This window comes from Thalia democratica, chromosome 6 (assembly GCF_965202585.1).
Source record: "Thalia democratica chromosome 6, ktThaDemo2.hap1.1, whole genome shotgun sequence".
In the NCBI taxonomy this organism is placed as follows: domain Eukaryota; kingdom Metazoa; phylum Chordata; class Thaliacea; order Salpida; family Salpidae; genus Thalia; species Thalia democratica.
Window position 1 is genome coordinate 18,371,564 of NC_139170.1, and position 52,122 is coordinate 18,423,685.

Consider the following 52,122-nt stretch of genomic DNA (forward strand, 5'->3'; position numbering starts at 1 on the left):
AAAAATAATACTTATCATTAATTTTCTGTTCAAGTGGCTTTAATAAATAATAACCTTATTTAAAGTTATCTTATGACAATGTTTTTCAACTATCATTGTACTTACTTTATACCAGTGGTTGTCAAACAACACTTCTGCAAGATCCTTCTACATTTTAAAACTTTCTACAATTAAGTTATTAACAAAAATTATTGCAAGTTGTTGAGCTTAAAATTTCTTCTTAAAATAACATATAAACGTTTTTTATTGTGGGCACAAAAAATATAATACAGATCATAAAAGTTTTTTCTACAATATTTTGAGCAACATAAAATAATTTGTGTACAATAATAAGAGCAATATGTTTTAAATTTAACAATTTTACTTGTTTACAAAACTTTAATCGAATAAAATTTAGTTTCTTATTCATTATTGTTCATCTTATTAGTCAAGTTTTAACAAACTGAATTTTTTTGTAACTTAAAAGCTGATCTATTTTTAGTGACTTATAAAACTTGGTATCATCAGTTACGTTTTTTAATTATGTGTCTTTTAGCAAAGAATAAGTTATTATTATATTGCAGCTTTCTTGAGCAAGTGCTACTCTTTATAACCTCAAATTACAAATGTGTTCAGGTTCCGTTTATATTCAAAATAAAAACGTTTATACAAAATAAAAGTACAACACTTAACTTAATTGCTTTGGATACTTTTTATCAGTTTAGTCAAACTTTAAAATTCTAAACAGGTTTCATAATCAACAAGAATTTTAAAACCATGAATAAAATATTCTAGAGATTATAGTTTTGGGTGTTTCTATTTATACAAATATAATTGGAAATATCATACGATGCTCAACTTAAAAATTTACTATTCATCTATTTAAGTTATTTTAAATACATATTCAAAAATTTTTGAATGTAACAAAACATAACTTAATTTAAAAAATATTTTATTCAACGTACAAAAAATAATTCAAATTTTAACGAACAACAAATACGATATGCAGAAATGTAGAAAATTATGTACTAATATAATCTTAATTTTCAAGTAGGTGAATGGGGTGGAAGCCATATTATTACTAAAAAACGCAAGACATACTGCATAAAGATTGTGAAATTTGCAGTCACTTTGCTATTTAGGTGCATAAACGGCTATTGTTTTATCACAATTCAAATAAATTGATTCTGATTAGAAAATTTATATTGTAATTATGAAACCCCTATGAACTAGATTTAAAAAGCATGTTTTTGATATAAAATTATAACACATACAGTGAAATTGTGCTTCGAATAATTTAAAGGTTAAAAAATAAAAATAGTTAGTGTATATTATGTTTACTATTTAAATAGAAAGATAGGAATTTCCTAATAAAAAAAGGAGAAATAATTCACTGACCGCAACTTGGAATTCTAAGAAATAATAAGCTGCAGTTTTGAAGAGGCATTCTAAAAAATTAAGCATTATTGCGGACATTAAAAAAGGCAACTTAAAGTTCATCCTTAACTTCTTTGGCTGGTTCCTCAGTAGTTGCTTCGGCGGCTGGCTCTTCAGCTGGTTCGTCCTGATAAAAATATACCTGTTTATTCGAATGTACATTTTGTGATATAACGCAAATAAAACCTATTGTATAAACTTCAAATTATTAGTAATATAATATTAAAAAATAAATAACCTCCTCGTCTTCTTCAACTTCTTCCATTTCGTCATCACCAAGATCCTCATCTTCATCCTTGTCAGCGTTCTTTGCTGCTTCTTCTTCTTCCTTCTTTCTTTCAGCGTCATCAAACTCATCCTTCATTTTCTTTTCCACAGCAGCAAGCTTTTCAATTGCATTGTAAGCGTTTTCAGCAGCTGCTACATCATCGGTGATCAAGACGTTGTCAAACACAGTTCCAGATTTTACCTGCCACAAATCAAAACCAATGGAGCCAAAATCGCTGTACTTGTAAAGTTGATCATCAGCCTCATATTCAGGGTTGGCAATTTGAGGGTGAATCCATGGTCCTTTGTATGCAGGATTCTTAATCTGCTTTGGTTTCCACTCTCCCTTGTACTCTGGGTTATCAATTTGGCTTGGTTCCCATTCACCATCAGTTTCTTCGTCCCAGTCATCTGGCATTTCTGCGTCTGGATCGTTGATGTATTGAGGTTTTTCCCAATCCTACAATTTAAAAAATCATAAGTAAATTGCTTTAAACATATTCAGTTATTGAGGATGCCATTCATTTTAATCTAAAATCTACATTACTTTTATAATATATAAATATATTCTTTTGAACAAACTTATATAAACTTACTTCAGGTTTTTTGTCTTCAGGATCATCCATCATTTCTGAGTCAACCCAATCTTCTGGTTTGCTTGCTTCTGGGTCAGGAATTTCTTTTGGTGCAAGGAAATCCCAATCTTCTTCCAAAGAGCCAGATTTGACATCTTTGTTGTCAATCTTTACTGTGTAAGTGTTGTCAGGCTTTACAATCAAAGTATAAACATGGGTGAGTTCATCATCCTTGCATCTGATGTCTTTCTTGATAAGCAAGTTCTTGCCCTTGTAGTTGAAAATCACGTGCACTTTTTTAGTTCCTGGTCCACAGATATCAGGTCCTGAAAAATAAGCATAATGTTAGTCCATTTATCATCAACGTTTTATATTTTAAGGAAGCACTTAAAATTTATTAAAATCTAACTTTGCATTTTTTTGCAATAAGAGCTACTAATTAAGTTATGAAAAACTTACAATCCATTCATTATTTAACTTTTAGTATCTATTATTGGTCAAATAATTTAAAGCAATTAACTTATTAGATTTAAAGCAGTTACAACTAATTTAAACTTTTTTATCTGTTTTTGAACAGTTATTAATTAGTAATTGCTAACTATCCAAATAAGCCACTTATCCTTATATAATGGTTACTTAAAACAATACAACATTAGACAATTTAATATTATTATAATACTTAACTTTGACAATCAACCAGATAATAAACTATATTTAATAACAGTGCTTCCATGATGGGCAAGCTTTTTAGTAAATAGGGCAGGATTAGTACAAACTAAACGTAATTTTTCTCTAATAATCTACCTATTTTATGATATTGCAATGCATACAAATAAAACACATTTTAAAGTTTTTGTTAATATTTTCTTTTGTATTAGCAAAACATACAAAAAACACAGAGGATTAAACTTAACAAATTTATAAAAAACAATTACAACTAATTAGACATTCAATTTTAAAAAATTGTATTAATTTACTTTAAACCACTTGCTTTTATTAAATACTTAAATATTTATTTTCAGTTAAACCTAGATTTTTGCTGGATTTTAAAAATCTACTTATTGACTGACACTGACCATCAAGAAACCAAATAAGCAAAGACCTTATAAACAAGGAAACTGATTGAACTTAAATAACAGACTAAAACAGTCATTCCATATATTAAAAGTAAACAAATCTCTACTAAGATTAAATTCTAGTGCTAAAAGTATTAAAAAAAAAACTCAAAAATATGATCAAAAAAAAATTTACTTCACATACAACAATACAAAAACCTACCGAACATAATATTGTAAGGGGATTCTCCATGCATTTCACTGATATCAACAGTGGATGGGAAAACTTTAACATATCCACCACCACAGTCAATGTTTTGTTCATGTTTTACAGAAAACTGGATGACAAGATCCTTGCCTTCGTTTGAGAAAGGTTTTTCTATCTTTGATGAAAGAGCATAGAATCTAAAAAGTAAAACAAAAACTTAAAATTTTAACAAATATTTATCTTTTTAACTAGCTTTAGTCATGTGTGAATTTCAAATGCAAAAACTATTACCATTTCATACATATACTGCAAGGAAATCCTTCTAAGTTTTTTAATTATTTATTTCTATTTTTGAATTTTTTAAAGAGAAAAAGTAATTCTGGATATAATATGTTTCATAAGAAAATTATATGTAACAATTTTCAAAGAAAACATTAACTTGACAAAAATATTTAATTATAGTAATATATAATTACAATTTAAATTAAACAAACCTAGCATCTTGGCTTGTTTGGATTCCCATATTGTCTTTGTCTCCAAAAAACTTTCCAGCAGTTTGTTTAAATTTACCTTGCTGTTCTTTCTTTGAACTAGAATATACCCATCTATCTTCCCATCCTAAAATAAGAAAGTTTGTTTATTGCAATTATGCAGTACAACAATATTATATTATTTTAAACTATACAGACAAAATACAATCTGTCAGTATTTCTTGAACAAAACTAAAAATTGGTATTTTAATTAAAAATATTTAAATTCGGCTTATTAACAAAAGTAACCTAATACTTATTTCACAAATTTATAACATCATTAGCTTCTATGTTTTTAAAGAAAAAAAACTAAATCTTTTATGGTTTATAATTTACTATAAGTTAATAAATTTATCATAACTTACCATCATCAAAGTTTTCTTCAAAATGGACATCTGCTTGAACAGTAGCCATTATGGCTACCAAAAGGACAACTAACTTCATATTTTAACTTATTCCACTTAATAATATTCTATAATAATAAAAAAAATGATTACATTTTATGACTTTCAATTGAACATAACTTACATAAAAATTCTTAAACATGTTTATTTTATTTTCAATTTTATAAATAGTTTGACTTAAAAAATGTTTTATCAGTAGTATAGATAAATATTTCAATTTCTATTTTTGTTGAGACTTCAAAGAATTTTCTATCAAAACCTTTTTAAAATTAGTTTTAGATTACTTGCTTAATTTTCCATTTTTATTTTGCTTAACAATAAACCACTCCTTAGCAAAACTACAGAATATACTTTAGAAATAAAAAAAACACTTTAGAGCCGGAGATTATTAAAATCTTCAAACTAGCCAGAGTCAGCCAGCTATTTTTTTCAAATTTAAAATAGCCTTAGTCAGCCGGAGTGTGGAAACCCTGTATATAAAGTTTCTTATAATTATAAAAATACTTTTATTTTCTATTAAGTACTGTTAGTTGTAATTAAAATTTATGTTTAAAAATTGAAAAACATATAAACCTATCTTATATACTAAACCAAAAATTAAAATGAATGGTATAGTTATTTATTTATAAAATAATAATAATTTTAATACAACTGTACTAATGTTAGCAAAGTTGTATATCACACCATGTAATTACACTTACATAAAGTTAAATTATAAAAAAAATTTAATACAAAATATAACTGATTGCTATTAGTATAACTAGTTATCAGTTTCTAACATGAACTCATTCTTATATAGTTCTTTGATATAACTCAAGAAAATAATACAACTTAAGATAAGTAAATTAACTTATACCAAACTCTGTTAAATCAAACACGTTATTTTGCTATACTGACGTTAGTTCAACTGTTGTCTAATTTTGATTGGCTGATCATTAGCTTCAAAAACCAATTAGATCAAGCCAAATGATGATAGTGAATTCTTTCATTCAAAATAAATAGACAGTAATGGTTAATGATAATAATAAAACTGTTATCAAAGCTAGTAGGGTCGTACCGGAATTTTTTACTAAAAAAACTATATTGGACTAAGCTGAAACAAAACTAAAAAACGGCTGTATTTTTTTTCAGTATAAATTTATATTGAAATTTTTGTATTTAAAACAAGCATTTAATAGTATCCAAAAAGAATAGTACAAATAAAAATTAATATTTTCGGCTAAACTCCGGTTTTATTTCGTTAAACTTTATTACTTTTTTTTTAATTTGCAACAAAACAAAAAATTAATAGAATTAAGCTGAGAATCAACGAGTAAAAAAAAAATTTCAACTAACATATTTTAATCTTCTAAAGTTGTGCTGAAAAAATAAAAACATCCTTAAATTTAAAGAAATGAAAATATATAAGTACTTTGTTAGCGTTTGTTCTAAATTCCATTAAGAATATGCAAAAATATTTTTTTTAGTCCAATACTAGAAATTTCGGCGATGTAAAAACTTTAACTATTTTAATAAATGCTTTTATTTAATAAAGCATAAGAATTTCAAAGACAATATGTTCTTAAAACTTAATGTTATTATACTAGTACTGTACTGACTACTGTAATGAACTGATACTACATTATGTTTTGTCTTAACCAAAATATATTTACTTGGAAAAAAAATATTTTACTTACATACAGTTATATTATATGCCACAGTTTTATGACAGACAATTTATTTTAGTAAAACTAAAAACTTATATTCTATTGTGCTTTTTTTTGACTATTAATGTTTTTTTTGTTTTTTTAGCCTACGAAAAAACATTTTTTTAACTATCTGTTATTTTCGAAATTCTATTTTGTTGGCAATTCTTTCTAACTAACGTTGTCTTTTACAAGTCAACTTTTGGAATCAATTATCATCAAGCTCTAAAATTTTTTATTGTCTAAAAAGGTTTTTTTAAAATTTTTAGGTGCTGCATAAATGGGTAAAACAGATTTGCAAAGATGTTAATATCTTAATGCCAATTGAGCATAAAAGCGTAATAAAATTTTGTTTGTATTAATTTAAAACTTCATGCCCGAGTAAGTAAAGCAACTAGTTTTTACAAGTATAAGATGTTTTTTTTTTCATTTCTTCTGCGTACGCTGTGCATCTTAGAAAAGGGTTGCACGAAGCGCATAATGAGAATATATCAAGAACTTTGTTTGATTTTATTTATTAGTCGAATAAAAACTAACTTAAACTAAGTTTTTTAACATTTTTAGGAAACTGAAAAATAAACGAAATATATAACTATTAAAACAAAATATTTAATAAATTAGATACGCATAACTTCGAAAAATAAAACTATGAATCTAGTTTATAAATTGTAAGTTAAGTTAGCGTATGTTTTTCTCATAACCAGAGCACTTAGATGCGTACATTATAAGAAATATGATGATAGTGTAAAAGAGAATTAAAAACTCAGAAAAAAATATTAGATGTTGAAAGTCTGTATATATATATGAAATAAGTCTGTTTATGTTTAAGTTTAACAATAACTTGTTACTAGATATCTTTAAAAATTACTATAAAAGTGTAAAAAATGTCTATAACTATCATACGAGGTCTTCAGAAACAATTTTTTTTCTACCTAGATTCAACAGCAAAATAGGTCATAAATCGCTATCCTACCAAGGAAGTAAGTTATGGATTAAGCTACCATTATATCTAAAAAACATAAGTCATTTTGAAAAGTTCCAGGATAAACTTAAAATTTATCTTTTAAATAGTCATTCTAAAGGTCATTAGTGATCATTTCTACTCGTCTGCTTACTTTGTTTAAGTAGTTAATAGTATTTGTCATTTAACATCCAAAGTTTTATTTATTATTTTATACTTTTGTTTTTTTTTGTTCGAAAGTTTATTTGTTTGGTTACATTAACATTGGTTTAGTCTAGGTTTTAGCGTTTTCTATCTGGTTATATTTTAAGATTATTCTTTAAGATTATTATTTTGAATAAAGTTCAGAATACTTAAAAACTTTTTTTTTTCTTATGCTTACAATTTTTTTTCTTTCTTTTTTAGTATACAAAAGTAGAAAAATGGTTATAGATGTTTTTACTTTAGTAGAAAATAAAGTATTGAAATAGTAAGCTAAAATAACTGTTCCAAGCAAACTTAAGTTTTTTTTTTTTTTTGAGGAAATTAAAGAATAAATTCTTCTTTTATCTTTGCAAATTTTGCTTGCTTTCTATTATTACAGTTTTAGACTTGGACAAATATTCAAAAGAAAAAAAAAAGAAAAATAATACTTTAAAATTCAAGAAAATTTGTTGTTGTTAATATTATTATTTTTAAAAATATTACAGTTTTTTTTTTTTTTCTTATTAAAAGCATAAGTTTTACAGTATTTATCTTCATATTTTATAAAAGTTTAGTTCAGTTATTGTAAAAATCACTTCTTTAAAATTATTTTTTTTAAAATTTACAACAGTTTATTTAAATATTCAAACGTAAAATTGATTTTACTGTTCAAGTTAAATTATTAAATAAAATAAAAATTACCTTTTTAATAAAAATACATAAAAAAAAAAATTTTTGTAAAAAATTTCAGCGTATCACATTTCACTTTCTTTAAAGAAGTTGTAACCTTTAATTCAAGTATTCACACGTTTTTTATTAGTGTTGTTTACCTACTTCTAGAAGTTAATTTAAAGTTGTATATATATTTTTAGTTCATATGTTACTAAACAAGATTTATAGTAAATTATTAAACACAAAATTCAGTAAATTTTCGTTTAGTTTTATTTTCTTTCATTTTTGTTTTCGTTTAATTGATTGTTCATTACTAAAGATTTAATTATTTAAATGATAAAAAATAACTATGTGTAATAGCTCGTAAGAAACTTTATAAGCATGTAGTGTACGACTCGATAACTGAAAGGTTCCTTTGTACACCAGGTCCTTAGACCAAATTTTTTAAACGTTTTTTTTATCTTATCGTTCAATAAACAATAAAAATATGCTATAGAAGTAAAAACAGAATAGTTTGTGATAAATCAACTTCTTTTGTACTAAGAAAAGGGCTTGAATTTTTTTTTTAACTAGTTTCAAAACTATGTTATATTTTATTCAATTTTTAAATAAGTTGGCTACTAAAAGTACAAGATGTAAAACTAATTCTAGTTAGAACATACACATATTTTTTGTAATGACAAAAGGCAAACGTTTCCCTATCCAAATTAGTAAGCCTCTACAAAATTTACATTTTATAAAACGTTTTTTATCATTTTCTTTTCAACAAAATAATTAAAACAAAAAATTTATGAAAAAAATTCTCGTTTTTTAAATGTATTTAATACATAATGAATTTTTATTTTGTTTTAATACATCTTTGAATTAATTTTTTATTTATATCACCTAAGTGTTTTGATGTTGAAAAGTAACTAAAAAAGTTTATTGTTTAATTATAATGTTAAATTCAGAGGTTAAAAGCTGTATAGCATATAAGTTTGGTAATTTTGATTTTAAGTAAAAACAAGTTTCGTTATACAATAAGTTCAGTAAAAAGTTCTTAACTCACACTTTGTTCTAGTATCAACAAAGCTGTAACCAGTATTTATATTGGCCATCATCAACAAAGTTAATATGTTTCGTGCCATCAACAACAGATACTGAACTTCACCACACGACAATCAATAACAGCATCCGAGATAACTCACGACTAGTTTCATCCTTATTAGGCAGACTTAGTCGCGAAAAACCGCTGTTGAGACCTAGCAAGTAGGCTGTGGTATATAAGCACTCAAATAATCTAACTCACCCTACCAATGTTTGTTGCATTTCCAAGTTCTTCTAAATTAAAATTGAAACCCATGATAAATAAATCATTAGTATATCTAAGAAACTTATAAAATGTTTTATTTAAGTAATTTTTTTATCGAAATTAAATAGTTTTAAACTCAAAGTCCCGTAAAGGCCGTTTAGTCATATGGAAAATATTAATGACACGTCTTATTAAAGTTGTACTTTGTATTAATAATGTTTTGTCTATCTCCAAATTATAAAAACAGGTTTTTATATGAGTACGCTGGAAATGGAACAAAGATACTTATTGTTATACCTACTGATATTATATATATTCGAGGGTATTTAAAAAAGACCTCATTAAAACACATTACTTCAAAGATATCTTATGCAGTAGAGTTTATATAGTTTATTTTTATAATTTTCTAAACTTTCTTTTTTATTGAATCCTAAAGATATTTTTTATAAAAAAATAACTATGTAAGTCTTTATTGTTTAACCAAAGGCATTCAAGTGTATGTGGTATATCTTTGTACAAACTATTCAGTACAATACTATTTCTATCTTAAGTTAACATTCTAGGTTAGCTTCGCTACTGTTAAATTATTATTTTTTGCTCAAAACAGCGATAACACCACCGAATCTTTTCTAATAACATCCCATTTTTATCATAACACTTCATAAAGTTGGTGTTGTCATGTTTGCAAAAGATGTTATAGTTTAAAAGTTCAAAATATGAAAGTTTTTTGTAATTCTGAGCTAGTTTTTTAGTACTATATGTTGTTTTTTTTTTCTATACTCAATTAGTATAGACGAATATGAATCTTATACTTTTGGATGCTAAGTCTCTTATTTTAAGAATAAGGGCAACTTTTAAAATGTTTATTGTTTTTAAACCTACTCGTAGTCCTTTATAGAATAAAAGTTTTTACGAAGTTGAAGTTAAAACAACTTTTTAATGATTTTAAAGTTTTGTCATAATTTGTTTGCTCTTTATCATAAAACTAGATACTTTTAAAAAATAGTATATAAAAAGACACTCAATACAGTAAAACTAGACATACTTCACGCTACTTTCGTTGAATTTAGCTTGAGTTTCCGAAAGTTTGTCATAAAGCTTTTCAACAGACTTACGATAAATTTTTTTAACAATTCAAACATTTTAAGTCAAGTTTATTTATATAAAAGTATATAAATAGACGCTCAATACAGTAAACCTAGATACATTTAACGCTATTTTAATACTGTTATAAAAATTATATTGACTTTAAATGTTCGTATTGTTACAAAAAACAAGACAATAACATTAAAGTTATATATGTCTTTGAAATAATAAAATTCTCAACCTTTACTAAGTTTACTTTTTTTTTTTTACGTATAAAAATTAACCTGATTTTATGGTTAAATTCACATCTTCAAAAATTAATCAATTTATTTTTATATTTACCATTCAAATAAAAATGTTCTCTACTGTTTCAATCACACTATTAAACAAAAATGAATAGTTAAACAACTAGAATAAAATACTGATAAAATTTAACGTAAAAATATTTCAGCTCGTTTAGTTTTTACCTTCTTTAAAGAATCTTCGAAACTCATCTTTCCAGCACCTTCATGTTTGCTATTAGGATTGTTTATTTTGTTTTAAAAATTAAATTAAAGTTATTTTTTTCGTTCTAATTTTTTTTCTACTACTATTTTTTATATTAGACAAGTTTTTAAGTACATTTCGAATAAGACTTAATAAATAAGTATATTAGTTAACTTTCTTTTAAAACTTTTTTTTTCTTTTATCGATTGTTTTATATGTTTAGGTTTAAAACTTTAAATTTAAAAAAATAGTTTTTTATAGCTCGTAATAGATTGTAAAAGCATCTGGTGTACGACTCAATGACCGAAAGGTTCCTTCGTACACCAGGTCCTTAGACCAAAACTTTTTAGCCTTTTTTCTTTATCGTTCAATAAACAATACTTAAAATTAACATTTATATTATTTTCTTCGATGAAAAAACTTATTTTTTTAATCTTTAATTTTTTCTTTTTGAACCTCAATTTTATAGATTATTCAACCAATTATAAACCTTAATTTAAAGCTATGAAAAGCGTCAACGTAAATAGTTTTTATATACTCAGTAATTAATTTTGTTATGACTTTACGTTAAATCATTTTTGTATCTTGTTAAGTAAAATGCAAATTATTAATATGAATTTACATAGCGCATTAATTAGACGAAAGTCCTAAAATTGTACAGTTTCTGAGTGTTATTCAAATTTTCTAGCGAGGTTCGCTACCTAAAAAATCATACGTTAAGTTAATTAGTTTGTGCCTTTTAATTAATCTAGCAGTTGGTTTAACTTTGGGTATAAGGCTTTTTTTTTAAATATGCCAGACTTTAAAAAAAATCTTTTTTTTAATATTTATTAACTTAAGATTAAAATATAAAATTTACCTACATCATTGAAATAATCATAAAGTTCGCAGCATTTTATATTTATAGTTAAACCAAAAATATGTTTATAAATTTTAATCAAAGTTATTTTGTCGACTTAGATTTCATATGTGGGAGTTTTATTGTGATATAAGCAATGGACCGGTGATTTCTGCCTGTCTGGTTGGATTCGACCCGCAAGAGTTTGTTTATCAACCTTTAGTTACAATTTAGATCTTGAAATTTTTCTAAAATTGATTAAGAAATTAAATCTTTTGCAGATTATCTTTTAATGGTAAATTGTTATAAGAATAAGTCAGCCGTAAAAAAGCCTTAATATTCTAAAACTTAATAACTAACGATGAAGGATATAAAAAATTAAAAAATTATAATTTTCTTACACAATTTGAACAAAAAATTGTAAAATATTTCTTTATATTTAAGTTTAAGTAAGGTTATAAATTTTTAAATATGGAATTTAAGTTTTATCTTTAAGTGTGAATAACTTTTTTATCTTTAAAAAAAGTATTTTTAAGGTTTGCTAAATGAACTATTTCAATAAAATGTTATACGTTTTAGTTTGTTTTATTAAAAATATAATAACTTATTTCATTAGAGACATTTTTATTAAGTATGTTCCTTACAGTTAAAAATTATTTTTTTAACAATAATTCAAAAAGGTTATACTTGTTTTTTGTAGAATAGCCTTTTTTATAATTATTATTCAATAACTTTATTTACTTTTTATAATTTTTAGGCTACGTGCTAATCAAAAATATTTACTTGAAACATTATTTTAGTAGTCCATGTAATGTCTGTTTCAAAATATGTACTGAAATTTACGTCATATATAGACATAGTATCAAGCTACTTATTATCAAGTTTTAATTCAATGAGATTTCATTTAGCATCTTGTTAATTGGTGTAAAGTGCAAGATAATCGGTAAATCAAATCTAAAGCTGTACCAACCGCCAAAGTCAAACTAAACATTTTAATTTCTGAAAAATTCACTATTTATTATTTTAGTGATGTAATGTTGTTGACTAGCGTCTCAAATTAAAATGTGAAAATTCATAAATTATGCATGCTGTAAGGTTTTTATTTGAAAAAAAAACTAATAAAAACTAAAGTTTGAAATAAATGTTTAAAATCTATTGTTTTAATACATTGATTGATAGAATTTAAATAAGTTCTAAATTTAATACGTGTTATCACTTTGCTTCGTAAAACTATTTGTTACATTGTGTCCTTTTTATATAAATAACTTTTTAAGCAAAACATTTGTTTTTATTTTCTGCATTACTTTTTATTCGATTTTTTGTTCAATTATACGTTAAGTTAGCTAAAATTAAATATGTTTAAAAATCTTGTTACAGACGCTTAATTGCTGCATGTGCTGTATTTTTCGAAACACTTTAATATAATCTAAAATTTAGCAACTGTTTCAAGTTTTTGTGTTCAAGGTAGCTAAATGTTTTAAATAACTGTTATAAAAAACTAAAGATTAAGTTTCTCATATTTTTATTTAAAAAAAGCTAAAAACATAAACATTACTTCCTTACATTTAGTCTTGAGTTTTCTTTTTAACATTTAAAACCTTTGTGATATTATTAATATTAGTATAAGCTAGGTGTTTTTATACATTTCTAAATCGGGTGGATTTTCTAATTTATATGTCATAAAACTTCATAAAAAAGGTGCTGTTAAATTAGTATTATTAGAGCTATAATTTAAAATTCATAACTATCTGTGTATTAAATATTAAATAAAGTAATGTTATTGATCGAAGAAAAAATCATCCCACAAAAAAAAAGCAAAATTTGTTTGTTTGGTGTTACTTTAAAATAGTTATATATAGTCTGTTTGTTGAACTAAAACTAAAAAAAAACTTTTTTATACTTGTTTCTGCATAAAAGGTATTAGATATTAGCGGGAAAATAAATAACAATTTCAAAAAAAATATAAAATATTTTAAATAAATGTTGATTCAAAAGCTTATTATACTATTGACTTTTTTTTTTCTAATTTAAGTTTTTCTTAGTTTATAGCTAAGCAAAAAAATAAAAAAATATTTGGTGCACGACGATAAAAATTCGAATAATTCAAATTCCGACAACTCAAATAAAAAAAAAAATTAAAGAGCCACAACTCAAGAAGCAATAAATATTTTTTTAAAAGGAAAAATGCGTATACAGGCCTAATTGATTAAATTAACTAAAAAACACCTGTGTAGGTCTAATTAATACATACAAAAACTTTTTTTATTTGAAAATTTAAAAGTACTTTTGGAGATATGGTTGAAATAAGTTTTAAAATATAGTATTTTTTAGCAATTCTGAAATAAAACTTTTAAATGATATTTTTTTGCAAAAACTAAAAATGTCTTTGTTGGTATTGACTAGACCTACATAGGTTTTTTTTAGATTTTTGAAATTTACATTACTTTTCGAGTTGTGAACTTAAAAATTTTTTTTTAAGAATTTTAATTGCCATTAATCACTTTTGTCACTTAAAAGCAGTTTTTTTTTTCATAAATCAGTTTTTCGGAGTAAATGCATGCGTACTAGCCCGCAAAAAACAATATCGTTACGAGCAACTTTGCTATATAAGTAAAAACAAGGTTTGTTTGTTAGGTTTTGACAAAAAGCATTGCATAAAAAAAACTAGTTAAACTATAAAAAACTAAAGTTGTACTTTTAAATGTATTAAATAGTAAGTTTGCACATAATTTTCTCACATGTAAAAAGTGTGAACAAGTTAAAAAAATAAGATTGTATTTATATTTAGTCTAAAGTTAAATGCTTTAACGGGTAGGTGTCAAACTTTCACGAGCGGACAAAGTTGCACGAGGGGACTACATTGCACGAAGACAAAATTACACGAAAACACTTTAGCACGAAGGGTCACTTTTGCACGAGAATACATTTTTGCAAAAACAGATAATTTTGCACGGAGACATTTTTGCACGGGTTGATTTTTACTTTTTTTTTTTATCTATTTTACTATCAGTGTTACCCCTAACCCTTACCCTAGGTCAGTAACTGATTTTTCTTTTTTTTTTTACTATCACTGTTACCCCTAACCCTTACCCTTGGTCGGTAGCTTTTTTTTTCTTTTCAATTTATTAATTATTGATTAATTTTTTTTTGTTGTTTTTTATAATAGTAATTTTTATAAGTTATAATTATTTTATTTTTTACTATCACTATTACCCCTAACCCTTACCCTGGGTCAGTATTTTTTTATTCTTATTAATTAATTTATGTTTTTTTTTCTGTTTTTTTTATACTCTCGTGCAAAATGACTCTTCGTGCAAAATTGTAACTCGTGCAAAGTTTACCCTTGGCGCAAAATTGTCTTCGTTCAATTTTGTTCCCTCATGCAATTTAGTCCCCTCGTGCAATTTTGACTTCGTGCTTTTTTGACCCGTTCCCGCTTTAACATTGCAGTAGTATTGTATCTTTGATTTTATAAAGTTAATTATAGATTTTTCAATGCAAATGTTTTATGGTTGTTTCTAGTAATAATTATTGTAATAAAAAATGTATTATTCCGGTAAAGGTTGATAAAGCTACTTTATAATTGACGTTAGACAGTATTAATACCAAATATTTTATATTTAACAAAAAAACTAGTTTAGAATATTAGACTTATTCAAAAGTCTAAAATATATTAAAGTACAATTTGATTTAATGGTAAATAAAAACTTATTTGATATAAAAATACTTTTTTTGTTACTTAGTATGTTAAAAAAATAAAAGGTTAAACAATATTCGTTACAGGATCATTTTGCTTAACTTACAAACATTATGAATTCCTTTTATTTAATATAAAAAAGGGACATAAGATTAGTAATAGAACTTTACAACTTAATTAAGCAAGCTCATTTTATTTAAAAGCAAAGTTTATTATTTTTTTCAATAAAAAGGTCAAATAGGTTGAAGCATAAAAACTTTAGTATAGCAAATTAGCAATGATGAAACAGTATATGTGAAAACATGACCCTTTTTTCTATTTTTGGACTAAAACATATTCAAGCAATGAATTGATACAAAGCTCACGGAGAATTTTCACTTAAAGCTAGTGTGCGGCCGCCTTATTTAAGATTTTATCAGCTTAATTTTACGCATTTAACACGATAAATCCTTATAGGTTAAAGTGGTTAAACTTGTAACTGTGTTTCTTAATACAAACTTTGACGCTACTTTGTTTTATATAAGTATATTGTTTTTTTTTATTAAATTTGTTGACACAAATATAAGTATTTTTATAAAGTTTTATTTAATGATAAATAGTAAGCTTGTACGTAAAATATTGCATCAAAAGATTAAAAATGAGCGAAAAGTTAAAACAGTAGCTTTATTTTTAAGTATTTCTAAATGCTATTGATATGTTTAAATTTATATTCTATAATCTATTCCATTAAAAGTATGATTTGTTTGGAAACTCGTTTGAAAAGTTTAACTTTATGAAAATGTTTAATTTTTAATAAGTTTAACATTAATTTGAAGATTAATAGTGCTTAAAACTTTTAAAACAAAACTAAAAACATAGAAAAACTAAATAAATAAATATTTAATAAATTAAAATATTAATTAAATTAATAAAATTAAAAGTTACTTTTTTGTAGATGCAATTATAATTTAAACTAGTTTCTTTAATCTTATACTTTTTAAAATTTCTTCATATTAATTTGTTTTTTTACAAATAAATGGTGTTTTGTGTTTTTTAACAAAAATATTTTACTAGACAAAGCCTTTAAAACTTTAAACTTAACTAAAGTAAGTAAAGTTGGTAAAAACAAAATACGTAAATCTTTTGTTTTTTTTTATAACAAGTAAATTACATAACTTTAATAAAAAAGTACAATTTGTTATAAACCTCATACACTTTATGAACTGAATTTTTACTTTATCACTATAAAGTAACTTGAAGTATCATAATAAGTATTTTTTGATAGAAAGTTTAGCTTCTTTATTTTAGTTTAATGATGAATACAAAAAAAATTTTTTATTCTCAGATAATGACTACTAAAGAATTTACCTACTAATTTCACTTAGTTTACTTTTTTATCATACTTGACAAGGTCAGAATTTTCCCACCAAAACCTGGTAGTAAATAAAAGATTTAAATTGCATTAAGATTATTACTACTGATACTATAAAAACAAAGCAAAACTGTTATCTTTTATATTACAGATAAAAATGTTTAACTTAATTTTACGATTTCATTAGTAAATTAAAAATAGTTATATCATTTAAGTTTTAAGTACCGTTAAAGTATTTTGTCATTAATTATGTTCATCACAATCATTTCAGAATTGACCTTTAATATTTTTTGCCTACTTCGGATTAAATTTAAAATTATTTTAAATCAATATTTTTACTAGCTCATTATTAAAAAAAGCAATAAAGTCAATCCAAATATCAACATTTAAACTTATTCATACAAATGAAATTGATACAAAATTAATCTAACTGGTACAAAAACAATAAAGTGAAAAACCACTAATGAAAATTATTAATTTGTATTTTATTGTGAATAAAAAATTGTTAAATGTTTTTATAATAACTAATAATATTCAAAAAAAAAAGAAGTTAATTAATAAATAGTTAACTGATAATCGTAAAAAAAAGTTGCAAAGTTTATATTGAAAGTTAAAGAATTCATTATAACTTTTTAAAACAATTTTATTTTCAAGCTCCAAAACATTTAAGGAATTTTACAGTGATATAGTCTTTTTTTACCTATAAAAAAAACCCTCTGTATACCATATTGATTAAGTTAAAGTAATTTTAAATATGCATATTATTTTTAAATAAATTGACTAAAGATCTGGTCTACTTTTGAAGGCCACCCAAACAGTTGTTTTAAAAAAAACATAGTGTTTTGACCAAACTAAAAGTATATGGTATTTACAGACAAGTTCATATTTTTCTCATTATAACAATAAGGAATGGTTTATACCAATAAAGTTTAGAACTAAATAACATTGTATGTTCAAGCTAGCACTAGAGTATAAAATCAGTTCTCCTTAAGTTTAGCGGAAAATACAAAAGAAAACTAAAACAAGAGTATTAAACGTCATTTACACTATAATATAGCAATATATAATCTTAGTATAAGTTTATATTAAGTTTTTACATGTTAACCAAGTATTTACTAAGAAATATGGTTTATTTAAACGTTTTCATTTTCTCAAGTTTAATTAAGGGCTTACTATAGGGAAAATTGGAAGCTTTACGTATAACAAAACAAACTTTACGTAACTACTGATGCATGTTGAACATTACAGTTGAAAAGAACTTTTTGTGCTAAAATTCACAAGTTAGACACGGTTTTTAAGGAGTCTTGGAAAAAGGGATTATACCATAAATGATTGACGCGTAAAAATACTATTGTTTGCCTGAAACAAAAGATCTGTTAGACAAAGTTTAGGTTAGACCGCATATAATTCTTACAACAAAGACACTAAACATGATAATAAACAAATATTACGTCTGTTTTGTAAAAACAATAAGTTTTTCACTAAAACCAAGATAAATTAAGTAAACATAATCAATTTAAAAACGATCTATTAAAAAGTAGTTTAAAAAAAAAGTTATTGTTGTAGTATAATTTAGCTTAATTTTTAATTTCGAAACAAAACAATAAAACTAAAATAAAATTGCTACTAAACCAAAAAATAGACTTTTAATTTTTAGATATAAGCTTATATCTAAAATTGTTATTTTATTCTTTACCCATTGAATAAAATTACATTTTTATCTTTAAAAATACATGCGGTGAAATATTATAAACCATTTGCATAAATAAAGTCTTTGCAGTCAAGGCCGTTTACTCAAAACTAGTGATTAATAATTTAAACTAATTCTTTCGATTATTTTCTGTATGAATGTGTAACTTTAAACCTATTAGAAATTAGTTATGTTTAAAAATTTTGAATAACAGTCTATCTTTCAAGCAATCGTAGTCTACAAAACCAGTTAGTAATCACAATTTAGTTTTTAGCTATTAGTATTAAGATATATTAAAACAGTTTGTTCATAGTTCATTTTGTTTTGTAATTAGGATGAAAATTATTTAATCTTTGTTTTCATTATTAGACAAAGTTTTTGATTGGAGTCAACTGTTAAAGTATTTTTATATATAGACTTGCTTTTTAAAAATAAAATTTATAGTACTTTTTTTTTAGAAACTGATAAATTTAATAAGTGTCTACATTCGTTCTTAATGGCTTATAAAAAACATAGTGGTGATAACTTATGGCTATAATACCACAGGAAAGAGCTCAACTAAAAAGGAGCAAATAAATATTAATACTAATGAAACAATTTCAAATTCAGAGTTTTTTATTCAACACAGTGTATCATTCGTTTTTTAGTTCGTGATCATTGCACAACGCATGAAACACTGTGTTGTATAAAAAATCTAAATTTGAAATTGCTTCATTAAAATTATTATTTATAAAAAATATATACTGCACATGTTTAATACTACTTTTAACAGCCTCTCTTTTAAAGATTTATGTTTTAATTCTTAAAACGACTTAACAACAAACAGTTTATAATTTACAGACAAAGTAGATAACTCTTTACATTTTATCTAAACTTATAAAAAAAGTACAAACCTAAGTACTCAATAAAGTTTTATGTTTTTTAAATTGTTTAGCAGTAGTAGAAATGAAAATAATTCAAAAAATAAAAAAGTTTGGTTATAAAAACATAAACATAAATAATTAATTTGTTTTCTCGTTAAAACCGCACTTTAACATACTCGTAGAGTTTGAATAGAAAATAGTAACTAAAATAGTATAAATTCTTAACTCTTTTTGCTTATTTATTAAAATTGTGATACATAAGAAGAAATTTATTAATAAAGTTTGAAAACGATGGTTGTAACTAAAATGATTCTTATTTGAAAATAACTTTGTCTAGCGTTTTACTAAACTGTACCTTAGCTGAAAGTACGGGCAGGCAACATACGGTCCACAGTTCAGGTATTACAAAGGTTTGTAGTAATGAAAAAAATTTTAAAAAAATAGTTAAAAATAACAGGTATGGTATAAATCAATCTTTAGCAAACACTTTTTGTTATTAAAACAATATATTGTCATATTTTGATGGTTAGAAAAAAAAATCTTTTTTTAGTTTACAAAAGTATTTTACAAAAGTTCTTGTTTAATTAAAAAAATTAAATTGGCCCGCAAATGTATTAAAAATCCGGAACTTTATATACAATAAGCTGCTACATATAACCCTCCGACTAGAAAGTGTGTTCATTCTAGCTGGAACGCTTCACTGTCAAGTTCTTAAATACGCAAACATAAAAGCTCATTGATAAAATAAAAGATGTATAATCATATGCAAAAAAAAATCATAAATTTACAAACAAGGACTTTTATAACACATAAACGATTCAGTGATTTAAATTTGTTTGAAACTATAGTTTCGTAGTGGTAATACTATCAGTGCTAGTCAGTTACAATAAGCATAATAAACTGTAATAAACTTTTATTGTAACTGACGAGCACTGGTAGTATAACCTTTGCGAAACTATAGTTTTGCAAATAAACTTTAAATCACTAAATCTTTAATTTGAAGCTCTTTAAAAAAAGATTTTTAGAGCAAAGTTATTTTAGCTTATTTTAAAGTGATTTTGAGTATAATTTTATAACACACAAAATGTTTCTATGCAATCAAAAAGTTTTTCGTTTAAGTTAGTTTTATTTATTAAGTATTCGATTTAATTCGATTATTGCGCTATGGTTTGAAAAAAAACTACAAAACAGTTTTTGAGAACTAAACAAAAACTTTTATAAGTTAAGAAACTTACATTTGAAGTTTTAAAACTTTTACAAACAAAACTTATGCTTACATATTGAAAAGTATATTATACGGTATTATACCGGAAAATAAATAGATAAAATCTACTGTCAATCTAGTAGTTCAAATATGTAACGTCAATCAACTTATTGAATTTTGTTTTAAATTTCCATACAAAAAAAAACCTTATGTCTCTTAGTTTGGTATTTCTAACATATAATTTTACATAATTTTTATGTAGAATATATCAATTAAATAATAAAACTTAACTAGAAACTTATAAGTAAATATCAATAACTACTTTAGTCTGTTACTTACTTACTTTAAAAATAATTCATGTTGTAATTAAGTTGAAAAACTTTAAGAACTTTATAATGAACACAACTTTCACTATTGAACTTTTTATGTATAAGATAAAATGAAACAAGTTCTTTGAGTAAGTATCAAATATCTTCAAAAATGTAAGAAATGATCAATTTTACAGCTATTTAACTTGAGGTCATGTAGTCAAAAGTTAAAAACTCAGGGTGGTTACATGTTTGTAAAAATTTTAAAGAAAATATTGCGCTTAATTTGTTAGTACTTTATATTTAAATAAAAGCAAATTACAAATATTGTACTTTATATTTAGAAAGGTCAAGCAGTCAGTCAAGTTGATTTTCTTTTTGATTTTTTCAAAAAAGAAGTTAGGGTAGGCTTAAACAAACAGGTATTGTGAGTTACATGTTTGTGATTTTCTGAGATTTCTTAAAGTTAAAAATTTCTTATTACCTCATCATATATGCAACTTATGTGTTATCATTAAAAGATTATTTAATTTAGTCAAGTTTTTAACCAATTTAGTTTATATAAAAGTTGTAAAAAATATAGAAACGAACAAAAATATAAGTAAGTCTATTTACAAAGCAAAATTAATCAGCTTGAAATTAAAAAATATATAAACGCTTTATTGTGATATCAAGTAAATTATAAATTTTTAAGACACTTAAATTAGAAGTTAAAAAAAACATGTTGTTATCAGTAAGGGTTATATTACGTTTTTAATTGTTTGTAAAATAATTGTATTTTGTCATCATATGTATAAGTATATAACTTAAGATTTATTTTAGTAAAGTTTAAGTTTTTTATAGAAAATGTTATAAATAACAAGTTTTGTTTGTAAAAGTACAAAAATAAAGAAGTTTAAATTATAAAGCTGTTTTTATCAAGCCTTGAAATAAAAAAATAAAAAAGTGATAAGTCCTTTTTCATAAACTTAAAAGTTATTTTATTGAAAATTCATAGTATTTAACAGCTTCTAACATACATAAAAAAATTTAAGTGCCTATTCATGTAAAAAAAATACAATAAATAATAAAAATAATAGTCTGCTAAGATTAGACTACAATTACAACATAATTCAAAAAAGGTGTATTAGTTTAAGTTAGTAATATAAAAACTGTTGTTATTTTGAGACAATAAGTTGAAATTGAAAATGAAAAATGTTTAGTAATAAAATTGATTTTAGATTTTAGTTTAGAAAAAGCCTTGATAATTACTTTGTTTGGATTTTCCAAAAGCATCTTCATAAATACAAAACTTAAAGCATTTCTTAAAATCGTTGTAAAAAAAAACATTAAAAAAAATTCTAAAACAACATAACTTTTTGTTACTTCTCAGTACAAGTTAGCTATCTTTTGGCAGTAATTCAAAAAGCTAAGTTTATTCTGCTTTGTTTACGGTACGTCAGGTCATCTTTTAAAAACGATAAAATCTAAAATGCGATGGAAAATTAGTTTTTTTCTGATAAATTAGTTCCAAACAAAACTAGTAAATAAACAAAAAATTATTTAAGTTTGATTTCTAAAGATAAAACTTTAGTGTTTATTAAAGTTTACATAAATATAAAGTTCAAATAAAAAGTAGTAAAATTGCGTTCGTGATTTAAAATTCTGGAAAATCTATAAAAATAAAACATAACTAAAAATAAATATCTAATATTAAAGAGTTTCGCAAGTCCAGTCACTAATATACTCGATTATTTGGGAGTGACATGAACTTGATTAATGACAACTAATTTACGGCACTCATTTTATAACTATTTTAGCCAACTAATCCAGCATGGTTGTACCAAACTTAATTATGACGTAATAACAAAAATGTTTCTGAAAACGCGATAGGAGAAGGGAAAGCGACGGCATAAAAAAAAGATGCCGTTAGGAAATTATATATAAGGAAAAAAAAACAGCACTGTATCAGAGTTATTACAGCTTGTTTAATATAACTGTAACTCAAAATTACTTACTATAAAAAAAGCTTATAAAGGCATTTAAACATGCTTTTTATTTTACAAACAAGTTGAAGAAAAATATTTTTCGAATGTAATATAACACATTTAAGATGTGTAATGATTTTTATGTCATTTTGTGTTAAATGTTTTATGTTATTGATTTATGTTATGTACTGACATTTGTATTACTAACCAATTTTTAAAGGATAGTTTATATAACTCGATATTAATAGTTAATTATTTGAAAGCTATTTTTTTTATAACTGTAATAATTTGTAGTTTTTTGTATTAAATTTGACTTAGTTGCTATTTTTTTTTGTTTAAAAATATTGGCCAGTAATTGTCATCACTTTACAATATTTTTTGCAGTCAAAAAGCCACGAAGCTGTTTAAAAGTAACATTACGAACTTTCTCGCGATTACTGCCTATTTATTATCATACTTCAAACAACTGACGATGACACCACAAAAGTCACTCTTTCTACTCGCAGCCACCCTGATACTTGTCATTCTCGTGGCACTCTCGGGCTCTGGTGAAGCGCGACCGTCCTCGTTTAACCGTCACCAAGCTTCCTGGCGCAAATCTTCCATGGCAAAGCACCACCGCTCTTCACGCTACAACTGTTAGTTGATTAGTTTGATGTTTTACAAAATCGAGTTCTTGTTTTATTGGATCGTTTTTGTTATAACGTTTGTTCTAAAAAAAATTTTTATTTTTTATTTACTAACCATTAAATACATTTTTAAGGAGTAAAAGGTTTAAATTTATTTTCTGTTTTGTAAAAATCAAGTAAACTGGAACTTGAGTAACATTAAGAGAATTTCGCTAAATTGTTGTTATTGCTTTACAGAACTCATTTTAGACCGATATTTAATTTAACTTTTAATTTAACTAATAACAAAAATAACTATTCATAGGTTATTTAAAAAATTATTTATAAAATTAAACTTTTTTTACACCAGTTTTTACTGTTTAATTTATTCAAGAAATCTGGACAAAACTTTTATAGTTTAAAAAGATATAATCAAGCAATTAACATAATACCTAATAAAAACAATTATAAAAATTACTGCAACTATTATAAAAACAAAAAAAAACATTAAGATTGTGAAAATAATGCATTATTGAAATAAGTATATTGATAATATGCAAATTTTTATAACAGATTACAGACGCAAAGTGGCTGCGGTTAGATCATCTTACTTAGATACGATAGATAAGTTTTGCCTATTCCTAAACGACCCTGTAAAAAAATACAACTGCGCCAACGAAAGCAACTTGTATTACGAAAGTGAGTTCTTTATAAAAAAAATTAAAACTTGGGCTTCTATCAGGAATTTAAAAACTTTCTTAAATTCTTAGTAGCTGTGATGTGCTCTAAATATATATTTTAGTGAATTTTTTGTTAAACTTATTTAATTTACTTTAGTAATCAATGTTTCATTTTAAAGGTGTTTTTATTAAAAAATTTAAGAATTTTTTAGTAATCTTTTAGAATAATTTACTAGTAGTTTATTAAAAAATAAAACAAGTAATTTAGAAAATTTAATAATAAAGCAATGAGCAAAATTACTAAATAGTTTATAAACGATTAACAGTGATATGTTTGCGATCCCAAAAGACGCTGTGCAAAGGAAGGAACTACTAAACAAGCAAATAAAATGTTTGCCAAAGTTTTTTGGTAAGTTTTTATATTTTAATTCACACAAAAATTAAACAGTTTTTAGTTAAAGTGGTAAAGACTTTTTTTAACAATCTCAGAATAATTATATAGTTTAAACCTTTTAGGTACTTACATTTTCGCTTTTGATGTGTCAATTAAACGCCTTTTATGAAGCCTTCGACTTCGGAAAAAGAACAACAAGAAACGCTTTTACTTAATTTAACTACGACACGAGATTTTTGTCTTTGTATTTTGTTATAAATAAATCATGCCTGTAGAGATAAACAGTACTAAAATTCGTATCTTTTTGTTTATCTTTTGTAAGCATATCTAGTTAATTTTGTTAAAAATAAATTTATGAAAGTTGATTATAAAGAACATTGACAAAACTTCTATTTAGGGAATTTAAATAACTGTTTATAATAATTTAAATAACTTACCAAAAGTAAAAAAAAACTATTTTAAAAAGTTTTTTTTTTTAATTTGTAAAAAGAAGAACAAAAAAAGTTAAGTAAAAAGTAAAAGTACTTAGTAGGAGCTTAGAGTACAACTTTATATTTCTTTGTTTAAAGAAAAGTGTTTGTAGTTTTGAATGTAAAAATATACAAAGTAGCATATAATACTTTTATTTAGATATATGTTGTTTAAATGGTTTAATTTCAAAACATAAGTTGGTTGGTTTTTACCATATATTATCTTTTTTACTTTAAGTTTCAAATAACTTGAATAATTCAGAACTTTTAAAATTTTTATAAGTTTAAGAAGATTAGCCATAAAAACGTACTTTTGATAAGTTCTCACACGAAAAGCCAATTTCTAAATTTTATCTTGAATTGGTCTCTGAACCTAATAAAAACATTACATAAGAAAAAAACATTTATTTTTCTTGTTTTATACTGCATGCCTCAAGATATTCGGAAAAGAATTAAGTCTTTAATATTTATTAATAATATTATTACTAAATTAAAAAATATATATAATTGTCAAGTTCTAATGTTTTTAGCCAAAAACTTAGCATATAAAAACATACTTTTAGTCTACTTTTTAAATGTTTAACAAGTTACAAGTAAGTTAATTATTTATAATATTTTTCGTTACTACTAATTTTCGTTAATATAAAAGTTATATAGGTATGCTAAAAACTATGATAAAAAACATATGATATTTTGTTTTTTATCAGAGATAAGAAGTCGTAATTTTTAGACTCAATAGAGCTACTCATATTTTATATGCCGCGAAACGCTGTTATCTAAATAAATTATTCGTTATTTACGTACAGTTGTTTTTACTTTTTACTAAAAATACTTTTGTGATATAAAACAACAAAAAGAAAAAATAACCAAAAATTATTTGCGCTTCAAAATCAGTTTCATGCAAAAAGAGCACGTTCCGTGACTTCTTGTTTCTATACACTTGCCATTAATCAATTGAAGGCAAACAAGAAGAAATTCCAATAATTTTCAAAAGTTTGTCGTCGGTGAGACCGTGAAAAAGACGAAACAAACCAGCATGAAGTTGCAAAATTTCCCCTTTTGTTAGTCTCGCTTGTGTTTAATAATCTACAAGCGTAGCGCACTTTCATAATTTGATTAGGATGCGAAGTCATTGTTTTTGTAACTCAATCGTCAGTATGTTTAAAAAAAAAAAACTAAATTAGTTTTACATATTTGTTTAAAGCTTTGAAACACAAGTAAATTTTGAGAATATACTTAGTTTTTACAAAAGTTTCTTATGTTATTAAAATTAAAGCTTAAAAATCTATTATTAAGATATAACGTACCTAAAAAATAATAGCTATTTAAAATTTTGAAATGAAATCAAGCTGGTAGTAGTAGCTTATTGCTAGTAAATATAATTTGATTTTTTAAAGGAAATCAACTAACAACACAAATAATAGCTGGTTAGCACTAACTGCAAAATAAATTGTACAATTTATTGTTTTGTTTTCTTTAAATCATAAAATAAGCATAAGTGCATCTTAGTTTATAATTGAAAGAGAAAAATAAATAAAAATTGTTTAAAAAGTTTGTATTTAGAAACTATTGTTATAAATAACTGATACAAATAGCTTGAACTCTAAACTTAAATTACAACTTTTGTAAAACATAAAAAACGTAATAAAAATTCTAATTAATTATTATTGCTGCTCTTAAAGTGTTATCTAAATACAGTTATGTCGTTTAGATTTTAAGAAAAATGTTATTATACAATATTAAATGACCGAATTCAAAGAGCTTCTTATAAACTTTTTTTCTTGAAATTTTATTTTTTAGTTTAGTTTAAGTATTAAAACAATGGTTGTCATATTGTATAAGTGGTAGAAGTTATAACTTTCTGTATAAAGTACTTAGCAACTTTAAAAAAATTCAAAACAAGTTTTAGTAAAATTTAAATAATATTTTCAATTAAGTTAAATAGCGATTTTTTTTAAAACATGAGTGAAAAAGTATAGTATAAAACATATTCAAGTATAATATCTACATATATAAATAATAAATAAAATAAACTTAAAATAAATTGTCCTGAACAAGACGTTAAAATGTATCCTCGGTTTTTGTGCACCAGGTCCTAGGACCAAATATTTTGAGCGTATTTTTTGTCGTTCAATAAACTGTTATTATATAACATAATACAAAAGTATTTTAAAATTAGTTAGAAATTACTTAACAGAATACATATATTAAACATATTTTATAAAACAAAATTCGAGTTAGCTTATTAAAAAATATATAAGTGTATAAATGTTGTACAGTTTACGTAGATTTATACAGATATATTTTTTTATTTTAACTCATTTGATATACTTTACTTTAATTTTAAAAATCATGTATTTTTTTTACTCCAATCTTTGTTTCTAATATATAATGGTCGTTTGGGACACGTTCAAAATACACCCGATCAAAATCCACCCAGTGAAATTTGAGAACCGCTTACCGATCGAGGGTAAGGGTTAGGGGTAACAGTGATAGTGAAAAAAAAAATAAAAAATTAAAAAAAAATACAAAATAAATATGAAATAAATTAATAAATAAAATAAAAAAATCGGGTGGATTTCGAACGCGGTTGGATTTTGATAGTATACTGTTCGTTTATAATTTCTAGTAAATATATTTGCTGCAAAATAAAAATGATCAAAAAGAGGTTCTCATAACAGTTCTAACTTTATATACTTCTAGTTAAAGTTTTATAACAATGTACACTGTAGATTATACAGTATACTAACACTAACCTACTAAGAATTATCTAGTTGAATTCTAATTAAGCTACTTTGAAAGTATATAAGTTTGATTATAATTAAGCATATACTTAGTTGTAAGTTTATATTATAAATTTAAAGAGCCAATAACATACTAGATTAGTTAAACAAAAAAAAGTGTTTAAAAAATTATTAATATATTTTATTGTGTTTTCAAAGAGTAATTTAGCTTAAACTGTCTACAAAATTTAAGTTTTTTTCGTCCGCGTTGTTAATTAAATTAAAATATAACCAAATTTAATTTGTTAAAAGTTATACACATTTATATTGCTGACAGTGATAAAAAATCTTAACTGTTAATGTTATACTAGGTTTAAGGATAAAGTGAAATTAGACGTTTTTTTGGTTATTTTTTTTGAGAAAGATTTAACAAACACTTCAATAAACCCTCTAACTAAACTAATTGTTAAAATATATTTTTATACAACAAAAAAAATAAAAAGCTTTTACGTAAAAGAACTTTTTAATGTTTTTTTCTTAAATAGTTCTTTTTTTTTAACATATAAATTATTTTTTATAAAAAAACCATTTAAATTTCTCTTCGTCAATTTCCGTTGTAAACAAACTTTTTTGTTTGATTTAAAGCTCTGAATACTCTAGACTAGAATCTTAACTATTGGGTCACGAATTTCTTAAGATTAATTCTCAATAAAATATTCTGTATATGTGAAAAGGCTTTCTGCCAACTTCAGTATCAATCAATATATTTTTGATAAGTTGTAACATTAAACTTAAGTAAACAGTGTTTTGAAATAATTTGACTTACTTCAATCTTAACTTTAAAAAGGTTTAAAATCAGTTTCTAGCTAAAAAATCATATAAGATTGAACATCGTATTTTAAGAATATAGTCATGTTAACAATCAGCACGAGCTGTGTTGCTTAATCTTTATAGGAGGAAGCAACACAGTAATGTTTTACTTAAACAGCTCTTTGTTTGTATGTTTCTTCTTTCCAAAAAGTTCTAGGGGACTCTTCTGTATACTTTTCCGGATCCTGAAACAAGTTTTATAAAACGATGTGTTCGAGGATAAAACGACATGTTTCTTTTAAGCTTACAACACATCACTGCAGGAGGGTTGCCTGAATTCCCGATATAAAAAACTTTTGATAAAAGCTTTATTGTTTTAACTTGAAATTTTATGCTCTGGTGTTTTTTATGATACGATCATTGCCATAACGCCAACTATATGCTACCTACACTAGAACCTGCACTGTATAGGAAGGATTTCAAACACAAAAGTTATAAGTATAACTTTGTTTAATAGAAAATTATGACCATATAATTATTAAATGAATAAGTCAGAAACTAAATGGGTTTAAGAATGTGAATAATTTAGAAATGTTGTTTAAACAACTTGTTAATAATAACAATTTAAAAATTTTATGACAAATACTGCAACTAATAGAATTTTTTACTTTTACGCTAAAGAGTCCAGCTAAAGAACCTATTTTTATTTTTAATAGGATTCTACTCAAAATTAAGATAGTTATGAAAATTGTTAGTTTGACTAACAATATTTGTTAAATTTTGAAGAGCATTAGGCAAAAAATAACCTTGAAAAGAATGAACTTTTATAATAGTTGTAAACGCTGAACCAAAGCAGTGTTTTCAAAACGCGCCTTTGTATGTAAAAACCTGGTATAAAAATAATTAATATGTATAAATAATTAATAACTACTATTAGCACTTAATTGTCATGTATCAGTTTAAATAAGTTTATATTATAAATCTTCTTGAATTTTTAGCTAGAAACTGATCATAAACCTTTTTAAGTTAAGATTGAAGTAAGTCAAATTATTTCAAAACACTGTTTACCAAAGTTTAGTTTTGCAATTTATCAAAAAAATATTGATTGTCATGGGAGTTGGCAGAAAGTCACATATACAGAATATTAACTTAAGAATTAATACAATTTTTTTAAAAGGTACAAGTTTACTTAAACTACCTCTTAACTTAAACCTTTGGTAATTACCTAGGATGATGTTCCACCAATATCAAACTGAAAATATATTTATTTGTTATTTTTTAACCATAACTACAGGCTAAAAATCAATGTTTTAAGCATAATATGTTTAATCTTAAAATATACTTTGTTTTAAACAAGCTATATAATTACATACTAAGAATTAAATTTCTTAATGACAAACTACAATATTTGATCAACTCTATTTTACAATATCATAATCAAGATAAATTATTGTATTTTTATAATTGCGTTATATTGTAAAATAAAAGAGATTTAATATTTAATTTTGATTAGTTTATAATGAACAAGTTTTATTTTATTTATATATTTATAAAATATAAATTTTTAGCCTAAAAATATGGTTAAAAAAGACATCAAATATAACATGTTTTCAGTTTGATATTGGTGCAACATCATCCTAGGCAATTACCAAACCTTTTTTATTATATAAACAAAATAATCCAATATGTTTAGAAGGTTGGTTATGGTTTAGTTAAATTTATTAAAAAATAATTATCTTGAAAATATTTTAGTTTTATACTAAATTAATTTCTGATTTTGGTGCTTAAAAATAAATGTATAACAGAAAAAAAAAATTACAACTAAAGTTTTTGATAATTTTTGAGTTTAGGGGCGCATATTTTACTTATTAAATATATTATATTTAGATGTACTTTTTGACTTAAAATTAAATTTTTGGTAATTACCTAGGATTGTGACGCACCAATATTAATCTGAAATTATATTGTATTCAAAGTCTTTTTTGATAATTATTATTTTCTGCTTAAAATCAATGTTTTCAGCCTGTTATTTTTAATCTAAAAAGTTACTTTGTTATAAACAATGTATATTAATATATAGTACAAATTAAGCAGGATTGCCACTTTATCTGGAAACCTGGAAAAATCTTGTAAAACCTGGAATTTTACAATTCAGACAAAAAAAAACCTGGAAATAACTGGAATTTGAGAAGTTTTGAAAAAAACTTTGAAAAACCTGGAATTTTGAACAAAAATCACTAAAAAACCTAGAATTTTAACAATTTTCACATTTTCAGTAGTAAAATTCTGATTTGAATTAAAAAATCTATATAAAAAGAAATTTTTGTCATCATCAAAAATTTTTTCTAGTAAAAAACATATTTTTAGTAGCTTTATAGTATCTTTTCAATATTTTTATATTATTTAACACAATTTCTTACCTTTGACTAAAAATAGATCCAAAATATGTATCTTTAAAAACGTTTCTATAGTTAGCTGAATATTTGCATCCATAAATTCATATTTATATCTTAAGGCACCAAACCTTAAATTGAGGTTGTATAGTTTTAATACTTTATATATGTGTTCTTGTAAGTTGTCTAAACCTTAACTTGAAATTAAAATAAAAAAAGAAGCATGTCTGACGTCATAATCAACACTTGAAGACAAAAAATCCGTAAATCCGTCTAGTCACATATATCCTAGGGTTTGTAAAGTATTTTTTGATTCAATTTGACATTTTTACAGAATGTAAATAAAAAGTTATTTCGGTTAGTTTTGCTATAAACCAATGTATCTTAAAAAAGATGAAAAAGTTCATCAGCAAAATTTGAACAATTAATTCTATTTTATAACTGTCATTAACCAATAACGATTGCTGAAGTAGTATTCCTTTTGATTTTAATATATGTTTTTTGATTCAGAGTTGCCACACACTCAAAATACTCTGGATAACTCAGGATATTTAGAAGTTTTTTAAAATCTTAGGATGACTCAGGACAGCTTAGGATAACTCAAGATGTTTTGAGTTTTGTTTTTTAACTCAGGCTCACACAGGATAGTTTTGTTTTTTTATCTGAATAACTCAGGGTAGTTTTAATTTTTTAATAATCTCATGAAAGTTTATTTTTAGATTTAGTCTAAAGTTTGTTATTTTCTTAACAATTTTGTTGAAGAACTTGTTTTTTATATTGAAAAATGTGTTTTTTTTAAATTTGAATAAATTTAGGATGACTCAGCACAGTTTAAGGTCACTCAGGACAAATTTAATCAATCAAAACAGTTTTTTTTGACTCTAAGAGTGGCAACCCTGTTGATTTTAAAGTTTATATTTGTTTATTTAAGCTGTTGTAAATGTTGATTCATAACATTTATTAAAAAAAAATAATTACATTTATTAAAAATTTTCTTTTTAAAAGCATCTAATGTTTAATAACTGTTAAAAAACAAACAGAAACTCTAAAACTAACTTAAAGTTGTAAATAATATTAAGTCTATGTTGTATTGGTGCTAAGGCTAAAAAAATATTATGAATAGAGCTTGATATAAAAATTAATTAACTTACAATGGAATAATAAAATTTATTTTAATAAATTTTATCAACTAAAACTAAGTTTGTATTTGAAATCAGGGTGGCCTCTAAACCTGGAATCCTAAAAAACCTGGAATTTCACAATTTAGGCTAAAAACCTGGAAAAACTTGGAATTTTAAATAATTTTACATGTAAAGTAGTAAAATTTTGATGTCACACAAAAAATCTATCATATATATAAAGTTAATTTGTCATCATTCAATTGTTTTTTGATTAAAAAACATATTTAAAGTAGCTGTACAGTACCTTTTCAATGATTTTATACTATTTAAGACAGTTTTTTATCTTAAACTTAACTTAATTATAAAAATAGACCTAAAAATGTGTACTTTCAAAAACCTAGAAGAAATTCAGAACACCTGGAAGAAGTTTCTAAAAAACTAGTGGCCACCCTGTAAATTTAATTTTCTAGTAAAAAAGTACAATAAAATTTGTACTTAAAAACCTCAATAAAATACAACCTAAAAAAATTATTGAGAACTTGCTTAAGTTGTAAAACACTAATAAACAGTAAAACTTTAACTACTAGTTTACAGCCTATTTTATTTATTAAAATTTATAAATCCATGCTGAACAGCACCTTCTAGCAGAAAGCTTATATCAGTTAATTGGAAAAAAATCACATAGATGTATATTTTTTTTAAACACATTTAAAAAAATACCAGTGGGGTTTCTGTAGATAATCAGTTTAATTTTCCATTATTTAAAAGAAACTAGTTTTTGTAATTTTGGAAATTTAAGAATAAAAATAAGTATTAACATTTAAAGAAAAAAATTACTCATCAATTTTTAACATGCTCTTATTTTTTACTTGTGTAAAAAAATGATTACACCCTAAATATTAAAAAAATTGAAAATAACTTATCTACTTAATTAAGTGTTGTAAAATACATAATTCTTATACAAAATAAAAATAGTTTTTGTTTTTCAGTGTCTTTATAATGTTATTTTATAATTGATTTTTTTTCAAATATATACAAAACGTTGTATAATAATTTTTACTTGTTTTTTTGTAAACTATTGGTACATGATTTATTATATCTTAATTTACAAGTATTTAAACAATTTTCAAGATCAAAGTGTATACAAAATATATTTTTCTTTAAGTGTTTGCTAGTTGAAGCATTGTATTGATTTTATGAGTAGCTTTTTAGATATGATATTGTTATTTTTAATAAGTTGTTTACTTACTTTTTATTTATTTATCACAGTTTGCTAAATCATGAAAATTAACAAAAGTCTGAAGTTTTAATTTCTTAAAAAAAATCTGTTATATTAGTGCAGATTCTAGCTTATTTTGTTATGTTTTTTTTTTGTTATTGTTAATTGAAAACTTAAGGCTGTGAAAATTAAAGAATTTCTCCATCTCAATATAGACTTTTTTGTTGACAGTACTGGTTAAAAACCAGTATTTTACTTTTGGCTTAGTTACGGCAGATATAGTTATGAGAGTTACTGTTGAAGACCTTTATAAACTCACATTTTATTAAAACAAAAAACAATTCATTAGATGTCACACCAAAAAATAAAAGGTTTACAACTCAAGTGATTTAAAAAAGGTTTTTTAGGGATTAATTTAAGATTAAGATGTAAATTTGTAAAAGACTTCTTGATTATGGGTCAAAAATTTGAAAAAATATTAAAAAAATTATTTCAAGATAATTTACTATACATTAAAAGAAAAATTACCTAAAAATTTGAGATTTTAAGCTCAAAAAAACTAATTATTAAAGAAAATTGAATATGAAAAAATTGCAGTCCAAAGTTTTCATTGGAAACATTTTTACAAAATTGTCAATATAGTGTTGGACTCCCTATGTCCTAAAAAGAATAGTTAACACATTATACTAGGCTATTTACAGGGTTGCCACTTTACCTGGAATCCCGGAATAACCTAAAATTTGACAATTTAGGCAAAAAACACCTGGAAAAACCTGGAATTTTTAAGAACTTTAACATGTTCAGTGGTAAAGTTTCGGTTTGACTCAAAAAATTTATCATATAGATAAAAACTTTAAGTCATAATTAAAATTTTTTTATCAAAAAACACATTTTAATTAGCTTTACAATATCTTTTCAATCTTTTTATACTATTTAGCACAGTTTCTTACCTTAAATTTAATTTGAAACTAATATACCCAAAAATTGTACTTTTAAAAACCTGGAAGAAATTTGAAAAACCTGGGAAAAATTTTGAAAAAACAAGTGGCAACCCTGTAAATAAAAAACTTGAGCTATGGTACTGTTCAATTTTTTTTACCAACTTAGATATGTCACTAAAGTAATAACAGGGTTCCCACACACATAGAATAGAAAGTGTACTCAGGATAATTAAAGCAGAGTTGCCACATGGTCAGGAAAAGTCAGGAAATCAGGAAAAGTCAGGAAAAACTAAAAAAAATGACCAAAGTCAGGAAAAGTCGGGAAAAAATGGGGTTTTTGAAAAAAAAATCAGGAAAAGTCAGGAAATTTGACAAAATTTAAAAAAATGGTCAGATTATGTCAGATTAATTTAGAAAATTCCTTATTTTCCAAAGCCTTCAAATAGTAAAAAATTAATTAAAAATCCTTTTAAGTCAGACTAAAATTGCAAAATTATCCTAGAAATTTACAAAATTATTTAATTTCCAATGCCTTAATCTGGTATAAATTAATAAGATATTCTTTGTAAAATTGCAACATTTTTCTATTAACATATTGAACAACTACCCTACTTGAAAAAGCAATTTTTTTATGCCCTTTATTATTGATTACCTGTGGCAAGAACACTTCCATAGTGAAACTGATATATACGCCAAAGGTTTTCTGCATTTCTTTAGTTATGTGATTTTTTATGCAGCCTTTTTTGACATTGTACCAGAGTACCCAGCCTGTTGTTGCCTCTATGCATGAAAACATTTCGTGCTTGGTAATCAAATTGCTGTGCATCATTATGAAAGACATGATAGTTACGAACATCAGCTTAACCAGTTATTTAAGGTTGAATTAAATTATCAAGCTTCCCTAAAACCTGCCCTTGATCTTGGTTGTGCTGCAACCAATTTGCTTGCAAATTTGAGGAAAAAAGACCTAGTTGAGGAACAAAAGGTCTTAAATAAATAAAAAAGATTATTTGTTATATAAGCGGTTGAAAATCTCCAGAGCAGAATGGCTATTGGAAGTACATTTATAAAAAATATGTCATGCCTAAATCCGCATAGCCTTGAGAAATAGGAGTCACAATTGTTGTTAGGCGTTTTGCCAACATTGTGCTCTCCTTAACATAGTAAAAAATGTGCTTCAACTCTGAAGGTGATACTAGTATTGAACAATTTAGAACTTTGGTAAATTGTCCAATGAATGCATTAAAGTCCAAGAGCTTCAAGCAAAAGGAAGATTGTTTGGACCAGTTCTATTTTGAAACATTAAAATTTCCTGCCAAATCTTCTCTCGGAAAGTTGTTGCAACCATTATTTGTGTTGCACATTGACCAGGCTGAGGTCGAGCTAGATTAAGTATTAAGAAAGCTCTGCTTGAAAACAGTATGAAATGAGAAACTATTACATCCAGAAGAATTAAATATTATATGTATGCATACAAACTAGAACTTTATCAAGTTAGAAAATACAAGTATTTTGCTGATAGAACTGTTTATTGCAAATACATCAATCATACACAGATGGTTCAAGTGATGTAATGGAAGTTAGATGATTGAGTTTATCAAAAAAACTGTTGTTTTATCCTGTATAAAAACAAGATTGAAAGCTTTATATACTTTCAAGTGTTTGATTATGTACTTTAGAATAAGTTTAAATTAAGAGTTTAGATTTAGAAAAGTCAGGAAAATTTTAGTTAAAAGTCAGGAAAAGTCAGGAAATTTTTCTCAGCTTGATCTGTGGCAACCATGTTAATGAAAGTTTGAAGTTTTTGAAAATCTCAGGATGACTCAGACCAGTTAATTTGTTTATAAAAAACTCAAGATAGTTTTAAGATTTTTTGAAAATCTCAGTCTAGTTTTTTCTAGATCTTCTTGAAAGAGATTTATTTGTTCCAGATTTAATATTTTGATATTACAATTCAAATTTTCTTCAAAAACTTGATTTTATTGATTTTTAAAAACTTGGTTAATTTTTAAAAGATTATTTAAAAGGATAAATAAAAGATTCAACGATTCTAAGTTTATTCTAAAACTACAGTTTTGCAGTGGTATTGCTACCAGTGCTCATTAATCAAAATAAACTTGCAAAATCAGTAAATATGGCTATATATTGAAAACTAGAAAACTAATAGTTGTCTTGATTGTTTTTAAGTAAATAAGTTCAAGTTCTATATAATTTGTAATGTCTGTTGTACTTATTTTTATATTTTACCAAAAATTTATTTTTGTAATTTTAGTTAAAGTTTTTATACTAAGTTTGTAATTTTTATGTAATCTACTTATCTCTTTTACTTATATTAATAACTAAAAGCAAACTTATTAACTTCACTTAAAAACAATCAGCAAGACCAATTAGTTTTCAAGCTTTCAATATATATATATATATAGCCATTTGTAGTGATTTTGCAAGTTTATTTTGACTGAAGAGCACTGGTAGCAATACCACTGCAAAACTGTAGTTTTAGAATAAACTTAGAATCACTGAATCTTTTGTCTGAAGCTCTTTAAAGTTTTTCAAATTGAGCAGAGCTATATTAGCTTATTTTAAAGTGATTGAACATAAAATGATAAATAAAAACTCAGGATTACTTAGAATAGTTTTTGGTGACTCAGGATATTTTTTTTGACTCATACAGTGGCAACACTGGAATAACACATAATAACAACCATAGTTTTTATGTTTTATTTTTATAAACAAAATTTTAAAATTATTTTTATGAATGTACTTCAAGCATTGAAAATTAAAATTTTATAGTATTTATGAAAAATCATATATTTTCATTTAATTGAGATTAAATATTTTTATATTTAGAAAAATATTTTTAATTTGATTTTAGCTTCTTTTACATTAAATTTTTAAAGTTTTTAGTGAATAATTTTTATTTGATTACTCACTTAACTTATCTAAAACTTTTCAAATTTAATTTTTATAACTATATTATATTTATTTAAATTTAAAAACATTGTTAAATAAATTTGTGTTAAATAGTGAAAGCTAGTTTTATTTCCAACCAAAATATGAATTAAAAAAAGGTTGCCACTTAAGCTAGTTTGAAATTTAGAAAACTCCAGCTGACTCAGGCAAACTTCAGATAGTATTCTTTTGCTCGAAAAAATATTGTAAAAATTCATGTCACATATAGTAATTTTTCCAGTTTCTTTTCATAAGATAAAGTTTTATATCTTTAGTACACTTTTATGAATATTAAATTTTAACATATATTTGTTGTGGGTAGCTGTCAAATTTGCAAAAGTGTACAAAATTGCAGAAGTGCACAAAATTGCACAAAAATACTTTTGCACAAGGGGATAAAATTGCACAAAGATTCACTTTTGCATGAAGACCCTTTTGCACAGATTGAATTTTTTTTTTAATTTTATATATTAATATCAATTGTTTTTTTTAAATTTAGTTATTTATTTATTTATTTTTACTACCACTGTTACCTTTTACCCTTACCCTTGGTGAGTAACTTTTTTTTTCTTTTTCTTTTTTTATGAAATTATTTTTTTTTTCAGTTTTTTATTTTTTTTATATTTTTCAGTTTTTATTTACTCTCGTGCAAAAATGTAAATCTTGCAAAGTTAATCCTTGGTGCTAAATTGTCTTCAGGCAATTGTGTTCCTTCATGCAATTTTGTGCCCTTGTGCAAAAGTATCTCTGTGCAAATTTGTGCAATCGTGCAATTTGGTTCTTGTGCAATTTAGTCCCCTCATGCAATTTTGACCCGTTCCCATTTGTTGTATAACAAATAAGTAATTTGACTTGTGATAAAAAAAAAAGATTTGTTAGTAAATGTAATAAATAGTTTGTAACAAATAATGATAAGTTTTGAGTTTTAAAGGCTTCTCTTCTCTGTTTTATAAAAACTTTGATTATGATATATTAATATTTAAAAGAGTGAAATAAATTGTAGTTAACATTAATTATTAAACACAATATGCACATAATGATTCTATTTAATAACTATAGAGTATATAAACAGTCTTATAAAATTTAATATTTCCTAGGTTTTAATTACCTTATTTAAAAATGGGTAGAAAAAGCAAGTCTCAGAAAGTCAAAGCAGAAGAAAAAACATGGATAGTTGAAGATATTCTGGATAGTAAAGAAATTAAAGGTAAAAAGTTTTATGAAGTGAAATGGAAAGGTTGGAAAGATAGCACCTGGGAACCAAAGGAGAACTTGGAGTCATGTCCAGACTTAATTGCTGAATTTGAACAAAATTCTGGTTGGGAGGTTGAAAGAATTGTTGGTAAAAAAGTTTTTAAAGACCGTACTCTCTATCTGGTTAAATGGAAAGGCTACGCTAAAGATCAAAACACATGGGAGCCTATTACTAATCTTGATTGTCCTGAATTAATAAAAAAGTTTGAAATAAGTTTCAAGAAGCAGCAAGAGCGCAAATCAACTTCATCTAGTCAAGCTAAAGCAAGTAGTAGTAAAACAACACTTAAGAACCAAGTAAATAATAATAAAAATGTTAAAACTGAACCAAGTTCACCACAAAAAACTGTTTCAAATAGTTCGGTGGCCTCTTTGTCTAAAAATAAAGAGTTGGGAGTTAACTCAAACATTGTCAAAGTATCAAAGAAGACTCATATAAAATCTAACCAAATTTCTAAAGACTCTGTTTCAGATTCACAAAAAGGTTCAAAACAACATAACTTGACAAAAAAGAAAGATGTTTCTAAAGTGATAGAGGTAAAAAATACTATAAAAGCTATTAATAAAAAAACAGACAAAGAAATAAAAGATGCTAAAAGCTTAGTTTCTTCTGTTATGAATAAAAAACCTACTTTAATTTTAGATGAAAAAGTATGGAATGAAGATGAAATAGAAAAAATATGTAACAAAAAAGTTGTTAGAGGTGAAGTTCGCTACTTTGTAAAATTTAAAGATAGTGATGTTCCTAGTGATTGGATTAGTAAAAAATATTTAGGCTTTGACGTAGACTTATTTGGAAAGGAACCACCACATTCTGCAACTAAAACTAAAAATCAATCTTATAAAGCTAACACAATTGAGGCTACTAAGCATAATCTGGAGCTTCAAACCCCTGTTAAAAAAGTACAAGAAATAAAACAAGAAGCTTTAGAAACACCTGTAAAAACTGTTGTTCCAGATACTGCATCATTAGGTAGAAGCAGTGGAAGAGTAAGAAAACCTAAGAAGTGGTTTGATGATGACTATGAACAAATTTATCAGAAAGTTCCAAAATATCTTTTAGACTTGTCTAAAAATCCTGATTTTAATGTTAAAAGTACTGGGGAGATAAAAACTATTACTAAACCTAGAACCGCTGAAAAAAGAAAAACAACAACAAATGTTGATACTTTAGCTAAAAGACTAAAACTTATTGAGTCAGCTAAATCAAAGGTGGTTGAAAAGCAAAAAGAAAAGGTAGCAGTGTCAAATATTCTTAAACCACAAAAGACTAAAAAGCCTAAGGTAAACTTGAAAATAATGCTTCCAAAAAAATTGAAACCAGTGAAAGGAGCTAACCCCAAACTTTACTGGCCAAGTAAGGCAGCTAAAGAGGTAGCTATATATGCTGCTAGAACTAAAATAAGCTGTTTACCATGGAATAAAGGAACAGAAATTGTTAAGATTTTGAATGCTACTAAGTCTAAGGGTGTTCTTCGTTTTAAAGTTAAGTTTGCTGGCCTTGAACAATTGGAATACATACCAGCAAAGTTAGTTTATTATAAATATCCTCAGCTCACTATAAAGTTTTTTGAAAAACTTCTTTATGTAGAAAAACCAAAGTTCTAAGAAGTATACTGGTAATTTTGATGAAAGGTGTTGTAATGACTAGTTTGTTTTAATATGGAAGTATAAGTTAACTACTAGACTTTTTTTTTCAAAGTCTGAGACGTCACTCATTGACATTCATCATCACTATTAACAGCAAATTTATTTGATTGAAATTTGTTCAAATAAAACAATTGTCTACAGTTAGAGATTAATTTTTTTTAGCTTTTTATTTGTATAAAAAAAAAACAAATATGACAATATATCTATTATGTATGTTTGTTATTTTGATGATTTGTTTAAATGTCATTTTTATTTAGTTTTTAATGTTCTATATTTACTGAAATTTAAGTGTCTTAGTAAGTTTATTGCTTTTACAAAGTATGAAAACGGTATTATCTAAGAATTCTTCAAGACTTATCTCTATAAATAGTAAATTAGTCTGTCAATTATATTTTTATGTTGTTGATAGTTCTTAATTTTGAACAAAAATTTTGAAATAGTTTCTTTATTAAGTCCTGAAATAGTAAAACTAATTAAAAAAATTAAAATTCTTTGTATATGTTATATTTTCCATACGACAGTTGTTTTACATAGCTTTGCAGACAAATAATCTCATACTGAAAATAAGTTTTTACCTGTTCTTTACTTGAATAAAGTGTAGTTTATTTTATGTACTGTAACTTTACTTTTTCTAAAATATAAAACTATTACTTTTTGACTGTTGTGTACAAAAAAATTCAATATTATACTTAATTATTTCATAATTTCAAATCTTTTATAAAGTATTGCTACGTTTAATATGCAAATAAAATAATTCCTTAAAGTTTCTTAAAAAAATTCGAAATAGGTTTTTCGAATTGTTTAGTGTTATCTCAACATTCAACAATATCTTAATGTATAGTTTTAAAGTTTATATTTTGCTATTTACGATTTTTATTTTTATAAAATAATGTACTTATTCATAGTAAGTTGTTTACATTTGAAAAATATCTACTTTTTGAATTGAATTTTTACTAATTGTTTTACTTCATAAAGATTTTAATTTAAATAAACGCGCTTGCTAGTTTTAATATTCTGTTTTTTTTAGATTATTAATCTAGATTTAACAATATTTTTAAATTCAACACTCTATTGATCAAGTAAGTTTTCTACTAATTTTAAAAATTTACAATTTAGTTAAAATTAAGTACAAAATGCTGGTTGTAGTTATGTTAGTTATGTTAGTTTTCCAAATTAAATTAGTATGACTTAAACCCTGTAGTAGAACGGTTAGTTGAGCTGTCCAATTTTATATCACTAAAACATTGAGTAACTAAATCCTAAAATAACTAAAATTAGTTACAGATTAAAAAGGAACTATCCTATCTATAAAATTATTAAGTTTATAAAGCACTAATGCTATAATGAAGTGATGCTGTTATAACATAATTTTGCTTTCAAAAATAATAGAAAATGAAATATTTTAATGATTCATTTTTGACAGTGACACAGTGATAACAAGTAAACATTTTTTTACCACTAAAGTAAATGCAAATTTTATACCCTATTAAATTATTTACGAGAATAATTATTATATATAACTTGTTGAAAAACAATTAGTTAATTCCCTTGTTTAAATATGTAAGCAATTTGTAATTTCTTTATACTTGTTATATTTTTTATAAATGAAATCAAAATAAGTCCAAAATTTTAATAGTGCTGTTTCTGACAACTCTTTTTAACTCTACTAGAGCCGACTTGTAGTATTGTTTAATTTATTTAAAATTCATTAGTAACCTGTATCTAGACAATAAAGGACATACAGTAATATTACTGAACGATATCACTTTAAAATGGTTTAATCAATTCAGCAAGGTAGATGCATGATGATGTCATAAGGCTAGAACAAAATAAAATACCATAAACTTCTTTGTTTATACCGCATTAATTAACTTAGTTTAAAATAGACGTTGTTAAAATGTAGATTGTTTTTATTAAGCAAAGTAATAACGTGGTTAGTTATACCTTATTATGGTCAATGGCCAAGGCAATATTATTTGAAATTACGGGGCTAGGCAGTAACATAAATTGTCTGTTGTTTTTCTTTAATGCAGTTTTAAGTAATTTTGTGATAAAACTACAAATGCATTTAATATGGCACAAGTATTAAAGAAGTACTTTTTGTTACTTATAATATTTTTGTTTCAAATTTATTCTTGAAATTGCGTGTTATTTACCATAAAAGCCTGATACAGTAGATTAAGTTATCGAAAATAAAACTTCAATTAAAATAATACTTTATAACATAAGTTATTTTGATAATAGCAATGGAAGTTATTGAAGGTTGTGAGCTACCAGTGAAAAGAACTGATGGTACTGAACGTAAGTTCATAATATATATAAATTGAATGATTAATTAAACAGTAAAAAAGTAATAAAAATATAATTTTTATTCGATATAATCAATATTTCAAAGATATAAAAATTAAAGCTATCACATCACAAACTTGAATAAGATTTAACCAATGATTATACTTCCTAACTTAAGGTTTAAAAACGTCTTTATATTTTAAATTTTTTTGATAATTTAACACTTAAGCTTTTTGAAAAACTTACTTATTTACGAGTATTTCCTATTGGGTCAAAAACCTTAACTTAAAAATAACCCTTGCTTGGCTACCAGTTAAATTATTGGACAAATTGTTTATTCTTAATAAGATAATATCATAGTTGGTACCACTTAGTATGACCTCTTAGAAGTGATCTTAAAGGTACCAGTTTGATAAAAATTTTTTGGCAGCTTTTTCAAATTATTGTATTGCTTCAAATGATTTAAATATTAATAAACTATAAACAAACGTCTTGTACTAACAAAAGTTATAAGTCCCTTCTATGATATTAACTTTTTGTGATTTTTAATTTGTATTCTGAATGGTTGTAAAAAATCTATGGTTTCATTGACCAACAATATTATTTTTTACATTGTTGAATTTACTTTTAAAATTTACCAAATTTTTTTACCCTGAATTTTATACTCTTGATACATTAAAAATTATATCTTACTTACTAAAAAAATTAATTTAAGCATAAATTCACAACAAATTAGCAATAGTTTATAGCCTATCTATAAATAAGATCTAAAAACTAATTAGTTTTTTGGCATTAAAAAAAATTAGCATTTGTCTTGTTTTATAGTTTTAAGTTACAAAGTTTATATTTTTTAATCATACTCCTAATTTTTTGTATTTTTACAGTCACAATATCATTAAGTATGTATTCTCTTGTACTATTTTGTAAAATAAGAATAAATAAAAAAACAATTAATGAATATTAATAATGTATAAACTTTACATTTGGAGATTCTGTATTATTATTTTTTTAGTCAAGTTTTCTTATGTGTACTAACTCAGTTTAGGAAATTAGGGTTGTAATGTGAGTTTGAAATAAATAAGTTATTTAAATTTTTAAAACCGGCGTAGAAACTTGGAGATTATGTTCTTAATATTCTTTTTGATTTACTATTACATAACCTTTGATTATAAAGTTCATCAGAAATCTAGCAGACCTTGTAAAATAGTATTAATTTAATTATTTAGAGTAATCGAAATACTAAATATAGGTAGAGCAGAAGTTCTGAGCATTCGAGTTTTTAAGGGAAAACAGCAATATTATGTCCACTACAAAGATTGTGAGTTTTAGTATGTTTTTTATATCAAATAAAATTTTAAACTGAGTAACTAAAACAGCCTTAAAGTCAGTTAGTGTACTGTTGTTTATTTCCAGGAAGATAAATTAATTCTATAAAATCATCTGAATTTAATACTCAGTCAACAAAAGATTGGATGAGTGGGTTGATAAGTCCAGGTTGAATTTAAACGATAGAGACAAGGTCAAATTCCCCACCGAAAAAGAAAAGAAGGGAGGTAGACGGATTGGAAATAACAACGTTTCATCTCCGGCCCACCACTTTTCTTCTGTTCTTGCTACTAGCAGGCCATCGTCTAGAAAGGCGAGCCCTGATAAAGATACCACTCATAATGTTAGTTTTGATAAGTTATAAGAAGTTATAGTTCAAATACTTTTTTGATGTGAATTATACCAGTTATGTAAAAGAATAAAAAAAAGACTAATTAAGGCCTGTTGTAAAATAGCTGTTATTTGTTTTTTATTTTTTAGAATGGCAAAGATTCGACACCTTCATCTGTTCATAAGAAAAGAAAACTAAATAAAAAAAGTACAAGTCAAGTAAGCGTTTAGTTTATTATATACGACAAAAGCAGTGTATGATAAAATAGTTATGATTAAAGACAGATAATTTATGGTTTAAACTTATGGTTGTTATTTTTAACAGGAGGCAACGGAAGGAGAAATGAATAAAAAAGCAGACAGAAGACAAACTGGCAGTATGTGCACTCACAACAACGAAGATAAAGTTGCAAGGATAAAAAATATAGAATGCATAGGTTGGTTTCGAAAATATTTTGTAAAGTTTTTAAGGTTCAGTTTAAATGTTTAGATAATTTTTTTATTTTATGAGTTAAAAAGTTGAATAATTTAAGAGTTATATGATTTTTTAGAGTTGGGAAGATTTCATTTAAAGCCTTGGTATTTTTCACCTTATCCGAAAGAGTTATGTGAAAATTCTGATAGAATCTACTTATGCGAGTTTTGTCTTAAGTTTACAAAAAGTCACACTTGTCTTCGGAGGCATCTCGTAAGCTTTTGTAAATTCTTAGCTAATAACTTTTAGTTTATTGCATTGCTTATTATATATTTCTTCCTCTTCTTGTTTTAAAAAGCTACTTTTGAAATTATTAGTTATATTAAAGTTAAGTTTTAGTTTGAGTCTTTAAATACATTTTAATAATTAGACTACCTTAAGTTACTAAAAGTAGAAACTTTTGACCTGCAATGAAAATATCGTACATATATTCAGGGTTGCCACACACCCAGTATAATACTTAAAACTTTTAAAAATTTCAGGACGACTATTTCGAAAAAAAACAGGCTAGTTTGTTTATTTATAAAAAACTCTAGATAGTTTAAACTTTTTGAGATCTCAGGCAAGTTTCTTTAGATCTTGACTGAGGTTTAATTTGGTTCAGTTTCAATATTCTCTTGTATTCTCAATAATTTTTTCAACAACATAATTTTTGTTGATTTAAAAAAGTTTATTTAAAATTAGTTAGTCTAGCGGCTAGCTCTTTATTACTTCATAATAACATTGTAGTTTGTTTGAAATCTAAATTTTAATTAGTACTTATCATGATTTGAGTTTTTGTTAATAAAAGACAGTTTTCAAATATTATCTACGTGGTTAACAGTAAATTGTCTACATAATTTTTTTAAGTCTTAGTTGAATTAAACTTTAAAGACTAACAATTAAAAACAGTATTTATTTTAATTTAGTAAACATTGATTACGGAAGAAACAAACCTTTCCTTTTTGTTATATAGAAGAAAACATATTTTAAGCGATAAGTAGTTTGTGTTAGACTGTTAGAGGGACAAAAATTTTCTTATAAATTAGAAAATTTAGGGTGACTCAGTTAGTTTAAGGTCACTCAGGATAGTTTATTTTTTGACTAAAAGAGTGGCAACCCTGATACATTTAATAGCAGAATTTCAATTTTTTATTGGGCCTTACAAATACATTGATAACAAAGTTTACTTACCATTACTGAGTTCATCTGCGTCAGGTTAAATCAGGCTAAATCAGTATTTTTTAGAAAAAGGGGCAAAATGCAGTTTTTGTCAGTTCAAATTCTTAAAAAATTTAGAATTTTTTGAGTAGACTATTTAGTTGTGATTTTCTTTCTTAACAAGAACTTGGCTTTTAAAAGCAAAATGTCAATATTTCAACAAATGCTTGAAAGTTTCTGAAATTCTAAAATAAATTTGAGAATAACTTTTATTTTGTCCTAAGTAGATTATATTATGATAAGAGTTTTTTCTAAATAAACCTTTAGTTTCTGGAGGCAAAATGATTATTTCTAAAGAGGTGAGCATATTTATCAGTGAGAGGGAAGTATCATAAAGTTATTGTATCACTGTTGGTGTACTTAAAGTTCTTTAAAAAAATCAAGAATGAGTGAGCTAGCATTTGAAAGTAAAATGTTAACGATATCTGTTGCAGTTACACAACAATTTAAGCTCCGAAAACTGAAAGTTTTGTGATATCTTCAGGGACAATAACTTTTTAAATACAGTAACCTCTCGCATCTTTACGCACTCGTGACGTTACGCACTCTCGTTAAGTTACGCATTTTAGAATTCTAAAAAATTCAAAAAACAATTTTTTTTTTAATATTTCACAAATTAGGTTTATTGTATATTTTTAATTTATTTTAAATGCTAACTCACCTATCTATATCTTTAGACTTTGTAAACTTATGATCCTTGACTTATGTTAACGTTTTGCTTTTATTTTATGTACTTTTGTTCAAAAGAAGAAATTCATTACAGCACCAAATGCATATTTTTGTAAAAGGCTATAGAAACAAATTTTAATATAGAAACCACACCATTTCTTAATTGTAAACAAATGCTTAATTATAAATTGAATATACTGTATAGAATACAAATGTTAAGTATCAAATAAGTCACATTTAAATAAAGATAAAGATAAAATCTACTTATTATTAAAATTAGTAAAATTTATCTACAAGTATTATTATTTTATATAAAATTAAATCTTTTTTTTTTTAATAAATGTATAGTTTTATCTTTTTTTTCATATTTACAAATAAAGTAAACAGTTTGTTTAAAGTGGGAAAGTCCCCAGTCTGCTTTTAACTAGAAGCAATATCAAAAAACAGCCATTATAGTAATTTTACTTGGTACCTCTTGTATCTTTACGATCTCTCGTATCTTTACGCATTTTTTTCTGTGGACATAATGTGCGTAAATAAGCAAGAAGTTACTGTAATGTGAAGTTGAAAAATAAATAATATGCAAGAAAGTTTTATTATAAATAAGCTACGCAACTACAACTTATATAATAGGTTAGGGTATTTTATCTGCTTGTAAGACTAACTGGGCGCAGATCAACAAAGGTTAGGGCAGGGTTTCCCAAACTCATTTTCATAAACGTCACCTTGGCAGAAATTTGAAAAGTTGTCTCCATTTTCTACATATCGCCCCATTGCTAGTTAATTACCAAATTATTATTTTTCCACATTATTAATTATTACCTGATAGCAAAAATCGCTCCTAATGGGCAATATTGCCCACTTTGGGAGCATGTCATTCTAAGTAGGTCTAAATTGAGAAATGTAAGGCAAAATTTGAAAAGTTTTGCGCACGTTATGGTGATCACCAATTATGACATAATATAATACATTTAATTTTATATAAGTTTAAAGTTTAGTTACTTGTTGCTATAACTAAGATCTAAACTATAATTTTAAGTTTTCTGATACGAGTTGATTTAAAAGTTGAGTTTTCAGAAATAAAAAATAAGATAACTAAAAGTAGTTCCTTACAAATTTGAATACTCAACATTTTTTGTTTTGCTAACTAAAAAACTTATTGCAGACTAAATGTGGTCTAAAAGCCCCTCCAGGAGATGAAATTTACCGCAAAGGTAACATATCATTCTTTGAAATAGATGGTAGAAAAATGAAAGTAAGTAACTTACAATATATTTATTTATGAAACGTTTTTGTTTTAGACGGAAAAAACTTTGTTGTTAAAAAAAAATTCTAATATTAACAATAAATTACAGAGATATGCACAAAATTTGTGCTTGCTTGCCAAATGCTTTCTGGATCATAAGACACTGTATTACGACACAGATCCTTTTCTATTCTACGTCATGACTGAGCACGACAGCAAAGGATGTCACATTGTTGGATATTTTTCTAAAGTTAGTGTTCTTAACATAGACTTTTGTGGAAATAGTGTCATCAAAAAAAAACTTTAATAAAAATTTAAATAAAAAGTAAAAGGCTTAAATGCTATTAAAAAAAAATCAAAGAATAATTATAATTTTATGTGAAATATTTTAGGATTGATAAAATCTAGGAAATAATTAACTTTCAAATGATTTAAGTCTATTCAAACAAAAATTTCTGATTTATAAATAGGTTTTCGAAATTTTTAAGTAATTTTATTTTGTATATACTTGTGTTTTATAATCTATTTAGTATGTTTAACAGGGTGCATGACATTTCAAATTCTGACAATTGAAATTAAATTAGTTCAAAATATAATAATATTCAATAACATAATATAGTTTTTGTGCATTAACTCTTGTAATAGATATTAAAAAAATCCCTCATGACCTTGTTAATTGGAACTCTTATGAACATTTTTTTTTTGTACTGAATAAAATTTTTGACATATGGCTTAAAATTTTTTCTAAAATTATAAAATATAGCTTTTTTTATTAGTGATGTAATTTCTTTTTTGATATTTTTTTTTCAAGTTTTTTTTTTTTGACTTTTAGATATATATAATATTTAGATTTGAAGTTACTTTAAGAGATGTGGCCCTTTAAATTTTTTATAAGTAATTTTACTGTTAAATTTTGAGTTTTCAAGTTCAAAAAACCAATTTGTTTATTTTATTAACCTAATTGTAATTACTTTAAAACGTAGTTTAGATGTATGCTACTTCTTTATACAGGAAAAGGAGTCCACAGAAGATTATAATGTCGCTTGTATTTTAGTATTGCCGAGCCATCAGAAAAAAGGATTTGGAAAACTACTCATCGAATTCAGTAATACTTTTGAATATGTTGTTTCCATCCATTTTTATCTTATAAATTTTTTACTTACTTTTTAAATTTATTACATAGAACTTTTTATGTTAATTAAAACAAATGTTTATTGTCACAGTAACCTCTCGCATCTTTACGCACTCTCGTTTAGTTACGCACTTTAAAATTCTAAAAAATTCAAAAAATTAAATTTTTAATTTATAGCTTAGGTGTCGTAATACCCCTCCTTTTATACCTTTAATAAGTAGAAACTTTCAATTCCTCAAATTCTTATGGCATGAAGTTTCATTCTTACTCAAAAAATCCATTAGTATATCTTTAATACAATGCAATACAAGTTTATCCTTATGTTGGCAAAGGTCAGATTAAAAAAAGTTGTAGTAACATAAACCATTTTTATGAAATATTTTTCTTATATTTTGTATATTTTTATTCAAATTAAGAAATCCATTACAGCACCATATGCAAATTTTTGTCAAAGGCTATAGAAACAAATTTCAATATAGACACCACACCATTTCTTAATTGTAAACAAATGTTCAATTATAAATTGAATTTGCTAAGTAGAATAGATTATAAATGTTAAGTATCAAATAAGTCACATATAAATACTGATAATCTACTTATTATTAAAATTAGTAAAATTTATCTACAAGTATTATTATTTTATATAAATTTAAATCCTTTTTTTTTTAAATATATGTACAGTTTTATCTTTTGTTTTCATGTTTAAATAAAGTAAACAAATTGTTAAAAATGGGAAAGTCCCCAGTCTGCTTTTAACTAGAAGCAATATCAAAAAACAGCCATTGTAGTAAGTATACTTGGTACCTCTAGTATCTTTACGATATCTCGTATCTTTACGCATTTTTTCTGTGGACACAATGTGCGTAAATAAGCGAGAGGCCAATGTACTTTTAAAAATGTTTCTTTACGTAGAATTATTACTGTACACAAGATTTAATCAGTAATCTCTTTAAGTTAATTAAAGTTGATTATATAGAACACAACATGATTATTCAAAAAACTCACAATTTCTAATTTAATTTGTTCATATTTTTCCTTAAGTAGAGGTATGTATAGTCTGTTAAGCATGAAGTAAATTTTAAAAGTCAAATAGATTTAGTTTTTCTGACTTTTATTGTTTCATTTAAAATTTTTGTAAATTTACTTTCTTAAAGTTCTTGTATTTTTTAAAATGTGAAAATCTGTTCCTAAAATTTTTAGTAGTTATCAAAGTTTTGATCAAAAAAAAATTAAAGCTAATATTATACAGGGTTGTCAAAAAAGCTGGAATTTGAAGGTTTAGATAAAAACCTGTAGAAACCTAAAATTAAAGAAATTAAAAAAAAAAAGGAATTACAAACAAAAACCACTATAGTCCTGGAATTTTAAACAATTTTTACATGTAAAGTAACGAAATTTTGATAAAATACAAAAAGTCTATCAAAAATAAAAATAATTCTTTATCATAAAATTTTTTGTTATTATTGTAACACATTTAAAGTAGCTTAACAGTATGTTAAAATGTGCTTTCAATGTTGTTATACTGTTTAAAACATTTTTTTTTACCTCAAGTTTAATTTTATACTAAAAATGGGCCAAAAAAATTGTTTTTTAAAAACCTGGGAGAAGTTTACAAAAACACCTTTGGCAACCCTGATTATATATAAGTTGAGTTTATATACTCAGATACACAGATACTTTATGTAAAATAAATGTTTAAATATTAATTTATATATCTTCTAGTGTATATATAGATTATATAAACTTTACCTATTTAACAAATGACATAAAAAAAAGGTTACGCACTTTCAAAACTTGAGGGCAAACTAGGAACTCCTGAAAAACCTTTATCAGATCTTGGATTGCTTAGTTACAGGTCTTATTGGAATTTTGCCATAATGGAGGTTATTTTAGGCGTTCAAAGTGCGAAAGAGGGAGAAAGACCGTCTATTACAATAACGTGAGAATGATTTAAAAAACTTTTATGAATTATTAAGTTTTCCTATTCATTGAGTTTCTATAGGAAATACTTAATCAAATTTTAAAAGTTTATCTTATATACTATGGTTTGTCAAAACTTCCTATATACACATTTAAGTATTACTTAAATGTTTTTGTTTTATTTTCCGGGAATTAAAAAATAAGCTTAAAGCCTTGGGTGTTATTTACGCTAAGAACTTTAAATTTTAAGAAACTTTTCTTTTTTGGCCTCTAGTATTTTTGAAGTATTTGAATATATATTACTTTAGACTTTTTTTTCAAATCTACTTAAATATATAAGCTAGGTTTACATTGTTCATAAAACTAAGTTTTAGTAAAATTTCCAGTGAAATTTGTGAAAAGACCTGCATCAAAAAAGATGATGTCATGAGCACGCTGCAAGTTAAAGAACTTCTGACGTATTACAAAGGTCAATACGTCATTGTGCTAAGTGACGAGGCGGCAGAATCTCACAAAAGGAGCGCTGCCAAGCGGAAAATGCGAATCGACCCCAAATGTATCCAGTGGCAACCGAAGGACTGGGGAAAGCGTGGAAAATGGTGATTTAAAAATAAATGGTTCGAGTTTGTAGAAGGAAGACAAGTGCAATTTTTTGAGGCTCATTTGTATTTAACGTAATTGACTGTATCAATTGAATTAAAGTATTTTGAACTAAACTAAAATAAGTTTGTGGTGTAAAAGATTATAATTTAAATCAATTTAGTTAAAATAAAATTGTTTATAAAAAAATTCATTAGTTTGTAAATAAATTCATTTCACTTAGCGGAAATCAATCTTTAAGCGAAATAAAGATAAATTCTTGAGCTAATTCAATTATCAAAATCTTTTACAAACTTTTATATCATTTAAAAAAAAAAGAAGTTTTAAACAATTTTTTTTACGTTTTGTAGTTAATCTTAATTGAAAATCATGATAAGTTTTGTTTGAAAGCTGGTTTTTGATAAATAAAACTCTCAAGCTGTCTAATTTTAGTTTTCTTCTAATATTTTTCTGTATCATACACATATACCAGGGTTGCCACTTTACCTTGAATCCTGGAAAAACCTGGAATTTGACAATTTAAGCAAAAAACCTGGAAAAACTTAGAATTTTCAAGAACTTAAACATCTTCAGTAGTAAAGTTTCGGTTTGACTCAAAAAATTTATCATATAGATAAAAATTTTAAGTCATTACCAAAAATTTTTTTATCAAAAAACACATTTTAAGTAGCTTTACAGTTTCTTTTCAATCTTTTTATACTATTTAGCACAGTTTCTTACCTTAAATTTAACTTTAAACTAAAAATAGACCCAAAAATGTGTACTTATAAAAACCTGGAAGAAACTTGAAAAACCTGGAAAAATTTTTGAAAAAACGAGTGGCAACCCTGATATACTTTTATACAAGAAAAAGTAGAAAAGTTTGAATGGCTAGTAGACTATAAGTTTTTTACTAGTATAAAGTATGTTAAGTAAAAATGCCTATTGTTGTGCACTGAAAATTTCAGTAAGTTTTACTCTAGTCTTCGCTTAACAGTCAACAACAC

At 24.7% G+C, this 52,122-nt stretch overlaps 4 protein-coding genes across 4 annotated transcripts; 3 read left to right on the forward strand and 1 right to left on the reverse strand.

Moving 5' to 3' along the window:
• Window positions 1-914: 914 nt before the first annotated feature.
• On the reverse strand, window positions 915-4,525 carry LOC145839599 (calreticulin-like). Its single transcript, XM_082947223.1, has 6 exons — window positions 4,417-4,525; window positions 4,016-4,139; window positions 3,537-3,718; window positions 2,280-2,584; window positions 1,655-2,143; window positions 915-1,543 (listed from the first exon to the last, which is right to left on the reverse strand). The coding sequence occupies exons 1-6, from the start codon at window positions 4,493-4,495 to the stop codon at window positions 1,469-1,471; spliced, it is 1,254 nt and encodes a 417-aa protein (XP_082803349.1). The 5' UTR covers window positions 4,496-4,525; the 3' UTR covers window positions 915-1,468.
• An 18,600-nt stretch (window positions 4,526-23,125) lies between these two features.
• LOC145838532 (uncharacterized) lies at window positions 23,126-24,716 on the forward strand. The gene is made up of 4 exons (XM_082946143.1): window positions 23,126-23,375; window positions 23,919-24,044; window positions 24,352-24,434; window positions 24,542-24,716. The coding sequence occupies exons 1-3, from the start codon at window positions 23,210-23,212 to the stop codon at window positions 24,399-24,401; spliced, it is 342 nt and encodes a 113-aa protein (XP_082802269.1). The 5' UTR covers window positions 23,126-23,209; the 3' UTR covers window positions 24,402-24,434; window positions 24,542-24,716.
• A 13,432-nt stretch (window positions 24,717-38,148) lies between these two features.
• LOC145837869 (uncharacterized) lies at window positions 38,149-40,824 on the forward strand. The gene has a single exon (XM_082945348.1). The coding sequence runs from the start codon at window positions 38,165-38,167 to the stop codon at window positions 39,905-39,907; it is 1,743 nt and encodes a 580-aa protein (XP_082801474.1). The 5' UTR covers window positions 38,149-38,164; the 3' UTR covers window positions 39,908-40,824.
• Window positions 40,825-40,976: 152 nt separating this feature from the next.
• LOC145837870 (histone acetyltransferase KAT5-like) lies at window positions 40,977-51,840 on the forward strand. The gene is made up of 12 exons (XM_082945349.1): window positions 40,977-41,028; window positions 42,194-42,250; window positions 43,488-43,556; window positions 43,696-43,907; window positions 44,045-44,113; window positions 44,220-44,331; window positions 44,446-44,582; window positions 47,404-47,493; window positions 47,594-47,734; window positions 48,496-48,589; window positions 50,393-50,555; window positions 50,923-51,840. Exons 2-12 carry the CDS (start codon window positions 42,196-42,198, stop codon window positions 51,137-51,139), a joined length of 1,359 nt encoding a protein of 452 aa, XP_082801475.1. The 5' UTR covers window positions 40,977-41,028; window positions 42,194-42,195; the 3' UTR covers window positions 51,140-51,840.
• Window positions 51,841-52,122: the final 282 nt, after the last annotated feature.

Bases quoted from the DNA above. Each gene is read 5' to 3' on its own strand.
- LOC145839599 (XM_082947223.1), bottom strand. From the start codon at position 4,495: ATGAAGTTAGTTGTCCTTTTGGTAGCCATAATGGCTACTGTTCAAGCA. The intron at 3,719-4,015 runs GTTTGTTTAATT...TTTACTTTTTAG, and splicing joins CAAACAAGCCAAGATGCTAG to ATTCTATGCTCTTTCATCAA. The intron at 2,144-2,279 runs GTAAGTTTATAT...TTTAAATTGTAG, and splicing joins CTGAAGACAAAAAACCTGAA to GATTGGGAAAAACCTCAATA.
- LOC145838532 (XM_082946143.1), top strand. From the start codon at position 23,210: ATGACACCACAAAAGTCACTCTTTCTACTCGCAGCCACCCTGATACTT. The intron at 23,376-23,918 runs GTTAGTTGATTA...TTTTTATAACAG, and splicing joins CCGCTCTTCACGCTACAACT to ATTACAGACGCAAAGTGGCT. The intron at 24,045-24,351 runs GTGAGTTCTTTA...AACGATTAACAG, and splicing joins AAGCAACTTGTATTACGAAA to TGATATGTTTGCGATCCCAA.
- LOC145837869 (XM_082945348.1), top strand. From the start codon at position 38,165: ATGGGTAGAAAAAGCAAGTCTCAGAAAGTCAAAGCAGAAGAAAAAACA.
- LOC145837870 (XM_082945349.1), top strand. From the start codon at position 42,196: ATGGAAGTTATTGAAGGTTGTGAGCTACCAGTGAAAAGAACTGATGGT. The intron at 43,557-43,695 runs GTGAGTTTTAGT...TTTAATACTCAG, and splicing joins TTATGTCCACTACAAAGATT to TCAACAAAAGATTGGATGAG. The intron at 50,556-50,922 runs GTGAGAATGATT...TAAAATTTCCAG, and splicing joins AGACCGTCTATTACAATAAC to TGAAATTTGTGAAAAGACCT.